Source organism: Hylaeus volcanicus, chromosome 5, assembly GCF_026283585.1.
Source record: "Hylaeus volcanicus isolate JK05 chromosome 5, UHH_iyHylVolc1.0_haploid, whole genome shotgun sequence".
NCBI lineage: Eukaryota > Metazoa > Arthropoda > Insecta > Hymenoptera > Colletidae > Hylaeus > Hylaeus volcanicus.
This window is the reverse complement of record NC_071980.1, coordinates 8,815,590-8,887,678: the sequence shown is the minus strand read 5'-3', so window position 1 is coordinate 8,887,678 and position 72,089 is coordinate 8,815,590. Positions and strand designations below refer to the sequence as shown.

Genomic DNA, 72,089 nt, shown 5'->3' with positions numbered 1-72,089 from the left:
CGGTTATCGGGAAAACGTCGCGTTCGAGGCACTGTGGCAAGACATGACGGAGTTTGATCCGTGGCAATGATAAAACGATGATAACGAATTGCATTATCCTTGTGATCGCCTTGTTACTCGATATTTCGGCTGGTTGCAAAAGTGACATAAATCCAGCGGGATCGGAGTCTCTCGCGCTTCGGAGACCGGCCGTTACATTATATAAAGTGTAATTAAATTTTATCGATACTGTGAATTATGTCGTAATCGTTTTCCGATATTCGACCGTCAGCCCGAACCGCAACACTCGGATTCCCTCTAATATCGCTCTAATCTCCCGGCGATACGTATATAACGATCGGTAATAATTAAACGCGCGTTAGAAACTCGTTGCAACTCTTTCGCAGGATTCACCAGACGAATCCAAGAGTTTCTTGCGACGGTGTCTTGTCCCCGCATCCCGAATGGATTCGATTATCGAAACGCTGCGATGCGAAACGTTCGTCGTTGCGGTTTATTCTTCGCGATACTTTGTATCGGAGACGTCGCGGTTGCTCGAGGTAGCCGCGTTATTTAATGGAAATCCGCGACTGAAAACTTGCCCTCGAGCTTCTGACGCGATTAAACAATCTCGATTTTTCTCGTCGCATTGTTTTCCTTCGACTCGCCTCTCGTATTTCGCCCGAAAAGTAATCGGACGTTTCTCGAAAGTATCTTGTTTCCAGCGCTGGGAAGGTACCGACAAAATGGATGGAGAATTGAAGAATCCTAATAAGGAACCGCGATGCAATCGAGAAAAAGCAACGACATTTGTCTTAAAAAATGGCGGTACAATTTACGAAACGTACATCTCTAGACGAGTCGCTTTGGTTTCCATGGTTGGTTCCTTCCTGATTTAAAGAAGTTGATTTCGGGGCAGAAAGCAGTTCATGCAGGATACGGACAGACTAATCTGTGTACTCATTATTTGCGTTCCTCTGGGCTGCGAGCCAGATGCAAACAAATTGCAGACATTTGTTTCGCCAGATACATATCTACGGGGAAGTCGTGGATTCCATGTAACGTGAATTCGTTCTGGAAGTTCCCCGATACAAAACATAAGCCGAAAGGGTTTCATCGCACAATGAGGATAGACCGCACAATCTCGTACTCTGGTTACAACATTGTTAATCTGTTCGCTACACGCTTCTATTCGTTTTTGCAATTGCGGTTAATCTACGTACTACCCTTGAATCTAACAGTTCTCCTAGCTTGTTACCGTTTGAAAATTAATGGCAGGGAAATGCTCCAAGCGTCCGTCGACGTCATGCAGTTTAAGGGGTTTCGTTCTTTTGAGTTTAAAGATTTATTTTTTTATAGATATTCTTATATACTTCGCCTGTAAAAAGATCATGAAAATTGCCTCCAAAGTTAAAATCCTAACGAACTTTTTAGCCAACCTAATACTTTTAATATGGGTGCGGCACATTTATAATTGACATTTGGTTTGGTCAGGAAAAAGTCACCATTAGCACTTTCTTTGGCCCGAGTGGTGCCATTTCTCCATAAAAGCGCGAAGCGATTAACGTGGTCGTTTCCAGTAACAAAGCGTTTCCCTGACGGCACATACAGGTCATGGACGAATGAAATTTTATCGATTCGCGAAAAGGAAGAGAACAAGATACGACAGGACGACGGCGCGTATCCGCGAGTCAGACGTTAGCGATAGCGTTGAATTGCCCTTGGAACGTCTTGGGCATCCCGTGCATGCATCTCGGAGAACGCTCGCATTCGCGTACTTCATGTCGGTACCCGTGCTAAGCGAATCCAGCGAAAAGATACCTACACACGCGGACACATAAGCCAGGTTTCTCTCTCTGTATCAGATATTTCTCATCCTCGCCGACGCATTTTTCTCCTACCGCGGAGCGAAAAGACTTTCTTCCGCGATACAAAAGTGGATATCGTGAGCCAACCTTCTGCTACAATTGCGCCGTTAACGATCGAGTTACCTCGCGAATGGTATGGTTTTGATTAGTATCGAGTTAAAACTAGATCGGGTTTCAACTAGTCAGAATCAGCTTATTTCCAATTTACGCGTAGGTTGAGTTAGATTAACACACATAATTAACTACTCGCGGAGCGAAGGTATTTGGTTCAACTGACTTTTCGGATTCTCGGTAGCAACGATTCGTTTAACCTCCATTTCCGTAGGAAATACATTCGCGATATTTTTCAAATTTTTGACGCCAGATAACCGATATTTTCCATTTTCCATTGGTGGTCAACTTTCAGCAAGGACGATGGAACGTTTCCGCGAAACACGAGCAAATGTATTCCGCGAGGATTTCCGTCCGCGCTCCACGGCTACGAGGACATCTATAGCCGACTGTATCCGTGAAAGCAACTCGCGGAGGAGTCTCTAGAGCAGCGGTATCGAATAACGTCGCCGGGGACGAAATTTTTATATTCTGTTCTCGCGCGTATCCTTCGGCTGTTTCCGCGGATACGACGTATTTTATCGGCAGCCAAAGTGGCTTTTGAATTAAACGAAACGCACCGGAAGCGTTCACCGGTAGAACGCATTCGTCATCCGAGGGGATTACGCCAAAGATATTCAACCGCATAAAGAACGATGGAATCTTACCGCACCAACCGTTTATATCGCGAATGAGTGCACGTTCAATGTTCCTGGATCAACCATAAAACATTCCACGGGAGCGTTCGCGTGCGGCAAATAAACGACGGATAAAACGTCTCGAATCGAAGACGCGTTACGCGGTAACTGGTTTGCTCGACGGGTTTACTGCTCGCCGATGGGTTACGACAAAACGCGCGCCCGTAGAGCGACGTTAACCGACGAGCTGCGTTATTAATTTCCTTAACGTGGTGAACGTTTCGATGTTATCAAGGGGAAGAAAATGTGCGCGCGTTAAATCAGCTGGAATCGGGCGATAAAAAGGTTTCGTTACTTTGTGTCATTCGGTTGCTGTGCGTGGTGTACATCAGCTGTTCTTGGATACTTTTACATGTACGATTACCAGATTTTATCAAATCCACGACCGTGGTATATAAAATACGCCAAAAATTAATGAGTCTTTTAAGAAAAATTGTAAACGATTCCTAAATAGCGATGGGAATATGTCACCGAAAGAAGAAATGATTGAACAAGGTACGCGAGGAATGTTAGTATCGTGACAGAGGGGAGTAAATAAGAAACAGAAGTAGAAAAGACGTCGAAAAGTAAAATGAAAAGGGGAAGAAAAATTCACGAGAAACAAGGTTTATTATTTCGAAGTATTACACACAACATCTACAACGTAAGGATCATGTACCTCTTGAATTTTTCTTTTACTTTCGTATTTTTCTTTTCTACAACTTTCCTACTTACGTTTCATATCTACTTTACAGGTTTGAAATACTAATGCTCCTATACCTCCTGAGATCTTGTCTTCGTACATTATTATATACGCCAAGTCGTACAAGTATTCGCAGTTCTCAAACCCCCGACTTCGGAACGCAGATATCCTTCTGGGATGAATGTTATAGGACTCTCATCGATAAGAATATATACTTTAGGATCACACACCGTCTACAAAGCTATACGATATGAGCCGGAGTAAAAATATTTTAAATATTTTTACAAGAATGATAATGATAAACGAAACATGTAAACACTAATGTAGGTTTTTCGTTTTGTCTCCTCGAACATCTACCGTCGAAGCCAACGATTTTCGTGACCGATAGACACATAATCTTCGATCGTTATTGTCTTTCAAAATATCGTTACTCTTCGCTTACGCAACCGAATCGAAAATGGTTTTGCTTCCGCTCGAGAGACGCGACTTTCGCTGGAAGCGTTCGAGAATCGTCGCAATAGCATTGCACACTCCGTCGCGGAAAGCGTTCGAGATAACTCGAAATTTCCAAGCAGAGATCCCAAGTATTCTACGAAGACATTCGGCGCATAGTTTGGAGGCAGCCACGTTTACGTAAGTGGAAGTAGCGCCGCAGACATAATACCGTGAAAATGTAGAACGATTTTAAGTGCACTTCTGGGGCCTGAGCGAGTCCGCCGCGTCGCTTCCGTTTCCCGACAAATTGACAAACTTTCAGCGTTCGAGCCGTCTTTCGAGCTCCCTTAATATCGCCGGTGTTTTTCGCCGACGTTCACGGACTCGCGACTTTCTTAACGAATAAATTATTCCGCGAAGCGTCTGCTTCCGTCCACGGGACGAGAAGAAAGAGAAGGACGAGCAACCACCAACGGCACTTTCGCGGTACAATTTCGCGACGAGGACGTTCAAGATAAAGCGGAAGCGAGGCGGCCGGCTACGAAACGCGAGCAAGAGCCACCGAAAAGACGTGCACGTTGGAATTCGAGTGCCGCCGAGCACGCTGAATAGACGACTGCGTCCAAGAGGGTCTTGATGCGCCGCTCTCGGCGAGAAATTCGAAAACGAGTCGCGGAAAGAAAATCCTCCTCGCCGCGAATACACGAGAGCACACGTTCTCTAGCACTCTCCTCTCTAATACGGACGGTACGTTCGCGGAAATGTTTATTTCGAGACACGTACCCGTTCTTTCACCGCTGCTTTTTACGTCCTTCGATCTTCTTTCGCTCCTATAACGGGCAAGAGTCCTCGAAATATTACATCGGCGCCGGCCGGAGCTTTCCGGCCGAGCTCCGCTTTTATTACGCGCCATTGGAAAAACGGCTTATTCCTTATGCGGGAACGAATCGAAACCTTGGAGATCCTTTACGTCGAGAGAAGTTGGAGGAGTTTTTCATTTCAAGATACGATTTAAAAAACTTGGATGGTCGGTTGGGATCGAGGTTTTCAAGTCTCTGACTCTGAGATTCTGACATTGAAACACTGACTTTAATATTTGTATTTTGAGGAATTTCTATAACCTCTAACATACACGTCGAGCTGCACTTTTGTAATTTCAGTTTACGTTCAATTACCAAATTTCTGCGGCTTTCCTAATAAAACCTCGAAAGCGACCAGAGACCGATAATGCGCGGTATTCGAACTCCCGGTGCTGCGTCCACTCGCAAAGGATTAAATTTGGTGGTCTAGTTTAGAAACGTTACCGTCTCCAGCGCGGAACAGAGCCCGCCAGAGATCAAACGCGGTCGCCAAAATACCACCGAAAAATCCATGCTATTTGCTCGAATCGCGGACGAAATCACGGAAATGCAAATCATGCGGAACGCCTGAAACCTCAAAATCCCCCGCCGCTTGGTCTCTAAACCTCTCGTACGCGTTCACTGTCCGAAAAGGGTTAATCCCGGTAGCTCGATTTCAGTTCTCGCAGACTCGCTCGGTCACAGTTCACGACGGAACAAAGATCAAAGTTGGAAAATGCATAAAAGAAGACCGAGGAAAAATATTGGAGGTGGCCGAGGTCCCGCGTGAGACGGTAATGCGGAAAACGCGGCCGTGGCACTCGCCGATAGCGTTCATTTTTCTCCGAGGACAAGCTAACAAACTTTCGGAATTCCGTGGCTGTTCCTTAATGCCTGGACTATGGTTCTCGCTGCTCGTGAAACCGACTCGAGCAAAACGCGCTTCCCTTCCCTGTTCTTAGCTTTTTCCTCGACGCGGTCGCCTTTACGATGGCACGGTCCGCGAGCACCAACAGGCGGCAGCTCGCTGCGATGGCAAGTGTAACAAACCGAAGGTAAGACCGTTCGGCTCAATTATTTTCGATATTTTTCAGAGCTGCCATTCGAACGGTAACGACTAACGACCTCCAGGCGCCTGCATGCGTTCGCGTGCACTGTGCTTTTTTCTTCGGGGACGTTCCACGAACCGATCGCAACGCTGGCCCTCGAAAAACCGTTTTGTTGCAGCGGAATTACGCTGTCCAAAGGAAGATCGTGACGCGGCTTGTGATCGTAACGAGTTGCTTAACCCAATCCGACGAGAATTGATTTCATCGGCGGAGCCGGTTAGGTGACTCTACGATAATTGCATCAATTTTCTACTTGTCCCGCGGAGCGTGATATTGTAATAAGGGTCTTTTCGAAACGAAACTTGATATTTTAAACTGTTCTCATCCTTTAAGCCTCGCCCGCTGCCTTTACCAGGCTCTCGTTAATCCCTTGCTATTCCACGCCGAGGTCGACTACAGTGGATCAAGACTCTGGCACTTTGTTGATAATCGAGTTTGCGAAATTCGGACAGGAAAAAATGGTGTACCATACCTCGTTCGCGAGTTACGACAAAGTATTGCTTCGGTAGAAGTAATATATAAATAAAAATGTAAATGTTCGTTTGTTAAAAATCTTAAATCTTCGAAAGTTTTTCATCGATTGCTTTGAAATTTTCACACAACATAATTTGTTTAACGTTGTGTTCTGATTGATCAGTTACGATTTATTTTCATTTTTATTTAACGCTAAGTTAATATCAAACAAGTAATATCTAATAAATTAGACCGATGTAAGTGTTCTCGTTAGTCTGTGCAATGTTTGATGCAAATCCGTGGATAACGTATCTAGAGATTCCCTTGTCAGCTGATTAGCGCGACAACGGGTTCGCGCAGCTTCTCTTTCGCTCGCGATTAAATCGTCCACGGGAAAAACGCGGCTCGGTCTTGGCTCCGATGATTCCCCCGACTCGAGCCCGTTTTTTGCACGGCGCTGATTCACAATCGCTATTTCTCGTTTCTGCCTGCTTAATTGGACGCCGCGAAAGGCTACTTTTTAGCGTTTCGGCTCGCGAAAGGAGAATCCGTCCAGCCGGTGCGAACCATTGAACCGGCTCCCATCGAACAAATTAGTTTAATTAAGATGCGCGCGAGTGGATAAAGGTATGGTCGCCGGTGTCTATGCACGCCGAGCCGCGATAATTAAATTTCCGATCGAAGGAAAAATGCTTAATTATGCTCGACGCAACCGCGTGCGGTCCACGCCGAGCGTAAATCAACCCCGCGGATCGGGTGGTCCGACCGGCTGCGCGCAAGGGAACGTTGTATGGAGCTACGATTGTTCGCCGGCACAATCGTTATTAACATAATGTCGTCATTTTTCTGTTCCTCGTTGATAAAATATGTTTTGTCTCTCGCATGCATTCAACGAACGATAACGCATCGGATTTAATTAGAGCAGACAACAGAATCTCCAATTAGGTATTTCTATGCAAATATCAATATATGTACAATATTGGCAATTCAAGTATCCTTTGCTATGCTGTTGAAAATTCTCTGTTAAATTCGAGCTCCATATTGAATTGATTAACGCAAAAAGTTGGTAACTAACAATTTTGTTTAAGTTTAACAAACTGGCAATGTTAAACTGAACTTGAAAAATTCGGAAAGAATAAATCTATAAAATGCTTCTTTTAATTACAGGTTTTCAAGAATAAACTACACTTGTTAATTCTCGTGTCGCGGACTACCTTTATGCAAGACGTTCGAGACTCTTACTCCAGATATGATACTGCAGTTTTAACGTTGGTGAGGGTACGCAAAGTCTCGCCTGAGTTTTCCTACGTCGATGGAACAGGTGGAACTAAATATTACTGCGGAATTTTAGCAGTCAATTTTCACTCCGGCTACGCGAAAGAAATTGTCCAAGTTTCAACGTTCGCGAAGACGGTGCGCATCGTCGGTGAATATTCAAACTTTGCCAATTTTTTTCACATTCCCGAAGTGAAAATTGGAGGGCGAAATTTCGCAGCAACGTTCGCTTCCGCGTCGCTCCATCGACAACGGAACGCTCGCGTGGTTTCCGAGCCTTTTACATTTCCTTGCATGATATTTTTCTAGGGACAACGAATTCTGTACCGGCGAAAGAAAAATATATCCTCGTCGAACTATTATCGAACGTTTCCTTACTTACTGTTCTCGTATCGATTGCTACCAAAAATAAATTCGACTCGAATTCATTTATTTTCCTTTGAAAACTAGAACGGAATAGAAGCCGGAGGAGAGTCGTAAATTAAACGAATTACAGGGAAACTTTGAGGCAATGACCTTGGGAAACGATGCAGCAGATGCAAAGAATCTATCTCTGTCGTGTATTCAGCCAGCCAGAACATCGGGAACGGAGAAGTGAGGTTTTCGAATATACGAGAACAGTGCGAGTAACGAAGACGCGAATTTACGACACGCCGAATGAGAGGATAGTCGAGAAAGAAGATGGGGACTATAAACCGCATTGCAATAATGGAACCAAGAGTAAGGTATGAGAAAGTATGAGCACAGAGTGGGTTGACAAAACACGACGAGAAGGATATAAAAGATGTAAACGAGAAAACAAAACAGCACGGTGCAGTAACATAACGTTACATGGCGAGTTCTGAAGCGAGGTTGCATAGGAACGAGAGTCGAATCAAAAGAGATACCAAAAGAAGGTATGTTTAAAAAGGAGGTAGGAAACCCAACGACTGATACGAGAAAAGTAAAGCATGGAAATCGTGTAAGTTGCATCAATGCTAAAGCGATCATAGCGTGCTCTAGCATTGATGCAACTTACACGATTTCCATGTAAATGCTTTATTTTTCTCGTATCAGTCGTTGGGTTTCCTACCTCCTTTTTAAACATACCTTCTTTTGGTATCTCTTTTGATTCGACTCTCGTTCCTATGATCTCTTTCTATCGCGCACTTTGCAAATTTTGGCCAACGCGAGGCAATACTCTGGCTTGGTCGAACGTTATAAGTAAACCGCAAATGTTTATGCATTCATGACAAACGTAAAGATGCTGTAATGTGCAAGGGCGAACACAAATAGAAATATTTAACAATGATAATAACTATCTATCAAATAGTAGAAATTTCGTCTATCAATTTGAATTTTGTTAAAATCGAATAAAATTTCGATTTAATAGTTACATTCAATTTTTGTTCCGTGTCTGCGAAAATATGAATTTGCGATAAACATTCCCAGTCTAGTTGCAACAAACATTTGGTGGTACGCCCGCAAAAACATCAATCAAATAATAATCGAAAGGATTCGTCTCACCGAATAAATCCCCGACGTGATTCTCCATCAATATTTCAACCCCGGGTGGTCGAATTACCGAAAAGAATCAAACGTCCGACGCCCGCGCCGGGGCTAGAAATTAAAAAGCACCGACCAGTAGCCGCGCGCGAAAACACCGGCAATTTCAGCTTTCGCTTCGATATTCGTGTTCGTTTCGAATCCACTTCGATATTTGCGATACCGAGCCAGACGCAATTACCTTAATTAGCCGAGAAAATAAACTCGTTACTCACGTGTTGAGTAAGTTCACTGCTCCAGGGGTTGCCGTGATAAAAGTTCCCCGTTGCCAGCGTTGTCGGGGATTCGAGTGTCACGCGAACAGCGTCTGGCGTTGAAGGTGGTAGACAGCCTGGCACGGAGCTGCAGCCATTGCCCGAATAAAACGGCGTCAAGAGTCGCAAATATCGCACTCGTTAAGTTGTCGCCCGGCTCGATGAGAAACGCACACCTACTTGCCGCGAAATCGCCACTCTTCGAGCACGCGACGTTATCGGTATAGAGGGCGAAACGCGAATGACTCGCACGGCGCGAAAAGGTCAAATTTAATTCGGCTCTCACCCCGCCCGTGGCTCGCGATTCGACCACCTTCGTTTCGCGCGATATCCGACGATCATAACAAAGGACCCAACACATGTCCGACGTCATCTGGGGAAATTCAAACCGGGTAAACGGCGAATCACGTGATTGCACCGTTACGTCGATCGTGTGCATCGAAGCGTAATGTGATTTTCACGCATTGAAACTTGTTTACATGAAAAAGTTACCCATCTGTGCCACTCTATCATAACAAGAGGCCAACCGTACTTCTGACGTCACGGTTGAATTGTAAGCGGGTAAACAGTGAATCGCGTATAATGAAACGTAAATTAATTTTCACGCATTTAAAGTTACTTGTCTAAAATGTTGTCCATCACTGTCGACGCAATCTTCGCTCTACTCTATGCTGCAGTAACGATAACTAAATGTTTACTAAAGGAAAATCCTTACAGTTTTCCATTCCCGTACGATGAATACAAAAATGTTTCGCGTCCTAACGTTGGGCGACTCTCTCAGGATAGGAGCAATTTGCTAGAAACTCGCGTGCTCTGACCAACGCAAAGATGCCTGCAATAAGATACAAACTCGAGTCACCGTCACCGCGGCACTGCCCACGAATCGTATACCCTGTTCTTTAACGCGCCCCAGCCGCGTGGACTCCGAAAGACGCACGGTAAATGTCTTCTGGACGATATTAATAGCCAACTACACTCGTCGAGAAACAAGTTCGCCGATCGTCCATGGGAACTCGTGGCAACGAAAGAATTAACTCGACGGAGAACGAGCAACGAGTCACCGTGGCTGTTCTGTAAGCTTACCGACCTCCGTACATTTCCATGTAATATAAGAGGACATGTCGCTCGACGAAATTTATACGGTTATTTGTCCTATAGGTAGGTGTACGAGCCGTGGCGAATGGACTGTGCGAATGGTCTATATATCTTCCCTTCGTTGGCTGCGTTCTTTCCCTTCGTATCGCGCCCTCGTCAAGGTCTGGCCAACTCACTCATACAACCGTGGATTCGCGGCCTCGGTCATGATACAGATAACAAGACCATCATTCTTTCTTATTCCCGACGAGGAGCGCGCGAATGCTGATTTATTTAGCGGCGTGGTCCAACCGGATGATACACTCTCAGTTCCTCGACTACGATAGCGATGGTCCACTAATGACGTCAGCGTGGGGTTTCATGAGACATACTCGACTGCGTGGAACATGTTCACGTTCTTTAGCTTAAGAAACTTTGCTCGACTACCTATCTCAAAATATCGTATGGCTTGGATAGATGTAGGGATAGTAAACCTGTGTACCGAAAAGTACCGTAGGTTAAGAATGGTACTATTATAATAGTCTTTATCAATCATGTATCTTAAAACCTACGACCTTGTAGAGCTATCGATAGTAATAAAGTTAAGTAAACTTTCGTTACCGTGTACTTTATTTCTGTTAAACCTGTAACTATTCAGAATGGAGGGTCTTTCTTGTCAACGTATCAGCTATCGATATTAATAAAGTTAGCTGAGTCGTTCGTAATGGTTATTGTCGATTACTCGCAGCTTCAGATGTTGCATTCCGCTCGCGTCATCCGTATCATCTGGCCGATGTTCGATTTTTAACCAACGAACAATACTAGATATCCCGTTTCAAGATCGCAGATAGCGAACCTTCGGGGATGTAACAGCACGTTCGAACGCTATTGCAGGTGCGACCCACATCGCGTTATTCGGATAATGAAGATATCGGCTTTGTACGGTTAATATGGATACTCCGCGATATTTGAATAATACAAGTGCCATTGTGACTCGGATACAGATCCGATACGCGCTCGTGAATTTATAGAGAGTCCCCATTTCCCGCTGTTACTCCCGCTACTCGAATATTTTCTTCGGCATTAACATCGATGAGTATGTGGTATACTGCGCGGAACACGGTGGAAACACGGTCGTGTAATACGTCGGAAGAGGAAGCACTCGACTGTCGATTATCGTCCAACACCGAACTGAATGCCGACCACGAGCGCATTTGTTTGCGCAAACACCAATCGATGGGAAGATTACGTCTACGTATCAAGTATTTAATACTCGAAATTAGCGTAGATTTGTTAAAAAGTTGCGCCAAGCTTAACCCATTCAGTGCCAACTACGAGGTGTCTCGTAGTTCAAATTCATTGCAATTACTCAAGGGATAAGTTTATTTTTTTACCCTTTTTAGTCGGGAATTATTAGGAAAGAATTTAATATTACTTTTCATTATCAAAATAATAACCTACATTACACATCTGTATTAATTCTTGGCGACCAAAGCAAAACGCTTTAAATTTCCCTGACAGTCGATGGATTAATCGCTCATATCTTCGAGCATAATAGACTATCCTTGCTAGCAGGATGTCGCGAAGCACACCTGAACGATACAGAAAACGATATGTCGTTAAATGTGAGTTTTTAGTTTGAAATTGCACGTTAAGCGTCATCGATTATCGGAGGAATAACGAGGCAGAGAGCCATGGAACATCGAAACCCCGATAGGAAGGCAATGATGATGATCGACGCTCTCGAAACGCCGACCATGCTCGAGAACTTTTGACTTCATTGGCGGAGATAAGAGCGGGCCACGAGCAATCGGGTAAAGAGGGTGGGCGCTCGCTCCGGAATGATTTCGGGCTGGAATCGGATGTGCACAGGGGCAGATCTGCACTTGCAGCCCGAGGGCGATATAGCCGAGGGGCTGGGGAAGGATTCATTCATATCGCGAGGACAAAGCGGGCGCAGGGGAAGCGAAGTGCTGTCAGGAGCAGCGCACTCCATTGCGCGACACAAATGGCAACCAAAAGTGGAGCTGACGGAAAACGAGAACCGGCCCGCAGGGAACGAATTATTTCCCTGTTGCGACCGCCGCGTCACTCGGGACGCCGATTTTCAAACCTGAATAAAGAATTCCCTCCCCGTGAGAAGCCCTTCTGGACAATTTCCAACAATGTTCATCTGTCGTGCGACATCCGCTGCCAAAATCCGAATCGAATAATATTTTGGTGCTCGAGCTTGTACCGTAATCTCGCGAGAATATTTTGAAATTTTCGAGGAATCGAGAGTGGAACGTTTCACTAACAAGAGATAGGCTCTTGTCTGGTGGTCTTGAAGGATCACTTCACTTCATCCCGATTGTTGGGTAGTATGACGGTCAGAAGGAGAGATTTGAAATGAAAGAACTCGTGCTTGCCAAATGCAACAATTCTTCCTTCTCTGACTGATGTAATAGGTGCATGGCTCGCGGCCAACCGAAAGCAGCATTTTTGCGATTCATACGTTGCTCGAAATCGTTTAGAGATTATCTCTGCAGAGCTAATTGAATGACGGACAAGATACACCATCTGCGACTCGCAAGATATCGGACGTTTTATCTATTGACCGCGCTGAATGGATACTCGAGCTTGCTTTTTTACTTCATCCCGTCGATTTAGGGGTGACTCGTCCAGACGAACTTCGTTCACCTGCATCATCGCCCGTAAAACGTTTATCGCGAGGTCGTAAAGTCGCGGAGCTCGTACGAGAGACGCTCTAATTGCTTCAAGCGTGGCATTTCCGGCAGATCCCGGGAGCGGAGTTGTGTAATTATAAATATAATCCGATCGTTAGGATGTTAGAAGGCTGAAGGGCCATCGTCGGTGACCGGAGGTAGGGGCAAAGAATTAAGCGTAACAAGGTTTCCCGGCGGGACCTGTTAGTACGACAGCGATGCACTCGGCGACTTCTCGTAATTCTCCGCGCTGCGAGTCCACTGGAATAATTATAAAAGTGGTGGTGCGCTGCCTTCACGGATATGCGAGCAGCTTTCATCGGAGCTCGTGTAATTACTGCTCTAAGAACTCCCCTTTATGATATGTGGCAAGTGCGCGTACCAGCGCGAGCACGCCATAAAAGATAGCCCGCGATACGAAACACCGATTCAGCTCGACTCGCAGAGATATATTAACCTATATTTCAAGAAACCGCCCTCGCACACTGTTCAACCTTGGAAGGGAAAATTGGACCGAGTCACGTGGACTATTTACCGTGACAAAGTGGCCGTTGGAGATGGTCCCTCTTGGAACCGCGATCTAAAGTTTAAACAATCGATCTTATAAAGAAGATAGCAATTTCTCTTCTTTTTAACCCATTCACTGCCAACTACGAGATGTCTCGTAGTTCAAATTGATTGCAATTACTCAAGGGATAAGTTTACAGCCTTTTGAGTCACGAATTATTGGAAAAGAAGATCGTAAATTTTCTTTTCAAAACAACAAATTTAATATCATTTTTTATTATCAAAATAATAATCTTGATTACACATCTGTATTACGTCTCGACGCCCAAGGCAAAAGGCTTTAAATTTGTCTGGCAGCGAATGGGTTAATTCGACTAACTTTGTCCGAATTGAGTTTGCAACGAACGGCTCATGTAATACTAAGTAGACAAAGAGCACAAATAGCTATCGTTCAAATTTAAATAAGGAGCGAAGCATTGCCTTTATCACTTATTTAAATTCATATAACAATACTCTTTCGTCCACTCGATTCTGTCATCGGCTGTACGCTCCAACCTCTATTTATTCCAGCTGCTTCAGTATTTTCAAATAGAACTCTCCACCCGCTTTCGATTCGATAATTGTTTCCAAATCACGCGCCACCGGTATTGGAAAATAATTATTTTTCCCTGTGGAGAAATCGCGTTAACAGCGACGCGGGACCAAAAGGCCTGAAAAATAATTGGGGAATGGAGTTGACGTGCGCGTGATTCGAATTTCATTTGCCGATCGGTAATACACGCACTTGTTGTCCGATATTTCTCAATCAAGTTAATGTAATGGACGTGGCTACGTGGCCGGCTCTCCATAGCGGGCGGGAGTTAATAACACCATGGAAATTTGGAACAAACAAATCGCCGAAACGTGGCATGTCGCATCGTCGGGCAACGATTTCCACCCAATGGCATGAAAATTCGCTCCAACGAATACGCTCTGAGTGGTAATTCCCTGGGTGTACTCCGCGATGCGAGATCGTGGCTGCCTCTCTGTCTATCCGTCAGTCGTTCGCTCGCATCGAATTCACTTCAATGATGTTTTTATTTCAACACTTTTCTTAGCCTCTTCGTGCCCGTGGTATCGTTCTCGGTACAAGATAATTCAAAATAATTTCTATTATTATCGTTATCACATTACAATATCAACTGTGTATTTACATCTGAAAGATTGCTCCGTAATCTTGGTACTTACTGCCAAGATTCACCGCTCGAAATGAATCGCACAATGTCTTCGCACAGCATTGTCGGCGAGGGAACGTAATACGCACCGGTTGACGGCGTTTCGGATCTTCTCTCCACGGAATCGGTGGCTGGATCGACGAAACTGCGGCTATAATCCTGTGGCGATCTACGACGGGACAAAGGAATCATTCTCCGTGTTGTGATTAAAATATATATAAATAACTTTATTGTTTATAAGAAAATGCCCTATCTATTTTACAAATATACAAAACTCTTGCTATGTACATTAAATCTCCGTTCGACGAAACAAGAGAATGTTCGCCGGGAGATGAACGAGCTCTTCGTTTTTCTTTCGCATTCTTTAATAATCGATCATTGGATTAAACTATCGTGTCGAGTAGAAAGAGAGAAAACTTGTTACTTCGTTGCAATTACGAGTTAATAAAGGTAGGTATGATCGGTGTACGTGTGCGTGTGTGTACGAGTGTGTTTGTGTACGTGTACATTTGGGTGTAGTGAGTTTTTCCATTACGCTTTTTTTGTCATTTTTTTTTGTCGCTTTGCATTGTTCGCTTCATTTTTTTTTTCTCTTAGATTTGCCCTAATTACATTTTGCACACTACGAAGCTATCACGATTCTCAAAAACACGAATAACCGTTACTTTAGGTGGACACCGTGTTACGGAGTACATTGCGATAGTAAGAAATACTTCTTGATAATAAGTAGAGAGAAACGTCGGGGGCAGTCGGGAATCCTGGAACAGAAAAAGGACACAAGGCGATTAGAGAAACGCCGGAACGTGAACGAGTTTGTCGTTGTCCTAGCTCGAGAGGTAATCGTGTCGGGTACAATTGTTGAGAGAGTTCTTTGGAATTTCGGAGAAGCAACCGTTACGTTCATAAAACTAAGATAAAAGTATCTGATAAATGTTGGTCCATGGTTTATGTATTTTAACCCTTTGCACTCGGATGTCCCCTATGAGGAGGCATCGTAAGTCTAACAAATTTCGTTAAATACTAAATAAATAAATCCTGTTTGCAGCGATGTTAATGTTTTAAGAGAACTATAAAAATTTATAATCAAGTCTAATAATACCAAAAAAGACACGTTTCCCCAAAGTTATACTATTTAATATAATGTTAGACTATTTAATATAACAAAGTACAACCCCACAGGTTTCAACGCTAAGACGTTGGCGGAGGAAATCTTGGTAATAGTAATTTCGAAAACGAATCTCGTTGCAAATTAACAAAGGACACCGTCACGGAACGCCAAAGAAGTCGAATTGCTTCGACGTCGCGGCTGCGAAACGCAAGAAAATATCAGAAACTGCGCATCTCGTCTCGGCGATGTTGCAATCTTGTAATATTAACGTGAACGCTTCTCGAGCTCAGCTACACCGTTGCGACGAATTCTCACACGAAATCCCCAAAGTTTTTCATCGTTACTCACCTTGCCCGCTGCGATTTCCAATTACTTCATACGTAATGCGAATCGATAATACTTCTGGCAACAGTTCACATCTGAAACAGAAAAAGCGAAACGTCCCGTTAGACCACCTATAAATCACGTCGACGTCCAACGACGCCCCCGACGCTCCCGACGCCGAGACAAATTCCCCGACAAACGTATTTCCAGAGAATAAAACGCGAAACATTCGTGGCCACCGAGAGATACGACAATTTGTACGGTGTGTCCGGTATCGAATCCATGCACTCGATTGTTTTCTTGAACTATCGAAAACACGAGAAGGGTGTTCGTTACGGACCGGAAACGGAATTTCGTTTTTCCAAGTCATTATTCATGTATCATCGACAGGTTACGAAACGGCAGGTCTGTGCTATGAAAACGATCGGTGTTGGTAAACGTTATCGCCGGATGAACTACAAATTCTGTCTCACCTTGAATTTAAAAAAAGAAATTATGAATCGAATAAATTCATGGACATCGTACAATTTCGAACTCCCGAAAACTACTTTTCCATGTATTCGAAAACAAATTTCGAGTACTACAAAGACGTTTCAGTTTCCTTCGAGTACGGTGCGTTCTTCTAAGTTCTTCGAATATCTCGTTCAAAGCGTCGTGTATACAACCGAAAGGTTTTCCTTTCCTACGTCAGACGCGCTTTTAGAAATGCATTTAAACTTCCGCTTCGTTGTGCCCTCTTATGTCAGAACGTGTTTCCACGTTTCCCGCGGTTGTCGCGTCTAGACCCGAGGATCCCCGGGTGTCTGGATCAGGAAAAAGCTGCGGGCGTGTCGGGATCGCGACTCCTGGGTAGAAATGTCCGTGTTGAAATTCCGGTTACTTGAACCTCCTTACGCCTCGATGAACGGATATGGCGAACCCGACGCGTCATCTCGCCTCGGTGCTCGTTACGTCGTCCATCTTCCTTGGATCCGAGACAAATTGATACAAGGGGAGGTCGCGAGGCTGTCGAGATGGCTGGAAACGAATTGGAACTGCGGACACGTTTGATTGGTACGCGTCGCGTTTCATCGCGTCGTGCAACGACGATTTCACTGTTTCCGGAAAATTCCGTTATCGCCGCGCTTGTCCCCGGAGACGATAAATCGATTCCAAAATACAAAAATTGCTCGTGAAACTATCAACGCAACGTTATTCGAAGCCTCTCCGAAATACGGGAAAATTGCCGGCCGCGTTTATCCGAGCGAGTTCTCGACCGAGTCTCGACGGATTCGACTTTCCTAATTGTCGATGATTTATTCTACGCGCGCTTCAACCCTTCGCTATACTGCGAGCCACGGAGCGCCAGATGCATCAGGAGAAAAACGAAGGTAGCTGCGAATTAAAAACAGGAAAAAGTAGTCGTCGAGTTACGGGTTTACGACAAGAGCAGCGGCGACAGCGCGGTAGAAGCCGCTCGAGTAACTTTTTCCCTTTCCTCTCGACGCGACCAAGGCGCTGCACGCTGATTTAATTGAACTCGGCCGAGGAAATGAATAATGACTCGGGTTATCGGACAGCGCGTCCCTTTTGTTTCCCGCTCTCGTTGCGGAAGGAGTGGCCGTTTGTAAAATTATTTCAATAAACGCGGATCTTCGCGAGTAAACTGTCGGAAAATGTATCGCGGCTCGAACCTGAAGTTTTCGCAGTTTGAATATTAACCGTACTTATTGACAAACTAACAAGAGAATTTTTCCACTTATCAAATAATTCCAGCGTCTATCAAAGCGGGAGTGCTGCTAACCCGATAACCGGGGTCATCGATCGCGAAGAATCACTTTTGGGCGAGCACACGGGCCGAGACCGAAATACCAAGTTTGATTGGACCATCGAGGCGTGGATTCTCCCAGAATGATCAAAATGACGCGCGACTCGACGATCGTTAATGCGGTCAAATCACGATCGGGAAGCTCCGAGTGAGAATTTCCCTGACCGCCGATACATAATTTCCGTGATGACGATGCGCGTCAACTTGTCGCGTCGTTATGAATGTCCCCCGGCCCGTCACAAAGTGGCCGCGATTGCCGGCGTATTATATTATCAATTAGACACAATCGCGTCCACGCGTTTCGGTGATTAATTATGCGCCGCATGCGCATGCAAATAAGAGCGGATCGATGCCCCGCGACGATTCTATCGCTTGGGGATGTATCGGAGTGGTCCGGAAATAATCGCGACGAAACGACGACGCCGTTGTCAATGTTACGGGAGTTCCCGATATTGGTAAAATACGCTATTACCCCATCGCTTTTTATGTACCTTCGACTCATTGTACTCCATTCGATGTGCAACCGACAAAAACTTGTCTAGCCTTACAAAAACGTATGAAATCGATTAGGAAGTATTCTGTGCATGCATCTGTCGGTCTCTGTTGTGTTTTCCATCTCGGAAATTTTGTTAGAATTATTATTATCTCCGATAGTAGTTCCAGCCGCGAGCAATTGCAAGGAGTGTTGCTCTTGGGTTCAATGTTTCTGACAATATATAAGACAATAACATCAGGGAACGATCCCCAATGTTTGTTAGCAAATATAAATCTTAGCGAACTGGGTACATTTTCGATTATTACACGAGATATGCCGTTGTACTTGCAGTCTTCGAAACGGGGAGGATCACGATAACCGTGCCTGGCCGGAAGCTTGCATCGCCCCTGGCAAACAACAGCATTGTATCCCTGGGTAGTTAACTAAAATGGAAATACAGCTGGCCGCGTAACGAAATCACGGGAAATTTGATTCTTGCTGGTAATGAAAACATCGGATCCACGCCGGATGCGAGCTCGCGCATCCCCTCTGTGAACTCTGGCCCTACTGATTTCCCGTTTTCACGGGATCATCGAACTACACTCGCGCAACTTTGGCACTCACTGGGTCACGTTTCTGTCTGCCAGCGATGCATTCCCCATTAATCCCTTTATTTATTCCGAGGGTGAGTACCTGTGCCTAAGGGCCGAACCCGATCCCATCCAAATGTGATGAGTTCGTGTAACGACGTATGGCCACCAAATAACTTGGTTACTCTAATTTTAACATTTCATCGAGGCACTTGGACTCCCAGTAAAACTCTAGTCACGAACAATTACAATGAGTGTTGCTCTTAGGTTCAATGTTTCTGATAATGCATAATACAACACCACCAAGAGACGAACTCTAAAATTGCATTTCCCAGGGTAAATTTATAATTCGAACTACTCGTCTTTAGATCTCAGTTCTTAAGTGCTCTATTCTGAAGAATTTCTGCTGAACAGATCTCGCGATCAGATCGAGAACGTGGTAATTGATATCGAATAAATGCTCGATGGGTAGAAACGTGAGCACGTTTTAAACTCCTGTTTTCTCAGAAAATCTTAGCCAACGGGTTTCACGATTACTCGAGTTTCTTCGCTCGAAATGGTCGCCAAAGACGACCACGCGCTGAATACCGAGAGAGCACGGAGGAAGTTAACGCGATTGTTCGATTTCGATGGGGCGGGAGCACGCGTTCGCGATGAACTCTCTCCACTGTATGGCTGGATGAAATCTTTGTCCATGGAGAGCGCGTGCAAGTGCTCGGAAAACATTGAACGTTCGATCAAAAATAGATTTTCCACCGGTCCACCGGGGTTTATCACCGAGGTATTGTGCGCCGCGGCTCAAGTTCTCCGGGACTTCCTGAACTTCTACCACCGCCCCCGCTTCCCACCCTCCATCCACATCCGGAAAACACAAAGACTGTCCATTTGCCATCTGATAATAATTGGAAAAGTTATCGCGGAGATGAAGTTTTCCCCGCGACTAACATCTCCCGCGGACTATTCCTGTAATGTAAAATGGAGAAACTTTCGCATCAGGGAATAACTTCCGGTGCTTTTGAATGATATTACTTTCTTTCCGCCGCGAACACCCGCAGACTGGCCTCCTCCGCGGTCTTCTTGGCCTGAATTTCAACCAACGATTCGTCCGAAGAAGGAATAGTTCCGATTGGAAGAAGAAACTCGCAGCTCGAAGCGGGAGAGACCAAATTAACGACGAGGACGTAAAGATTGGTTTCGCATAGATTACTTACGACAACCCGTGTTAATAATTTTTGATGATATAATTCGCTCCCAAAATCCAGGCCAAGATGCCAGCGAGAGAAATCATCGTAATACGTTGGACATTTCTCGTACCTACTTTCGAGGATTCTCCTAATAAAGTATCCCTCCCTGAAATATTCCGATTGCCGATCCTTCTCCTACTTCGCTCCAATCGCGTAAATGGTCGCCACTTATGAAAAGTATCGTTGCATAATCCAGCTTCTCCACGGGTTTCTTGGCTCGAATTTCACCCAGCGACTCGTCCAGAAAAGGAAATACAGGAACACAGTCGCGATAAAGGGCACGACGCACGCTCGATGTAAAAGAGACGAATTCGACAAGAAGGGTATCGTGCCTCGACCGCTTAAATTACTTTTACGAGCGCGTCCGCTGGCATTAATACCCTCGGTTATTAATATCGCTTCGTTACCATAAGATACGGCAACCTTCGCGTACTAATTCGAAAAATAATAACGGTGTAGAGCGTGATTACGAGATGCCGATGTAGACGACGAGAAATATTTTAACGAGGGATGAATTCCTCGCCGAGGGGAACCTTAAACGCATCGTTTGCGCGCGTTAGCGGTGGAGGAACTGGCAATCAGAGTGCTCGACAAATAATTGGAGTATTACTAAGTACTATAACTGACGGTATCGGAGGAGGCCAGGATGGCCAAAGGTTAAAAAATGAAACTGCACGATGTAGTGCGAAAGAAAGTGAGGGAAGAGTATATTTCTCCGTTGCTAACGGCATCAAATGCGAACTCAAACTGTCTGGCTTTTCCTGGTTTCCTATGAATCTGGCCTTAGCGTGGCGAATACACATCCAAGTACCGCGATAAACAAGTGGTTCCCTGGCATCGACGGCAATTCGAGCGCTTGCAGTACTAACGTTTCTAAAAAGAAACAAGAGAGAGAAACAAAGCATCGTTAAAAAAGAATATTATCAACGTATGGTGTCGTATTTGTCTCCCGTTCATCTCGTTGTTTCGTTACGGAGAAAATAAGCACAAGATCGGTGGCTAAACACATGTCCGAGGCAACGTTAACTGAAAACCGCGGCTGTGGCCGTGGCGTGTCTGTAATCGTTCTTGTCGCGAGTTAAAACTAGATTAAGATATCAGCAGAGAAACAGAGAGGAGGTGACGCGCTGAGGAGACTACGGTGGTCGAGGGACAATGGTAACAGCGACAGTACCCGCGGAAATAATGAAACGTACTAAGCGGTCTTGAAATTCCACCCCTTCCCCCCATAGAAGTCCTTCCGTGTTTACAAACAAGTGGAACTGGTTCTGAAGGGAGAGCCTGCACGAGTGGACACGCCCTACCCTATGGCTCTCGAGCGTGTGAAAGAGCCTCGGCCGATGAGATGAACAAAGAGCCACTATCCTTTGTCTCAACCGTTCACGACAGAGTGAATATAACGCGAGCGTGTTAATTAAACCCGATAGCCGAGTCTACGGATAATTGTGCGTGGAGGATTCCGAAGACAAAATAAGACGAGAGAAGGGACGAGCCAAACGACGAAGACGACGACGATAATAATAATAATGATGATGATGATAATAATAATAAAAAAAAAAAGAAGAGCAAGAAAAATCGAGAAGACCGGTGGTTCGTTGGACTCGCGGCTATACGCTGCAAAATAACATACAAAGGGGAGGTCGACGCTGCCGCGCAGCGTTTCTAATAACACCGGAACGTTAATTAATATCGCGCATAATAACGGCGTACGAATTGCATTTCGATTTGTATTACTTTTATTATCGCAAAGACCAGCAATTAAAACATCGGCCGAGAACACGCGCGCATCCTCTCGCGCTCTGCGCACCCACGGCCATTATTAACCGCCATTACCGCGACCCGATCGTCGTTAACGCGCTATGAAATTGAAATCTCCTATTGTTCCGTGTCTATTAACATACCATGCACTGAGCACGAGCGAGGTCACATATTGCGTTACACGTTTGCCAATTGTTTTCACCAAACGATTTTGCCGCGAATATCGCGACACGCGACTAATAAGAGCGGACCCCTAACTACGTCGCGCCATATTGATGACATTTGTCGCTTTTACATCAAATTTTGTGTAATATCAGGAGTACTTAGTTAGTGTTTCGTCCACTCGTTCTATGTGTACTTTGCGGATGCTCTGTATTAACGGCTAAACGCTCAAAGTTCGTCTATATCGCACACCCGCAAAACAACGTAACCTTCGCTACGAGAAACCTGAAGACAAAATCCTCCTAGTTGAACTTCGCCCCATTGTGTCCCCTCCATTGTTCTCTTCGTGCAGCCCGCACGAGTTTGACCGATTCCGCGGAAAAAATTTAACTACCTCTGCTTCGAATATTGATAATAATTGACGGTCCTGATTTACGAACATAATGCGAGGCACTACGGTATACCCCTTCTTTCGCCCGCTCCTGTGTACATCCGGCGAAACTTCGGCCCCAATATTCACAGCGAAGCTGAAATTCGCCCAGCTAGGATTTCGAGCACCGAGCGGAGGAAACTTTCCTTGCCCGAACACGCTACCCCCTTTTCTATCTGTACTTGGTGCTCGGTTCATTAAAATTGAAGGTTCCTCGTCGTTGCCGTTGCCAAGTCGAAAGTCTGCTGAAACTTCTCCGATATATCTCCTCTAGCTGGTTTCCTACTTCTTCGTTTTTCCTCTTCCACTTCCTCGTCCTTGTCCTCGTCCTATTTCACCCAACCAACGGGCATCGGCAGCGATGCTAACAAAACGTGACGCGGTCCCAGTTATTTCGTTGCGTTACATCCGAGCGACAGTGTCGCGGTCGCGGTCATGGTAAGCGAATTGCCATCCCTACCCCTTCTGTGGAAAATACCCCTGTATGCGACTGTCGCGAACGCAGAGGGAGACCATTCCAAACTTTCAGCCCGAGGGGATGCGCATCAGCCCTCTCGATATTCGGGTAACATGTAAATTCGATGTGTTTCTTTTTTTCGCCGGAGGGGAAGTTCCAACGACCGGCGTTGTCTTTCTACGAGTACTGCCGGCAGACGTGGTAAACTTCTGGGGAAATAAGGGTTCCGTCTACGGCAGATACTCGGCCTGTTAGGGTAACATACAGGACGTATCGCGGATGTACTCGATCGGGGGATTCCCAATTTTCAATAAACGTTCCATTTTTTTTTTTTTTTTTTGGCACGAAAGTGTTAATTATTCATGTTATGAAAATATAGAAGCTTACATGTTCCGCGCCGTACCGTTTTTTGAAGACTTTTCGTGGCACGAAAGAGTTAAGAATGGAGAACCTAGGAAGACCCGAAATACAAGTCGAAACCTTAAGGAATAAATCATGCTTGATGTATATGTCATAATGCATACCTAAGAGAATAATCGTTCGGAATTACAGTGTCTTAAATTTAAGTATCGCTGCAATAAAAGTTACCAAACCGAGCTGCGAGCTACCAACCGAAGACGTTCATCGTCCGAAATCTGAATGCTCACCGAGTCTCGAAAACCTCCAGTGACATATTTTACCCTCCCATTACACTTTAAGCTGTTGCATGATTCAAAGCTATATCATAAACACGGCTTTCACGAGTCTCCTTTCTCGCCACATAAAACAATAATAACAAGGCTAAGCCACCGCGGTACGTGGCTCGGAAGGAACGAAATAAATTTCGTACATTCGCCTCTGAGAGAGAGAATCCACTGACGACCCGGATAAAGCCCAGTTGGTTGGAGCATTCGTCCACGAAACGAAAGGTTCCAGTGCGAATTGTGGTTCACCGCTCCCGATGGAATTTGTTTCTCTCCGAAGATTAAGGGGGGCTTCTCTCTCTAGAGGCTTCCGAAAATCGAATTATCTTTATTTTCACGTGTTCTCAAAATCTAGAGTATCTACAATGTGCCACTAAAAGAATATTGCAAAATTCGTACTTGCGAAATCCAGTTAACCCATTCGCTGCCAGGCAAAGATTTAATGCGGCAAACATTAATAACAATTACGGTTCAGAATAAGTGTTCATTCGAGACATTAATCGTGAGAAATTTGTCGATATTTTGATATCTATTGAATGCATCAACTAAATATTAATTTCTGACAATAGTTAAATTAATTATGAACAATACTTATTATTTAAACAATGATGGGAATATGATTTTGCTGTGATATTAATGTTTCACGAATTATTATACGTGCAGAATTTGAGAATGTTCCGCGTCATACTTTTTCTCCAAAAAAATCGATCGAAAGATGAACTTCATCGAACGTTAAAGCAAGAGGGCCCTTTAATTTTCTACAGAGACAACGTTTCGGTTCATCTCGACGCTTGATCGACCGCATCGAGCGATCGATCGTCCCGTGTCGATTACGCGAAAATGATCGAGGACAGTCGGCGAACGTGCGGTTATTGGCCGCGCTAAGAGAATCACCCGTTGGCGGTACATCGGACAGAAGCGAACGGAAATTTCGTTTCGCGTTTCGGTTCACGGTGCGGCGATCAGTGAGCAAAAATCGAGGGATCGAATATTCGTACGACAGTACAAGTGTCACACCTTATCGAAACGTCAGTTTGGTTTTGAATTCGGTTTCAGAGTGAAAAATTCTAATTAATTGACGTACCAACTGGTTTCCAGAGTCAAAGCAGGAAATGGATCGAAACTTCTTATTCGAATTAAAACGGTTTCAAGGAAGACAAAGAATAGTTTCACGGGATTCGTTGACTTCGGCGCTAGTTTCATTTCCTGTAAATAAATTCTAATATTTTGACGTTCATAACTGAATTTCGATTTTTGTCACAAATTATATCGTTCAACCGCACTGTACGGTCGTCGAAATTCGAACGAGCGCGACGAAACGGAAAAGAGACACAGTGGTAAAGGATGACAAACGAGTGGGACCGAGAGGGACGCGGGACGTGATCGGAAAAAGCGTCATTCAAATTTCGGCTCGTTGCACGCGCGACGTGGCGCGGCGCGACTTCTGAAGCGGAATGACACGACGGAATGACGACGCCGCAGTGGCTCTTTTTTTTCGATTCCAGCGGCTCTGAATGCGAATCGAATCTATCCGGTCGAAAGGCGGCGGCTACGTTCGATAACGAGCGTTTCAAAAATGCGACGGGAAACGGGAATCACCCAGCCCGCGTCACACTTTTACGCTCGACGCGACGCTTTAATTTCTCTTCGAATCGAAGAGTCGATTTCCTTTCACGTTTGTGGAGAAATAAAACGCAGAAAAAATGACACTTTTCCTTCGAAACGAAACAAGAGAATCGTTTTTATCGTCGACTTGTTTCGTTTCATTTCTGCAACGTGTCATTTTTGTGTACGATCGATTAGAATAAATGGAACGAATTGTAAAATAATCTGTTCATCGGATTCCATTCTGATATTAGAATTACCAAACTGCGTTGCAAAATTGGATTTCCACCCGTTAATTGTCAACGTAATTAAACAAATAAAGTTACAATGTCCACCCTTATCGTTGGCCGAATACGCTCGAAACATGCATTAATAACAATTGGTTACGATTAAGTTCGAAAACAATGGGTAATAGTGGGATACAAACGGTCGTGCTTCGAAAATTTGTACGCGCGCCTTCGTGTACCCGCGAAAAATCGGAACAGAACTGCAAGAGTTATTCCCAATCAATGGCGAAAATTGGCTACGTCGAGTTTAACACGAGCACGCTCGCCAGAAAATTTCTATTTGTAATCGCACGAGAAAAAAAGGTGAAAAAGTTGGGCACGGGAAAAAAGCTGTGAAATAAATGGTAAAAGAAAACGATAAAAAAAGAGAGAAAACAGCGATTGGGAGAACGCGGCATGGAAATTTCGGTTCGACTAGCCGGCTGCTCTCCGGGAGGTGAAATGACGCATAGGAACGACGACCTCGACGCTTGTTCTCTCCGCTTCGATTCGGCCATTTGCGCCGATTCCACCGCGGACCGGTCTATTCGAGCGAGCACAATATAAGAGCACTTTTCATGCTAACGAATCTCCCGAGCGCTCCGATTATCGTCGCCTGCCTGGAGTTGGTTAAATTTTACTCTGACTAACGAATAAAATCGACACATTTATCCTTTAACTTCGAATCATTCTTTATACCCAACGAATTTAGTCGTCGATCACTTATTTCCAACACGAAATTATTAGTTTCAATAATATTTCGGAGAATAAGGCAACGCGAAAGCATCGAAAAAATCGAACTCTCCGGCTGCTTCACCGGTGTGGTACAAAAATTTATTCTATTTTTCTCGCATCAAAACGCGCAATTTTCGAAACCGTTACCGAGGAGTTTATCGACCCGCTCGCGCAAACTGAGCGATAATTTCGCGCACGCAATTAACGCACGAAATGTATTCATCTCCAATATGCATGTGTAATTTGGTCTCCTCGTTGTTTCCAAATATTAATCGAAGGGACCGTAATGGAAGTTTCTTGTAATAACGATTATGCTAATACTAATTAGAATATTAATACTTTCCCTAATAATGGTAACAAGTTTCAACGTTGGACGGTTTCGGACCGAGCTGCGCCGCGTTTTGCCAGATCTTGATGTCGATCGCCGCTATGCGCGGCTACTTAATGCAAGCGCCTTAGGAATGAGAGAGGTCACTCGCGGAATATCGCTTTTCTTTGTGACTACAAACGATGAAACCGATAACCCATGTGTTTGCCAAGAGGTGCGTTATAACGAATCTTCGCGTCATCTGAATGCAAAGCATGCATCGATAGACGTACCAGCAGCGATTTTTTAACTTGTAATCTTGATCTATCTCGAAGCTATGCGTATAGAATTATAATAAACTATTCGATCTAACTTTGGTTGTAAAGTTACTCGACTTTCCTTCGTTGTACGTTTAAATATTTACATTTTGGAACCAATAATAAATTGTACACCGCGGTTGCACGTTCGAAAAAAAAAACTCCGCTTTCGAATAAAATAAATATTCCATACCGAACGTTTCCATCGATAACGATCCTCCGATATCGATAAATCCGTGCAAGGTTTGAGCGAGCACAAATTTTTCTTATCGCGACCCGCCATCTAAGCGAACTTTTGCACACCAATTTTGGCAACGCGATAAAAAAACAGTCCCTTCGTGCAATTCTCCGACGAGAATTTGTTGTTCCATCGCTACGATCCTCGAATACGAGCTTGGGTGTTCTTCCTGATGCCAGGACGTATGAATTTCGCATAAAGTATCATAGAGACAGCTGTACGAACTGACGTTTCCACGCGTAGCGACATAAAAAAAGACGATATAAAGCTCGTCTTTTCACCGAACAAGGATTTCGCTGGCACTGAGATAGAACAAAGCGAATAGGCTAAATATTTCGAAAGGATACGCGAAATTTAATAGTCCCTTGGGCATTTTTAAATATTAATTCGCGGTTACAAACGGAGGAGACTCGTGCACCTTGCAGAAGATAAAACGATTTAACGCATTCGCGACCGGCAAATATTTTACGTTTCTAATAGCAAATACTGACAAAAATAATCAAATTCTAAAGCTTAAAATATGTTTTGAAATATCAATGTTGTAAATATGTAGGGCATAAAATAAAAAGATTTTCATAATTTTTTCATAATTAGGAATAGAAAGTGAATAGAACTTTAAGTGACGTGAATTCACGTCGGCGGTCGGGAATGTGTTAAATTCGGAATTACGTATGACCGCTGTCCGTAAGAATCGCACAGGTAAAACGTGGATCGATTCCACCAGTTCCCCTACACCTAATATTCCGATCTGATATCCGGCTAGACGTTCGTCGCCCTCGAGTTCCAAATGCTGAACGCGAAACGATAAAGTATAGGATCCCAAAGAGTCGCTGTATATTAATCTAGCTTTCAGAGGGTCGACAGCCGCGCTTCTCCCCGAAGCTTCTGAAAAATAAACGCCCATCGATCGCGGACTTTACAGCGCCTTTTTCCGCGTCCAGCGTGTGTCACCGCGTAAGTGGGAACACGGTGAGAATCGACGAGACGAGAACGTATGACAGGGTAAAAACAGAGAACCGTCACGTTTCACACAGTGTCCATCAAATTTCGGTGTATTCTTGAAATCGGATCGACACCGTACAGCTCGTGTTCCCTTCGTACCGATTCGTCGTTCGCCGTGATCCTGAAACGAATCGAGCTATCCAGCCCGACACGATGTAAGAGTCTCTCTATCGCGCGGATTTATCGTTGGACGATAAACTGCAAGATGGATACAACCCTAGTAAATTTCAGCGAAAAAAAACACTGTTAGGTCTTGCTTTGAAAGTTTGATTTTGTCTGGTTCGAGACCATCAGGTTAATAGTGGCCAAAATAGCTAAGTTTGGACCCAAGTTTTATGACCCAGTCATAAAACTTGGCCGAAAACTTGGTCCATTGTCGCGCAAAGGACGAATGTTGGTGAATTCCCAAAAAAGGGAACTGCAGTGAAACAACGGTATAACTCTATGCATTTATAGTCTTCGTAGAAATCAAACAGCGTATGGGTCGAACGACTCGGGTAGACCGGGTCACTCGTACCTCATTTTTTTCTTTTGTAAAACGCCTGTATTTCAATCTGGTTTTGTCTCTTAAATACATTACACCGAGGAAGACTTAAAACCTGCGTGTTTTATTTAGCTAAATATTCAACAAACCCTTTCCTATATTTTTCGCGCTCCATCGTGTGCGCATCGCGGTGTCAATGAACACGCGCCATAAAGATTAACACGATCGAATTTGCGTTCTCTGAACGACTAACGACGCGTACGTTTGCAAGCTATCGACTGTGGCGATCGAGCCGCGTAAAAATAGAGGGAGAAACCAACGTTCTCCAAAGTTATCCGACGTCCAAGCAACGCGATTCAACGACCGCCGCATGACTTCCCCTTGGACGAACGAACAGGGAGCCGGATTTATCGTCCGGCCAATGACGCGGCTGGGCTGTATGTATGAGCTCGGTGCCGGAAGTAGAATGGATGGACAAGCTCTCTCACATTTTCTCTGGCTGCGCATCGCGCCGCAGCGGCAAAGGGGATGCAAAGGGCGAAATAACTAGCCTGTCTGACCACGAGACAACGCGGAATTACGTATTACCCCGAAAAAAAATGTAATTCGCAATATTTTCACGGTACGCCTCGTTCAACCATGCGAGAGTATTACGTCCTTTGAGTTTTCACCGAACGCCGAAGGGTTCCTCGGACGAGTTGACCCTCTGCCTACGGGGCTGGGTTAATTATTAGCTACACCACTTTATGCCAGTATTGGAAGAAATACGGTATTGCCTTCATTTACTCTGCAGTTCAACTTTGCAAAAATCTCCTGTTCTTCTTCGTTAGACGCGTAACAGGTTCGCCAATCGTCACGATCCTATGAGGGAATCGATCCTCGAACGAACGACAAGTCTGTTTCTTGTGGACGAGGTCGGAGGGTGGCTGTTTTGAAACATCGGTGTCGGAAGGATTTTAGAACGTGGCGGAGGGTTAAGTGCTGCGCTCGATAAATTTTTTCGAGCACTCTTTACCTTCCCTCTTTCCTGCGGCTTTGTACTTGCCCGTCGCCTACCCTCTTCCTCACCTTTCGACCCTCGTCGAAGACTGGAAGCTACCCCTGAAAACTGCTACCGGATTTTCCGGCTCACCTGACGCGCCTCCCCTTCCCTTTCCCCGTAATTTTTTCTCTCTCCTCGGTCCCTGCCTCCGTGAATTTCCTTTTCTCCCGGTTGTTCTTTTCCCCCTTTGACGCTTTATCTCTCGGTGGGCTTCATCCTCTCGTCGGGTTCCAACCTTTCCCTCTTTTGCCGTTATCCGCCCTCTCCGTCGATTCGATCGTCTTTCTCATCTCCCTCGTCCTCTGTTTCCCTCGATCGTTGCCTCTTCCCTCTCGCTCGCTGTCAAATTAACATAGTTTTCGCAGTCGAATTTAAATAGCGATCAGGGTAACCGGCTCTCCGTAACCGTGGCCCCGTCCAGCGATTTCGGGTCTCCGTGAAACTTCGGTAAGGCCACGGGAATCGAATCCCCTGCCGGATGGGATGCGGCGTTGACTTTTTTGCGGGATTAGCCGATAATTGGAATAACCGAGAGTCGCGACAGCAGCCTTCGGCAAAAACAATGCCAGATTGCAGTTAATTTCGGTCGCGATGCGAGTTGCTGGAAGACACTCGTTGTTCTGTGACAGCGGCGCCGGGCTTAATGTAAAGCAATCAACGATTAACGATAATCATTATCATCTAATCGAATCCGTAATCACTATTAGTACAAGTAATCAAAGCGGATGTAACGGTTACGCGTGATTAGCTCGTTAATCACAACATGATTGCATTCTGGATTACGATGGAATCACTAAGTTAATAACGGGACGTTAATAACCATACTCGACGTCCCTTTTTACAATATACGTAACCCGATTAATTACGAGATTGATACGCATGTATAATTCGCGTTTAGTAGAATTTTAACGTGGAACGTTCTTGTAAACAAAATTAATACAATTAATATAAGTATGCGATCGTCCAGAAAAGTAATCGATCGCTGCTCAATTTCGCTGAATGGAGATCGATCCCCGTCGACTACCTCTGCGTTCGATCGTTTCGCACCCTCGAGATCGGAAAGGGTTTTGAAAAGGAACGACATAATTCGCTACGGAGCAACTTGAATCGGGGCTTACGAAGTAATCGGAAACTTCGTGCCAAAGTGCTAGCGCCACGGTCTCTCTTCGTCGACCGTGAAATCCCTTCCGCACGCCAGCCACGTACTTGATCCAGACGAGTCAAGTGCACCGTCGAGTTTACTCGACGCGCGTCCGACGTGAAAGAGTCATTCCACGTTAAATCGGTCATTTTTTTGCGGTAGATGTTACGGATTTCGGTGAAATTGATATACGATCCGGTTCGCAATAAATTAGAGGTGGTGTGAGTCAACCCTCCTTCGGGTTCGATTTAATTAACCCTTAAATGGACAATGTTGTTTTTAAACAACATACTAAACATCACAGATAAAATTGACCTTCTTTTAATTTTTTGTTAATTTTGACAACCAGTTTTTATTTCTGAACGAATTTTGTACTTTTTTTAATGTTGGCACTATCCAATATTTTTATGCATTGAAAATAAGTTAATGTCAAATGTCACTTTGAAGAAAACTTTGAAAACGTGAAACAAAAATCGTCCATTTAAGGGTTAAGAAATACGGGACGTTCATTTTTGCAAGTTTTACATGTTTAACCCTTTGCACTCCTAAGGCCCCAATCAAATTTTTGTTCTTTTTATTATTGAAAGTAATTATAAAATGACTCCTCCCCCATGAAAAGATAAACCGTAGGAATTTCGTTAATACAAAGATAGACGAAATCAGCGTGGCTAATTTTACCCCGAAAATAACGGATTTTAATTAAGGGAAGTTCGCGCTGCCCTGAGGCGCTATTACCAGGAATAACCAGACCGAGAAGCTCGCGATTCGAGCGTCCCACTTACGTACAGGGAATGTAAGGACGGAGCAGTCGATTGGTTCGATTTCGATAAGTAAAACGGCACCGACGGGGGTTGGGGCGAAACGAGCCAAGGGAAAATGGCGTATGTCACGATTTCCGTTATCGCGGCAGGGTTCTCCCGTGCGCAGTTGCATTTCGCCAACTACTTGGAAAGTGCACTCAGCCGACGTTCGACGTTCCTTGGGTCGGAGCGTGTGTGCGGTGAAAACGCACCCACGGTTTTCAGCTGGATATTATGCGCAAGTTCCGAGCGAAACTTTTCCACCAACGTCGAAGAAAAAGTTTCCGCGCGGCATACCTACCATTCCCTTCATCGAGCTCGTGCAAAATAATTACTGTCTCGACTCGAGCCGTTCAGAAGTCGCTCGTCGGCCGAAACTTTTCGAAAACATGTTCATTTGCCGTTCTAGCGGCCAGATGACGAGTCAGAAATTCGAGAAAATCGTTGAAGGAGGTAGCTACGATTGAATTAATCAGGCGTCTCGCGAACCTCTCCAAGAAACTCGTGAACACCGCCAAGGAAAGTAATAAGATGCAACGGTGGATCGATTAACCGACATAATAATACCGATCTGAAGTAGATACGCTGCCATACCTCCACCAAGTTATGCAGGCTATGTAGATGTTCTCTCGTTCATTCGTCGCACTTTCGATTAAGAATTTATCATCGCATGATATCCCTAAAATGATTGCAACGACACACATTCGTTTCCTTTTTTCTTAATCTTTGTATAAAGTAGCGATCGAACCTCCATCAAACAGGAAAAATCGAAGAGGGAAATTTTGCACGATTCAACGAATTCTGTTTGACTTTCGCATCGCAAACATTGAACACTTTCGTTTAGTCGATCGTTTGTACCCGATTCCGTCCAAACAATCTCGTCCCGATCGTAGGGTTCTCTCGTTGAACCATCCACGATCGCTGGATAAGCTTGTTTCGCTTGACAGAATCTCGAATCGTCCAGACTCCGAAAGGAAACAAAATGGAACGGAATGAAAACCGGCAGGCATTACACCCTCCTGTTCCTCGAACGATTTTTCATCGGTATCGTTCGTCGGTCCAACAGAAACTCCCGTCCATCATACGCAGACGCGTCAAAGCTTTCGCGCGACTCTTCGAATAAATCTCGCGTGACCGCGAAAAATCTGTCGGTCAGAGAAAAAAAAAAAAACACATTCGCCATCGCAATAAACGCCTGACCAAACCGCGGGGCTGATAGCGGCCAGACCGAGGGGGAGGGAGATCGACGGATAACAGCGAGCGGCGGCGGGCTAAAATGACAGAGAACAGTCTCGGTGGTTTATCCCTTTCTGACCGCGGTTCGTAAAACTGTCCGGCCGATGATATTTCATAACAATCGTAACGATTGGATGGTGAATTCTTTCGCGCGGAAAACGCCGAGAGGATCCTCGATCGAGACGAGGCCGCGAGGAGAACTCGAAGTCAGGACTCAGATTTGTTTGGATGATAAATTGACTTTTTTCGTTCGTTGCGTTTTCTACAATCTTGAGAACCGGAAACACCGCTGGAAGGACCAAGATCGAGAGGTGATACGAGCGATCGTTAAAGAGAGGTGGGTGGAAGGGACGGGGGTGACCGAAGACGGTCGATCGAAGCTGGATCGCGTTTCGCAGGAGCGCAAACGGTTAATGTTCGATCGAAGGTGGAAGAAAAGATTCGTAGGAATCCGGAACGACTGGAGAGGTTATTCCGGGTCTGAACGATAGCGGGCGGAATAAGTACCGCTCGCCGGGGAAAGCTCTCCATTGGATACGGGAATTGGATGTTCAGGATAGAGGATAGAATCGAAGGCGCTCTCGAACAATTCTTCACCGTGTATTGACCGTGGGTAAATCAATCAGAGACAGTCGTTTTGACCTTTACGATCAGATTCCGGTCGGTTGCGCGGGATGATCGGGAAAAGGAGAGGAGAGCAAAGTGGAACGAAGAAGAACGCCGGACGAACGTGTTTCTCGAGAACGCCGAGAGAAGAAGAAGACGGAGGCGGAAAGGAAAGATAGAAGGAAAGCCGATCGGGCGAAGAGAGCAAGGGTACACCCGACATTGTTTATCCGATCGCAATTACACTATCCAGGACTTCGTTACAATCGAGCCGGGCCACTCGGTGAAAATCTTTTACGGACGATTTAAGTCGTCTCGAGGAGAAGGTTTCACGGAACAAGAAACGGATTCTTCCGGGGCAATTCCGCACGGTTCGCGAGAACGGGAGAACTCGGTTATCCGGTATAAATGGCAAACGCGGCGTTCGATGTACGCAAGGAATATCGGCCTCGGAGAGGGCTGGGGCGGAGGGGCCAGGAAATTTATCGTCTCCGCTCGGCGTACAGATGTTTTATCGAGGTCTTTTCATTGGACCGACCAGCTCGAATTTATTTCGCGTTCCGTGCAACTTTTCGTCCCGGACCCCCTTTTTTCCACGAAGGCAATTTTGAGCTTCTCACGTCGGTTCCGTGAAGAACTCGTCGCGACATGGACGAAAAAGATTGATGGCGCAATTACGACGCGCCGACGATGATTTGCCCGTTCCGCGTAGCTCTAAACGCGCAGCCACCCATGACGAATCGTGCCTCTTCCCAAATCCCTTCGACGACTCTCGCTTTGCCTTTCCATCGCGTTCGAGACAATTTCATTCGTACGCGACACCGAACTCCGTCGAGCTTGGAATGCTCTTGGCTAATACCTATTCTTCGTCCTCCCGCATCGATCCGCCTCGGCCAAATTCTGCGAAACCAATCACCGTAAGTATATTCTCGGTTAGGCCAACAAAGCCCTTGGATTCCTATGTCGGATTGCGACTGACTTCAACGATCCCTTCGAGCGATCAAATCTAAATTACAACAGTTTGATCTTCGACATGCGTCGTGTACTGTTTGCACGACAGAGAGTAGAACGCTTAGCTTTGTCAGGAGTACTTGGAGTGCGAAGGGTTAATCGACAAATTGCTTGTTCATTTGTAATGAGATTAGATTATATTTTGAAACGTTCAGTTTTTGGCCTCCGTGTTTTTGTATTTTAGTTTTAACAATAAACAGTCTTTTTCTGCAGTCGATCGAGTCAATCTTTATTCTGAAATGAAAGATCCTCAATTATCTGTCTTCGGCCAACCATAGCTTGGAGTACCCATCCAAAACGATAAAAACAAACTGTCCACGAAATTACGAGAGAGCTTTGCAATTTTGTACGAACACATGGTTTAGTCAAACCGACCTGGCGAACGAGCGTTCTCCCCTTGGGTTCCGAGAAGTTGCACCGATTCGCGCCCAGCGATTCGGATTTTAAATTATTGGCTTCCGCGCGGTCCAAGTTTGGTCGCGTCCAGGCCGGGTGGTAAAAAGCGCATAACCGATGCAAGGTGCGACCAATCATTCTCGGGGGTCGAGAAACCGAAAGAAATAGCCTGCATGCGTTTCTTAAGGAACCGGTGGCCTTGGAGCACCTGCTACCCTGTTATACGACGTCCTTTTCTTCGAAGTCTTCCGGCCTGGTTTTACCCAACGTTTTACCCAACGTTTTACCCTCCGCTCCCTTTGTCTTCGTTTTCCTCCTCGTTGCACCTCGTCGCCGTTGCGCTTAAATATTTCCAAAGAACGCCGTTACCCGTCCAACTTCACGGGCAATCGAGAACGAACTTTTTGGCACCGCGAGCCGAGAAATTTACCAGTTTTCCTCCTCGAACTAGTTATAGCTTCGCTCGCACCAGAAAACCACCCCTAGCGTCGCCCTCTCGTCCCCTTTCTGTACACATAATGCTAGCAGCCGCGGGCCAGATGGCGGTCGTATTAAAAACTTTTCCTGATCATGATTTTCCAATTTCAATAGTCGGACACGTGCCAGGGTCGATTAAGAAGCTCGCCATGCAGTTTTATGTCTTTTTGAGGCGGATTACCGGCGAAGCGCGTCGTTCGCACGTGGCGGCCTTTCCGCCCGGGCAAATCGCCCCCGACCCTTTGGTGATTCTAGAAGCTGGAACGAGCTGTAGCTCGTTTCATGTAGCAACGGAAAACTTATACAGAGCGTCACGCGCGCGTACTCGCGTTTCAAATCGCATCGCCCTGTTTCGTAGTTAAGATTTAATTTAATTGCGCTATTTCGTTATCGTTGGAACCGTAACGCCACGGGTATTGCAAACAATTATGGAAACACGACGGGTCAACCGTACACGCGGATTCTCTGTTCGCTGATTCGAGAAAAACGGAAACGAACGCGTCGATTTTGTCGCGAGCTGCGCTCGCCACGCGCGACTGCGATTATCGCGCGATCGATTGACAAGTACATTGTTAACTTTCCGTGCGGAGGGGACGCCGGTTTTTTCTATTATTTCTCGTCCCGTCTGTCGAGTTTATCGTGCTCGTCGACGAGTTTATTTCCGGTAGTTGTCGCGAAACGCGCGTTTCATCAGCGCGATCATCAATTGTTCATCGAATTATTCGAGAAGCGACGCGAGCGAAAAAATATTACGGACGATGGACCGTAGCCGGTTGGAACGACGCTCGACTGCGGAGCGAGGCGAGCGGTAGTCGCTTTGTTACAATTATCGTTCGTAGCGCGGCAGGATATTTAATCAAACGTAATTGCGATTAATTATGCCGTAGGATAACAACAAACAACGCGGAGGGCTGTCGTTGTTGGCGGAGTCCGTGGTGTTTGCCGTCGACGATCTTTTGAAATTATGCTTCCACCCCGACCGGTGGGGAGGAGCGCGGCATTTTTTACGACGCGCAATTACGAGAGGTCGCGCGAAACGGCGGTTGTAAATCCCGCAAATGGAAATAGTCGGCGTATCCCGAAATTAAATCGACCGGCGACATTTCGAACTATTTAAGTACAATGGGACACGAATCGCAATTCCGTGCGACAGGCGCGCGGCGGTTAGCCAGATAAATGCAGCGCTGCACCGCTGCAGTTCGCCGCGCTCGCACCGCGATGCATCGCGCTCCCTTCAAATTCGTTCGCCGCGCGTTTACCGGATGACCCCCTTTTCCTTTTTCCCTACAAATTACGGAATTATTCGCGAATTATTATTATTGCCGTCATTATTGTTATTACGGACAGGATTGCATCCATTACTTAACAATATATACATTTTTCGTGTGCGGTTAGACGCCGGGAACGTTTATAAATAAAATAAAAGAAAATTATTCCATCTCCGTCATCCCATAAGTAATGTCGTTTCTCGATGCTAACTTTCGGTGAAAGAAAGTAAAGTAAAACTTACTCTAATCATAAATGTATTAACTCTTTGAGTGTCAGAGGAAATTTTCACACGTATCCGAGAAATGCCAGACAATTTTAAGCAAAGATGCATTATTGCAAACAAAAATGTATATTTCGGTCAATTTTATTTGTAAATCTGTCGTATCGTCAACACAATTTATACCAGTAATTTTCAAAGGTATAAATCGACCTAGATCATCGAATTTCGACGCTGGGTCGGATAACCGTAAACAGGTTGTCGACTGTTTCGTTGTCAAGGAAGGACACGCCGCGTAATTGCAATAAACTGTTATATTCGTAACATTTCCCAGTGACATTATCCCAGGATTCCACGATTAAATCTAGACCGTAACGAGCGAGAACAATGTCACGCGAATGGTGCACATTGTACGATCTCCGATTCGCAACCGAGAAGGAATTTAACGAAAAAAAGGTCACGCGTGTTATCCTGGTTCTCATGCCTCGGTAATCATCAACACGAATTCATTCGGACGTTTACGACCGACGCGTTGTGTTTCTGATACGATGTCGTTGATAGTTTGTAAACACTATCGTGACGTTCCTAGAATCGTTTTAATCCATTATCGTGATAGAGGTAGCATGCGTCGAAAATTCCTAATAACACTTCCGGGGGAGGGTGGGGGACCAACAAACGCAGACGTCGGTGTAACTCGGGAATACGCTTGGAAAGGTACAAAACGTTTACATGAATACTTAATTGCTTTCGTGTTCCGAATTTGCCTCCGCAATTATCGTCGTGTGTATTACGCCGCGTGCAATTTAATTTTGAATGCCAGATGCGTGGAAAAGTTGGATTCGAAACCCAACGCATAATTGAATTTTGGCCACGTTAGTTCCGCGCTATCGCTACTCTAGCGTGAATGAGCCAAATTATAGATGAGTAACAGACTCCAATTCGGATTGTAATTTTTAAGGGTCATATAAATCGTTCTTCCTCCCATCTTCGATTTCAACCGCCCAAAGCAACGACCTTGAACCGTATTATCGAAAACTAGAAGAGAGGAATTTCCGTAACGGCTCCTCGAGATTTACACGCGGTGGAACTGTTTGAAAAAGCGCGTTTCCATTTGCGGTCCGCACCTCGTTAGCCGTAACCTCGCTGTTACTTCTCCACGCATGGTAGCAGCTCGGACGAAGCATTTTTACGTACCACACCTGGTAAGGTATTTCTACGAGTTTCTATCAAGCTATCGATTCCATCGTACGAATTCGCCGCCCAAACGACCAACGTCCTCGCGCCTAAGCTACCAATCTGCTAAGTAGCCTTACCGACGAGTCCATTAGCAAGTTTCCAACGCGTACCTCCCATCCTTTACTCTTTCCTGCCTATTTTCAATCCCTTCCGAGCCACGCAGGTAAGAACCGTTTTGAACGGCCGCCTCGAAGAACAAAATATTAACAGACAGCCTGGATAACTCAACCGAACGAAGCAGTCGCACGATCCGCGAAGAATCCGGCCCCGGATCGACGTATTTCTTTTCCCCCTACGAGTATATTTTATTACCGTTATGGACCATCGAACCAGTCATTTCCAATTCAAGAAACGCTCCGCGCATGTATCGTTCTCCGGGCTAAACAGAAAAAGCTATTCTAACCTCCGTCTGCGATATGGAGCGTTCTTTCCCTCTTCCCGCACCTTTTCCACGATCGTTCTTCAACGCTGGGATAGACGGCTCCAGAATGGCAGGCACGAGCTCTCGAGCGTTCCGCTCGACGGAAAAACGCAAAGACACGCGCGCCTATCGAGGAACGGATGACTTACAAGTCACGGCAGCCTCGATTTCACAGTTACGACTTTACGATCGGGAATTCCAGCAAGCTAGGGCGAGGCCGGGTCGCCCGATCGAGAAGCAGCTCTCATATCCGGTAATAACGATAAATAATCGTAAAAATCCAGCATCGTTCACGGTTGGTTAACCCCGCCTCTTCCCGTCGACGAAGGGCTAGAGTAGCCTGCTAAGAATTCGATACGCAGGAAGTCTAATAAATATTTCTCTCTCGGCGCGACTCTTCCTCCACTGGCGTACGCACGAAGAGCTACGTATTTTTCGGCGCAGGGGTTCCCAAACTTCTGGAGTCGTGAAACACTTTTCATCTCGCATGTATTCGTGGTTGCATTCTTTCTTGGTTATTCGGATTCTCAAATTGGTATTCCATCTTTGAAAACGAATTCGAGAGTCACGAGTTGTACCGTTAGATTTTTGAAGGAGAAAAACGCGACGGCGAACATTTTTCATATCGTATAAAAGATTCATACCGAACCTACCACGATCGGTCGAATGATAGAGAAGATACGGCGCGAGTGACAAAAATAGATTTCTTCGATCGTCGCGAGTTTGAACGGTGCATAGTTTGCGCACCCCTGCCGGCATATAAAAGAAAATATACTCGAAGCGGTGGAAACGTTACGACCGTCGTTTCCTCTATGGAGTAACGTGGAAAAGTTTCTCCTGGGGCCGACGGTGGGTTCCAAAGATTTTGGCGCTGGTAAAGCGCGCAGCCGTCTCGGGGCGGTCTCGAAGCGGAGAAGGTCGTTTCGTTATCTCGGTCACGTCTCGTCTGGACCCCTGGGCGCGTTTCCTCCGTGGAAAAGAGATACTCGAATATTTGTTGGCCGAATCTACCGAGCCGATCTATAACCGCGAGAATCTATATACGCGTGTACACTCGCGCGTACGTGCAACCAAACCGGATATCCCGACGAGATGCATTACTGCGCGGCGCCGCTTTTAAATCACCCGTAATTTCGTTCCGAAATTCTGCCGCCTCCGTGCCGCGGCGAGTTCACGCCAGAGGATGTTACACTTTCGCCGCTGACACGGGTCGCCCCCGCCCACCAGCCCCCGATATTATCATCCGCCTTGCGTTCGTTCGTTAAAATTCATGATGTTTCCCGCCGGGGTGGCCCCTGGCGAAATGTACACAGGGATTCTGGTGAGTTTCCAAAGTGAAAGGACTACGGATCGCAAGGAGAAACGGGCATCCGTTTTTCTCCCCGTACAATTCCTTGGGTATCTCCAGAGGAAGTTCAACGGACGGTTGTCTCGTAATCATCGGATATATTAAGGAGATATCCGGAAGGAAGATAAATCGCCTCGAGTGGACGCTTTTATATCGGGGAGATATGATTCGTCCGAGACGGGAGGGTGAGGCGATATAAAGGATTTAATTGATTTCCTTCTTTGTGGCGGGATTCATCAATCTTGGCTGGCGATACGTCACGAATATATATATCTGTTATCTTCAGCGCCAGATAATCGGTAGTTGCGTAAAATGATTAAGCCGCGGCCATTACTCATCGAATCGTCCCTCCCTTGCGGGTTACGCGCCGACCCGAACCCATAAACGTCGGAGGAACTTTCACCGAGTTTCAGCCCCTCGTTTCAACGCCTTCCAATTCGGGACCTTTCTTTCACCCGTTCGATTAAGATAGGATGCTGGTTACCCTCGAGTGCTCGCCTCGAGTATAAAACACTCGAGTCGACTATAGTTTACGCCAGGTTAGGGGATCGGATGCATCGGCGACATCGTTACTGCGAGATCAATGCGACGCACACTCTCGTTAGAAAATGACACGGTTCATCGGGCGCGACGAATGCAATTCCAAGGATACGAAGGCTGGTCCCGTATCGGGTATCCGAGGATCAGGGCGTCTCCGGGAAATCCTGCACGGCAAGAAAGTTTCGGGGTCCCGGACCATACCTAAATCTATCGTCCTTCGACCCGAGCCGAGACTGACATATTTTCAACCGTCCACCCTGCTTCACGACGCGTCATCTCAAACTGTCAGAAGCAAATGGAGGACTACGGTCCGCGGGCGTTACCCTCGAGGGAAAAGTTGAACGATTCCACCGATGGAATAAGTAGCAGGGCGTGGAGCGATTTGTAAAAGCTCGCGGTGGTTGCCGAGGATCGGAGTTGACGGGAAAACCGGAGATAAAGATTAGGTACGCGAGGATAGGCGGACGAAGCGAGACGAGCGGACAGCGAGAGGGTCGAGGGAGCCAGAGAGGGAGGGCTACTCTGCAGAACTTATAATGGAATCATCTTGCCGGGCCGACCTTACCTAAGGAAGCCATGGGTTCGCGGAGAACCCATAGAAAACTAGTTCCCCGTAATACCTCCTTTGACAGGGAAGCGACTGCACCGTCCAGCTCTCGCCGTCCGTCTCCTTCTCTGCTCTTCCTGTCTTGCGGATACACCGACACATGCAAGATACGTTGTCCGAATAGAATTCCGCTCAACCGTAAACTTGACACAATTGTACCTCACGACGTAACTCAGGATTAGCACAATGGCTCCGCTGCTCTCTCTCTCGCGCTTCGTCGGCTACGCTCTGCTCGCAGGACATGGCCCGCGCATGTCGGAATCGGGGAGTGATTACTTTTGTATCGTCCGCTTCTAATTGTTAGATTAATCGCGGTAAATTGCGTTTATAAATTGCAAGCTTAGATCGGTCAGTCTTAGTCCACTTTTTAAAGGGTAAGGTAGGTGAAGGACAATTAGGATACTTTAGAAGGATACAAATTCTTGAAAAAACCTTAAAAAGTCGGGTGGACAAAATGGTGTAACCCCTCAAGTTTACCGAATCATTTTAAAATCGTCTCGAACTTGTAAACCTATGTAGTCCCCGACCGTGATCCCCGTGTACCAGAAACTGCACTGTTACGATTCGCCTAACCGTCGAGTCACGAGATCGAGATCGCATGATAGCCCTCCCTGTAAAATTAGTCGCGCACGGGGGCCTAACGATGTAAGACCGAGGAGGAGACTAACGATGGTCGGCTCGGGTTTGATTAGGTCTCGAGTAACGTTGATGGCTCAGAATCTTTATAGTCATCCCACTTACTCGGTAATCATACGCGTGGATTACATTTTGTCCGACGCTGACTCGAGGGACTGGACGAAACCGGCGAGAGGAACGAGCCCGGTGAAAAGGAACCCGTTTTCCATTTCGCGCGCGTCTTCGTACGAGGGGGGAAACGGAAGAGCGACGGGCATTCCTACCATCTAATAAAACCGTATCGAGGAGGGACCGAGACGTACGATCGAACGACAGGAGACGAGTAGACGGTGGTTTACTCGTCCTCTGGAGCCTTTCACGAGCTCGCGTTCCACTTACGAATAAAATCACCACCGGGAGGGTAGGTTACGCTAAACGCGGAGGCCAGGACGGAGAGGAAAGAATTCCGAGAAAAGGGCACAATAAGATGCTGCGGAGATACACGACGAAGAATAGGGGAGATAGATGCGTGGATAAAGGGAGATGGACACTGATACGCCGCGGACGGAGGGGGGCGACGGATGCACGCGGAGATAAATGGAGGTAAAAGTGGCACGACAAAGAAGACGCGTTCGCCGTTCCGCTCCCCAAAGGAGCGCGACAGGAAAGGTGGGACCGTATTGAATCGGTTCATAGGTTTACAGCCGACCAGCATTATTTTCGTCGCGCGTTCGGGACCCATTGTGTTGGGGCGTGAGGCTGTCGAGTGAGCATCTGCCTCCCTCGGCTTCTACTCCGCGTGCGTCCTCTGCGAGGCGTCGCTGATTCTCTGCCCGTGTCCGTGCCGAGCAAACCCGCTTTTTGTGCCATCGTACGCGCGAAATATTGGCGCCGCGACGGCCCGGGGCTCTTTTCTGTGCTATGAAAAGGGAACGTCGCCGTCCCGCCCCGTGGCCATGGAAACTTTTCACGATACGTAAACACCGAAATCGATGGAACCTCAGACGATTCGATGTTTTCTGGCGACGTCGAATCGATTTTTCCGCCTCTGCGAAAACATCACTTTTGCTGACACCGGCTGGTCATGAATCCGTCGACGCGACACAGCGAATGTTTACTCTGAGCGCAGAAAGTCCATTCGGGGACCCACGAAAGCGTCCGTCGATCGATATCCGATCCAAGTTGGAACCGAAGAATACGAGCGAAATTTTTACGGGGATAAGCGCGAGACCTTGTTATCACTGTAGTTTCTCTTGTCACTCCATTCTGATGTGGATGCCAATGGTCGTATATGCCCCAATGGCCCTACAAGAAGCTCGGGTACCTCGGGTTCGCCAAACCCGTAGCGCAGCTGTGATCAAGCACAGTTACAGTCCCCGAGGGTCTTTTTGAATAAGAATTTTAAGTATCGAATGAAACTTCACAAATATCACGAATAAATCAATCCACACCCCCGTTCATAAATATGTGGACACCTACTACCTTCAATGAATAATTAATATACACCGTAAATTATTACTATACAACTTTTGTTACTAAATTCTATATTGGATGTGTATTTAACAATATTTAATAATATTCAATGTCTTGAGTGCTAAATTCAATTTTATAGCGAAACTGTGGTAAGTTTTCACTGTAGCGAAAGACATAATGTGGCGTAATTCTAACAACGAATTTCCTGGAGCGTTTATGAAAAATACAAATCTTTCGTCGGGTCGTTAAAGAATGCAAGCGCAACCCGCGGTTACGGCGTGTCGAAACACTGCGCAATTAGAAACGACGTAAACCGGCCACGAGCTCGTAAAACAGCATTCCCCTCCTCTTTCTCGACGATACGGTTTAATCGATGCGCTATTAAGTATGCAAACTCTGGGAAACTTGCGCGAAAGTGACGAGTACCGTGTCCAAGAGTGATTCACGATGACCGTCGACTTTGGAGACAAGATAAAAACGTTTCTCCATTAACGCGTAAGTCCGGGGTAAACACATAAACCCCTGGCGGAGATTCATCGCTTTCATAAAATTCCCGCCTCCGGATCAAGAGTTAATTTTCCGGAGCACCGACAAAAACGAAACTCGAACAGCGACAAAGTAGCGATCCCGTTTTCCACGCCCGCCATCGTTCGTGAACTCGCTGCAGTCCACCGGAGAAAAACGATCCGGGAAAATGTCTACTTTTCCGGCGTAATTTCCAGGACAACCAATGTTCCATGATAAGTATTTAAATTCTTCTCGTCGTTTTTATAACCATTAACGCGTTCCTGTTTGGCGATGTCGTTCTATTAACACTCACAGTGCCAGACATACTCGTGAAAATATACTTATGAAGCTAAAATTTTGTTCTTATACAATTGAGAACTATATAATCTAATATTTGCGTTAGCATTTAGTTTTTCAACCCGATCAAAATTCAAGTATCGTACGTGGTGTTCAACGTGTTAACAATCATCTATCATAGAATATTCATACTGTTACGAAACAGCGTGTAATTCTCGATTTGAGCCAAGCAACATTCGCGCAGTTTCATCAAAAGCTCATCAGGGCAAAGTTTCATCAGGTTTGAGAATCATTGTCAAAAGCATCCGACGCACAGTTTAAACGAAGTTGGAAAGTCTCGTTAAGCCAACGTATTAACGCGTCGATCGCGAGATTGCAATAACGCGGAACGTTGCGAATCCACTTCGATAATCATGTTAAGTAAACTATCGCGTAACGGGATCTCTCGTTCGTTCTCTGGGTGGAACGTTCAACGCGCGGAACAATGGCGATTTTTCCTCGACGTCGGCTTTGGTACCCTTTAGACGTGGCCAGTACCGCGACGTTACGAGACAAAGAAAAGTAATTTCGCGAGCACGGTGTCCTTCCATGGAGCGAAAAGCGCCCTGCAGTCCCGCAGGAAATTCGAGCAGAGACAGGATCGCTTTCCTCGTCCCTTTCGTTTCTCGCGTTAACGCTAACAATTTACTTGTTGCGTGCAGCTGGCACCCGCCATTTTCCTCGCGACAAATCATTTCGTGTGCCACTATGATTCCGTAATTGCGGCGTGTCGACACTTTGCGTTCATTACGTATCGTACTAAACGATAATCTCGAAACGTATGCTGGAAATTCGACTATTCGGCGTTTCTTCGTTGTATCGACAACGCGAGCCCGATATTCCGTTTTTATCCGCAAGTCATACGGTATCGTACAATATTTGCACTTTTTAATTAATTTTCAATCAATTTCGCCGAGCGAGCGTGTTTCCCGATACCATACCAGCAATATTTTTGGATAAAATATCGTTTTTATCGAAATAATGAATTCGCGAGAGACAGAGTCGAACGCGACGGTAAATTTTACGTGACTCGCGCACGGAAGGCTCGCTTTTAATTTCGTTCGCGCTTCCTCGAGCGAATCGATATCGGCGACGGGAAGGATAACCCCGATAATTTCGTGGCAACGAGGATTTTATTTGCACGAGTCTGGCAAATATTTGCGCCGGCTTGTATACCAAATTCTCGAACGTCGCCGGGCGTATTGAATAGAACACAGCTCGACGGAGACACGCGAGCCACCCGGTTACAGCTCGGTCGAGCGTATTTCCGCTTATTAATTAAAATGCCGCTGCCGGAACGGCTTCTCTCCGTTTCGTTCGTTCAGAATTCGCGTAAACGGAGAATAGTTCTGGCCTCGGAGACGCCGTGGCAGCCATCCGCGCCACGGGAATCCCGTTTCATTTCGCAGTTGGCTCCTCTCCCCTCGGAAGAAAAAGGGAGACAGCGAGAGAGAAAGAGCCGGGCAACTTCGGATTACGAGCGCTTGTGAATTCAGCTTGAAAAATCAATCGAAAGTTTCTCCTGCCTTTACGCCGCCGCCGGCAAAGGCAACGGCGCGAGCCAACGAAGCCTTTTTAAATTTGTACTTGGAAATTCCCTCTCCGGGACGTGTCGGAACTATCAAAGCGGGAAATAATCGATTTCAATGGCTCGCGAGCGATATTTTCACCACGTCTGGCCGGCTGACGCGCGAAAGGAAAAGCTTTTCGCCTTCCTGCCTTCGCACCTAGCGCGCGAGGAGCTATTTTTCACCGACACGAGCGTTCCCCGTAATTAATAGCGCTCCAACACTTACCAAGCCCACAGAAACGTCCGTAACGGGACTTACTCGCCAATTTTCGCGTATGATCAGAGATGGAAGGGTATCGGTCCACTTTTCATCGGTTTTCGAAATTAAAACTAAATTCTTATTGTTTTGGTGTATTCCAAAGCTGCATTTCAAACGACCAATTAAAATGGTTTTATAAAATTCTAAAATTCTATTCTATTAATTTTGTCTATCTCTCTCTCCCAGTTTGGGAAACACCGAAGCAAGAGACCCGTTCAACGAACCATCCAGCGGATCGACCGCAGCCCCCATAGAAACAATTAACGCGATGGCGCGACGAATCTCGGTCATAAATCATCGATTTCTCACGGCGCTTGGCGCGATCCAAGATCTTCTCGTTCAACCGTGCCACGGTGTTAACGTTCCATCGAACATCTTCGGGTGCGTTTCTCGTTCTACGCTCCGAACGGATTCGTCGAATAAATTAACGAACACGAATGGAGGAGTCCTCTTGGCGAAAGACGCTCTTTTCGTGTGTCGTTCGTGTGTGGCGCGACCCTCGGCTGAGAAGGAACGACGATTAACTCGAAGGGGTCAGCGGCGAGTCGAAAACGTATGACGTCAGAAGGGGATTATTAAAAGGGAAACGAAAAAGGAAAGCCCTCGTCTAATGGAACAAAGACACGCACGCGTGGCTCGAGATCAGGAATGAAAATTATACGGTAGATTTAATAAAGCGAGGATCATACGGAGATCTGCGCGTAATTTCGTGCGCAGCCTCTGAGTCTCTAATGACGGTCGCCGGTTTCAACGAGACCCGGCATGGCGTTCCGATTTTTCACCTTTGCCTTTGGCATCGTTTCTCGTTCCCCGTGACCGAAACCTAGCCCGTTCACCGACGTCTCTCGAGAACCACCTTTTTCCCGTCGCTAATTCGTATCGGCGGATGGCTACCCTCGCTCGATTCTACTCCAGCTTCTTCCACCTCCGTCCTTATTCGATTACGCGAACCCGCAAATTATCGAATGCCGACGCGCCTGACGTTTCCGGTGAGTCTTCTTTTGTTCGGCAGCGCGTGCGATGAAAGCTACGAATATCAATTAGCTACGCCCAGGATAACAAAGAGAGTTTCTCTTGAGAGTGTTCGGTTGTCACATTTGGAGCAACAGAGAAGAAATTTAAGAATAAGGTGCAAACTAGTTTCTTAGCGCATCGCAAACGAATTTAGTCGCTCGAGTTGTTGTCGATCCACGTGAGGTAAGCAAATCGATCCGGCACGGAATGTGTTAACTGGCTTCTCGAGACACTTGACCGTAAATCTCGCAATTTCCCGGGTTTCCCTCGTCACGGTCTTGGGGCAGTTCCCAAAGTGCGTCTCGTTACGCCGTCATTGTTGCCGCGAAAACGAAGATGTTATGATAGGCTGGGGTGTCCCGTTCCGCGGATTCCCGGACAGAAAGGAAGAAAGGGAGAAAACGGGCGGAGAACTGGCAGGCCACGGAGACGCGACAACCTCTTACCCCTCGGCCGACAACGCTCGATCCCTCTCACGGTTATCTGACTCCGAATGGGCGAGGGCAGGGAATCCTCTGCCTTGCCGTTTTGCTCTTTTCAAAGGCCTCGGCCGGCCTGACACTTCGATGACAGGTAGAGTGCCGGCAATTGAAATAACAAGGGTACGTTAAGGAGGAAGCTGCGCCGAAACACGACGACCCGGAGGGTGGAACGGGGCTGGCTGAATTCGCTCGCTCGTCCGCCTGAATTCCGAAAAGTTTGTTTGAAAGGGATCCGGCCGCAGCGATGCTTCGCGGCTCTCGTCTTCCGTCCTAGATCCGACGAATCGCAAAGCGTCTGGAAAAATTGTCCTTTTCAAAACTCGTCGCCGAGCGTAACAATGCCGGGGCCCCGGTCGGCGTGCTCGTCGATGCGTTCTTTCGGCTCAGCCAGCCCTCCTCTCTTTCGCTCTTGAATATTATCGTTCCTTCCTTATGAATTAAATGGCTGGGCTTCGCGAAAACTCGTAAATAATTCAGGACTACGCCGTCGGGGCCGTGTCGATACCCGGCTATGAGAGCTTTCCGCGGAAAAACTTCGCGCAGGTACGAGTTTGCTTTTTTCGAAATCTCGTCTCGAAGACACGTACAGCGCGCTTTGTTGCAACCTCTACCCGTCGGTCGTTCAATATGTAAGAACACGTACCAAGCTGGTTGAATTCGAGGTGCTCTAATATTTTATACGATCAAGCTGAAATCGCTGCTACTGGCAATCGATCGAGTAGCTTCCTTCATAATAAATTCCCAAAGGCGCCACTCATTTCACTCAAACAACCCCCGAGAGCGACGCGGTTGACGCGACACGATGTCCAACCAATTTCCCCCTGAAAAATATAAATCAACCTTCAAACCAACCCTTTCTCTCTGAATTCGAAAACGGTTTTAAACGTTTTCCATCCGACAGCCAGCAGCCGCGAATTCCACGGCGAAACATTATCATTCACCCCCTCGAATATTCCCCCGGTGCCCTGTCAGTCTCGTCGGCGCCGGTTGCACGCAATGCATTTACGCTATCCATTAATCAGCCACAAAGGAAAAATCTACGAGCAGCCTCGGTTAAAAACGAGAAAGTAATTAACGGGCAAGGGCGGCGCGCCGCACACGATTCACCGGGCGAACTGCAAAATCATCGAGTGGGAACAGAGAATGAGGGCTCCCGGGCGAAACCTGAAAAACCCTAGCACGTACAAAAGCTACCAGTCACGAGGACCGTGTCGTCGATGGCAGTTCGAAAATTTCTCTCCCCATTGAACGCATTCACGCAGCGCGTCCGTCTATTGTCGCGCCGATCGGTTACAACGTAACACCGTAACAAATTCGGTGCTGGTACCGCGCATAATTGGCTTCCCTCCTCTCTTTTCAACGGTATCATCCTGCGGTCGGTCTTCATCGCCCCTTTCATCCCTGGACTGTAGTTGGCTTTGTGTCGCCGCGGAAAATATTCCAGGGTACACGAGGAACGCATAATCTCTCACCGCTACGAACGGTCATGGATCCAGTTTTCCCTCGCTGCGTCGTTAAGCATTGTTCGAGCCATATGCTTAAGTCCGGTCACGTTCGCGTTTCTGCCTGATAAATTGATTGCGTTTCGGTATTCTTCACGGTGTCGTAGCTGTTAGCGGCGGTGTCGCGTCCCAATTTCCACCGAGAGCTACCGTCGGGGCCCTCTATCATTTCTGCCGCGAAAGAGCTTCTTCCCACTGGAATTCGTTTCACAGACGGTCAGACCTCTATCCTTTAGGTTGTCGCTCGACCCTCGTTGGTTGTAATGGTTATAAAACGGACCAATTTAACCCTTTGCATTCAAGGCCTTTTTTTCTGGTATCTACTAACAACTCGAGATGCTTTCTTAGCATTCCATTGCCACGAGTGCTAAGTTTGTTGTTAGATGGACTTCGAAGATGAGATCTCTAATTTGAAATTTAAAAATCAGGTCACTTATCTCGTCGACAATCATTTTATTGACACTTCGAGTTCCAATGAAATTAAACTTAAACGAACGTTATTGTTGGTTGATTTACTGCGTCAAACCTGATGGTGACCGAGTGTCACCTCTCGAGTTACTGGATCATGTTAAGATATGACCTCTCGAGCGCAAAGGGTTAATCCATAGTCGTTGACGAGACGTACGGGGTCGTATCCATGGGGGTAGTCTACTTTCATTCAACGGGAGCTTATTGTACGACAAATTGTCCACCAACGGTGCAAACTGGGTGGGAAATTTGTAGTCACCGTGGTAATTACACTAATGGGTAAAATATAGTCTACGTTCGTGACGTTGGATTTTGATTGGTGCGACATATTTTTTAACGAAGCTTCAGACTCGTCGCTTCGCGGAGACGACGGTTCTATATTTAAAATTGTCGAGGTACCTTAAGAACCGCTACTGTGTAGCGAATCTAAATGGAAATTACCCAGAGAATCGCAATTGCTGCGGAGGAGTCGTGTCTACTGGCTGGCGGAGTACGCGGAAAAGATGCCGCGATGCGGACATCGGTTTCGTATCGGGGAAAGTGCAACCAGATGCGGCTAATTCGAAACGCAGGCCAGCGGAAAATTATTCCGCCAGCGAAGAGCGGTCGGTTCGCGTAAATGTTTTCGTTTCACGAACAACGTATCCGGCTGCGGGGCAGACGATAGACCGCGGCAAGTTTGCACTCATAATATCTGAAAGTTTGCGCTGATGGTTGCGCTAAGGTCAGTCCGTTATTTCCGGTAGCCGTGGTTGCTCTTTCGTTCGGTTCCGTGTTCTTCCACGCTTTACCACCGCGCCTGCCCCCCAACTTTAAATAAATCGCATTTCATTTCTCAACATCCGAAAGCGATTCCAGTAAAGTCGAGCAGGGAATTTTCTTCGAAGTTTGCGAGGAAGACCCTCCATGATTTCTACAGAGTTTGACCCCCTAATTCGAGACCTCTGGAATCGTTTACGTTTCATCGAGGTAAAATTAATGCTACCGGTATGTTTCTACATATGGAGTCAAACAAGAACACGAATCGTGGGGTGCGAGATTGGTCGTGTAAGAAAAGCGATTGACTGTAGATCCGAAGATCGTGGGTTCGAATCTCCTACAATAGTATGTCGACCACTTTACATAACTATTGCTGCGTACAGAAAATCTTAAACATGTGTCCTATACTAAAATCCTATAATAATCCTTTTCGTAGTTCTAAGAGAGAACGTTTTAACACCGAACGCGTTATCGATTTCTACGCGGTCGTAAATCCACGAAAACTCTGGTCCCTACCGGTGAGTCATATTCGATCCTTTGCATTAACCGAACAACTCACGAGGGGAAAAGTGCAGTAAAATGGGGATCCGTGGAACGTCGTAGGGAAGGGGGAAAAAGTAATCAACGTAACCATATTTTACGGAACACGTATACGCACCGCTGTATTACATCCGCTATGATAAAAATACAACGGACACCACTGTGAAAAATTTCGCTGGAAAAAAACTACGGTCCGATATAGCGTGTTTTTTACGTATAAACGAACATCCCCGCGCTTCCCGTGACAAGCTCGTCGTTAATGATTAAACCGGGCGGAAGGAAGAATTTTCGGTGACAGGAAGCGACGAATTGCCCGACCACTGTAAACTGGTGAGCGCAGCTGTTGAAATACCGAGGGTGTCGACTACCAAGAAACCCTGCTTTGAAATAATTATAACCGTTCTAAGAAATTACTTTATCGCTCGAGATTTTATCCTTAAGAGAGAAATAGTTTGTATATTTATTTATACAGGAGGTTTGGTATGAGAACAAGTACAGTTAAAATAATGCAAAATAAAATACTAAACAATCATCCATGTGTTGAATAAATAGTGGGTGAGAATTCAAGAATGAAGCTAAGACGTAAAGATTTCTATTTACTATAAAGCGTTCGACCAGGTAAGCGAACTGTATTCCAATCACCCAAAGAAAAAGGATCTCGGACCGAAGGGGTTATAAACGAGTCGGAAATAAGTCAACGACCGCGAGCGACCATTGGATCGGGATGCTTTCGCTCAAACATCTACGATATTCTCGCGAACGAGGTAACGAAGGAGGTATAAATTGAAAGAGCCCGGCGAGACGATGAAAAAGCCGAGAGTCGTATGAAATTTTCGCCAAGTACGCGACGTTCGTCCCCGTTAACTTCGTTGCGACGCGGTTCAAAGCACCGAGGGACCTTCTTAAAGCCGTGAGAGGAATGGAAGTTGGAAGTAATAAAAAATGGTTAGCTGGGTGGGGCAAAAGAAGTTCGATAAGATAAGAAGCACGAAGCGCGTATTAAAAGTGGAAGTGGCTCTTAAGTAAAACGCAAGAAGCTCTCCGATGACGAAGTTAGCCCGCGCGGGCGGCGCGACAGGAATCGTCGAGCGCCGAAGGGAAGAGACGCTTTCCAAATTGACCAAACACGCTACCGAGATAAGTCTGTTAACGACTTCACCAAAGAGGCAACCGACCCGTGTTCTTGCACGAGGAACTCGAGGGAAAACAATCTCGGCGATGCATGACCAGTCGTACCCAGTCCCGTGACTAAAAGCGTCATAAAAATTCTCGCTGTTCAAATATTGCGCGCGGATGCAGGTGCCGTCCGCGTGTAGCTAAGCGTTCGATAAGATTAGTCGAATCTCTCCGAGAACGCGTTGGGTGTCGTAAAGCAGCGAGCTCCGCACACCGCGACGCCCGGTCGGGGCTTCCGTTATTATTTTACCCGGAGGGCAACATTTAATGGAAGACCTCTGCTATTTTCATTAGCGATTCGACGCACCGGAAGCTCCGATTTACTCGTTAACGAGTAATGCGAGAAACACGATAGTAGGCGGGATATCGAATGTGCAAACAGTGAAATGTACACGACTTTTGTAATTAATTTTTCTGCTTTTAATAGAACACGGCATGCAACTCGGTGTTTTTTGTCGGTGGAATGTCGATGTTTTTTTTTTTTTTAGGATAAATATCGGGGGAACCATTCGGTTAAATTCCTATACAACAAACAATATTCTTCGCCAAAGGCCTCGTGACATTTTGTACGTACGAGAGTAATTCGGTTTCAATTAAGATTCGAAGAATGTATTCAACACTTGGGTAGTCATTAGACACCGAACTTTCAGCAAACATTGCCAACTGTTGTAGGAATGCGTTATAAGCATTATCATCGCATAGTTTCCAAGCATTCAGCTATCAGTGGTGTCCAGTATACGAAACCTTGGTATCGTGTACTACTATCTCGAATCCCACCTTCTCCTGCGCTAATTTGCAATCTTCGAAGAATCTCTTGGAATATTTCAGTCCGCTTAAAAAGCGACGTAATCGCAAATTCCAACCATGACGAATATCCGAAAGCTACACATTATCTACACAGTTTACCGTGTACAAAAAATAAAAGCCCACGTTTCCCGAATCTGTCGAATTTCAATAATTCCGTGGCACAGATTTTCATTTACCAAAGTCCATCGCCCTCGCGTTGAACAATGAAAGAGCGCCATAGAATCGCACTCCAGATCGTCGCTCGTTATTCATCCATTCGTTCGAGCAACGCGATTCGTCATGCAGGCGTAACGCGCCTAGGATAACGGCAGAGACGTGCATTTTATTGCAATAATAGATGACGAGTTAAAACGGCGTATAGCAATTCATTTTCAACGTTCGTACAATTGAATAGCTCACAGTTACTATAACATAGTCCTGTTATTTCAATGAATAACTCGGCGAAGCTTTTATTCGTTGACTGTGGCAGTTCAATAATTGAGATCGATAAACTTTTATTTTGTAGTCGTCATTCAAAATATTGTATCCGTACGATATTTGACATACGCCGCGTCATCTGCCAAACGAGTGGGATGCTGCGCGACTCACAGGCCGAGTCATCGGTCTCGAACGCGTTAAAAGGAACGAGGAACACCGGAGATGGTTCGTTCGACTAGTTTCGTTGGGCGGTACCGCGAGTTACATTTATGCCCGATGAAAGAGCTGCTTTCGGAAGGGTTTCTCGGCGAAGAAACGTACAATACCGACGAGACGAGAGGACGGAGCGTTTGGAAAGGGTCGCGGGATAAGGAGAACGGCTCCGTGGCCTCGTGAAACGCCGAACTGACAACGAGAGGGCACCGTTTGTTCGAGGATACGGCTACGGAAGCACATTTCGCTGGAGACGGTGGACAATGCAACGCAGACGCGACGATTGATACGCCAATCTCGGATATGTAATGCCACGGTTGTCGATACGCGGATACGTCAAGCCAACCGTCTTTCACGTCCGCGATTCGAATTGACACGATACGTCGATATATACCGAAAGATTCTTCGGTGGCGCGCGTGAACGGATCATTTTATTGTCTTCGATCGCGACATATGAGCCGTGATTCGTCAGATATTTTTCCCACCGATGATATATTATCTGCAGCGGTTTCATCGACGTCGACGGAAGGCGCGATTCAATTCATCCTTTGTTATGTAAATGCGCGCCGAGTTAATGGATTTATTGAAATTTACGAGGGTTTTAAGTTCAATCCACGGATACGAACGGAGGTCTGGTGGAGAGAGTAATGAAACCACTCTGTTTTTTCAATTATTTTTCTTTCGTTCTTTATTAGTCTTTCCAGCAGAACACATTTTTGCGCGAGCAGTTAGAATTTTGCTTCGTTTTCTTTACGCATATACGGATGGTATCCGAACCACCCCCGTGTTATTAGAGGTACCGACGCTTATTCTTTTGGTGCGCGTGTAATTAGAGCCATGACGCGGTCCGGACTCGTACTACGGATCGTAAAGTTTATCGCGCAATTTGCGTAATGCGCGCAAAGAATTCTAACGAGTTAGGAGCGACACGAGCCGCCAGTTTCTTTCAATTAATTCTGGAGTGCGTCCTTCGACGTCTGTGACTAAATACATAACCGCGCGTGAAACGCCACCCTGGGCGAGAAAAGAGTAATGGAGGACTCGAGACGTTGAGGAAAAAATGACGTTTAACCAGAAATTAGTGAACAGAGGAACTGCGTAGTTCTCGCGTTTATCGTTTGCTGTTTGGCGATAGAAACGATACCGTTTCGATACCACTGACCGTCAATGATAATCTGGTATCGATTAGTATGAAACGTGTAGATATCAAAGAGAACCGATAACCATTTGATACTTGGCGAACACATTGATACTCGCTAGACTCGAAAATATCGCAGAGTTTAACTGAGTGTAAAAATGATGGGTCTTTGACAAACGTGCCATCGCGTTACAATAGATATTTTAGTCAGATTTTAACGAGCCTATCCGAAATTGTAACATCTTCGATCCTATCTTAGTAATCGAACAAGTAACTCGAAGTGTACAATTAGAAGAGTATTTAAAACTATAATAAATAGAACTAGAGGAACGCGTTGGAACATTGCGATGTTTCCTTTGTGTACGCATACCTTAATAACTAACAAAGTGCAAGAATGGTTGAATTTGTGCTATCGTTATAAAGTATGAGTACGCAGAGGCTAATTGAGCCGTTCATTGCACAAATCGATTACTCCATAAAACAAAAGATTGACAAATGCGATGAAATAATGTACATTGTTTTTTTTAAAATTCCCTGTATAATATAAATTCAAATAAATATTACCAAAGAATAGCCAAAAACCAATCGCCAGTAATGTTACAATTTTTATGCGATTAGTGGAGTTAATCGATTCGTGCAGTGAACGGCTCATATTTTTGCCTTTTATCAGTCCTTGTCTCTCGAATATATCGTAACGTAAAATAAAAATGAGATTCATCTAATTTAATAGATGTATAGTTTAAATGATCTAATAGTTTAAATGAGGTACAGTAATTAAATTTATATACCTGAGAGTTGCAGACATAGCCCTTATAATTTATAATCCTTACGTCTAATGTAAAACGTATTTACAGGTGAAACTATTATATTATATACAACAAATCTAGTTTTTGGAGTGAAAACTAAACAACATCTATACAAGTACAACAAAATTACCCTTCCACTTTTATTAATGCTTATTTCCTGTCGATTAGATATCGTATTTCATTTTTTATAAATTTACAACAGCACTGGTTGAGTATTCGTGACAAAATTGCCACCATCGGAATTTAACGCCAATTATTGCCAAAGAGTACGATATCTCTCGATGCTTGTCACCGAATCGATTAGATATCGCAAGTATTCATTTCCTGTGGTGCGTCGCAAGGTGCATTTCCAATCTACTCAAAGTTATCATCGCTTACGAAAGCGGATCGTTCGAGAGCACGTTTCTCGTTCGAAAAGAGATCGACTGATTTTCATAATCCGACGAAGGGAGGCTGAGAAACGCACGGACACTTCCGTCTCCGTCACGTTTAAACGCTGCATCGGAACGACCACCCATCGGGGAGGATCGCGCTCACAAGAAAAGAGAGAAACCGACGCTACGAACCCTCTTTTAATTTCTAACGTCCCTTCGAGTCGAAAAAGATGCACCCAAGGTCGATGGTAATCCCGTTTGTCTTCCAAATTCGGCCCACCCGTTGTCAGGTACAAACGCATAGGCCGACGAATGGGTTCACAGACGCAGGATCTACCTGTTCCATCGGTAGACACCTCGAGACAGCCCCCTTTTCTTTTTCGTTCCTTTTCCTCGTTTCACTACCTTTTGGCCGGGATTACCGTCATTTTTCTCCCAGTGAAACATTACGAACGCCCGGGTTCGCGTAATTACAAAGGCGAAACACGTTTTCGACGTTCGACAGGTTCGTCGACGGGAAAAATCATTTTTCGCCGATTGAATCTGCCCGGTTTATCCGCGGACGATTCGTGCCTTCGTCGTTCCTTTCGCTGCCGCTGGAAAACACACAAATACAAGGGAATTATGGGACTAAATTACGCGTGATGTACACTTAAAAGCGCGTTGCACGAAGTATCCAACCGTGGAGCCAATCGATGAAAACCCATTTCTTCAACCCCCTCCGCGACTCGTACATCATACCCGAAATCGAAACTGACAACAAAACCCCACCGCTGGGCGTATGGCGTGCAATAAATCACGGTAAAAAGACCACGATCCTTTTTCCCCTGCCAACTCGACGAGAAACCCTAGCTTCTCTTTTACCGTCTGCTTTTCGGGCTGATCTTACAAAGCGCCTCTCACTGCCGAAGGAAAGACACGGACCTGGATCCTTCATCTCTCTCTCTCTTTCTCTCTCTCTCTCTCTATTTAAGAGCTAGATCGTTTTCCAAATACTCGAGACACGAACATAAAGCTCTTCACGCGTGTACGCGAATTTTCACGGACCACTTTCGCCAGCCGAGGAGCAATTTAAAAACGTTTCTTTCCCTGAATCGCTTGACGGAAGAATATACATAGGGTGAGCTGGAAGTCTGTCCGCAAAAATTCTACTTTGCGTCTCGAGACGACGGAACAGTTGCAATAAACGTCGGTCCTAAAGCCATTTGTTTGTGAGGGACAAACACTTTCGACTTAAATCTTGTGCGCTTCTCGGTTCGATCGAAATGGAACTACGATTATTAAGATTGGGTCATCCCATACCACAGTAAATACACGAAAGTGATTTCTACTAACGGGGGGTGTGTTTATATAAGCACCATTTCGCTCGGGAATCTGATAAATCGATACCGCGAGGGCGAATATCTGTTTACGCAAGAACAGGTCGAACGAATCTTGCGAAAGTTTTGCTGTGATAAATAAATTATATTTCACTCGCTGCGTTATGTGTTGCACATAATGTGGTACGCAAACCGTGATTCTCAAACCAAACGATATAAATGGTGTATTCAAAATGATACGGGAATTGACATACTCGTGGGGTTCTTCGACCCCTATGGTAAAAAAATATCACCCCTCCCTCTTAGATTTTGCCTTTCCTACCAAATGCGTCCGGATTTTTTCGTTAGCGTCGAGTACGCCTATATATTCGGAGACAAATCATAGTTCATTTACTCTAAAAAGCGACTCGGCGACAGCTTTTTCCTACAGGGAGCGCGAAAATCGCTGGGCACAATAGCCGTTCCCGTTTGCGCATTGTTGAACTAATATATTTTTTGCGTAATCCCGTAAGACGAGCGGATCGAGGGTTATTCCAGTGATGGAGGCTGGGCCCGTATCGGCGCGGCTTATCAACGGATCAGCTGCTAATGGAAGCCGTCATGACGCGGGCGTGAATGTGCTAGTTCGCCGGATAAAAAGGGTCCGCTCGCAGTCCCTTCCGAACCCTAGAATCTCCCTCCACGAGGCGAGCGACCACCTTGTCGGGGAACAGCTGAAACTGAAGCGTGTCGCGAAAAGTTAACGCGCCTCGTCGAGTTCTCGTGGCCGGGAACGGTCACCCGATACGAACGACAGGGTCAGAGGCTCGAGAGGGAGGTGGCCAACATTGTTGCAGAATTCTGGGGGGCCAATGGATCAATTGACTTTCCTAATTTTCTCGTACACCGCGACAAAGTACAGCTCGTTGGGACATTTCGCTTTACGGTGGGGTGTCCTAGGCTGCTTCGATGGATTGTATTCGAATCAATCCGGGGGCCGACGACTCTTTCCGCGCCAGATGAAACGAGACTGATTGGCGGCGGAGCCGTGTGGCTGGTCTCGTTAACAGGTCGCATAAATGGCAGGGAAATCGCGCGAGCCATGGGAAACGGGTCGTTCGAAATTCGATCTCCTCCTCTACCGTTCGTTAATCGTTGCGCGATGTTATGAAAAAGCTTCCTTAGAAAGGATAGACCGAGTATCGGTTTAAAAAGAAACCATATTTCATGTCTCGTTCGAGCTCGCGACTTTGTTTCCTTCGAACTTCGTTAACATTGAATATGTACGAAGCTTTGAAAATGTATTCTTGAATCCTAAAATTTCGCAAGTACGTTAAGCAAAAAGGAAATACGTTAAAACCCAGTGGCTAAATTGTCGCGGGGATGCATATCGCAGTCTACACTGGATTAAGAACGCCATCGACTACCGCGATAATCGATAAAAAATATAATGTGCCCGTTCCGTGTACGCGGGCGGACGCAATTCCGACTATATTCCTTTACTCCCTGGCAGGGCGCCATCCGATAAAGGCAACTTAATTGGTAAGTGGGTGAGAATTGTCACGGACGTGGGGCGGACGAGCCAGCCGATCAATAGAGTTTTCTAATTGTATCCGACGACAGACGACAAATTTAACGCGTAATGCTTTTCGTATACCTCCGACCGGTCCATATGTTCCCGCAAACCCACCCGCCGAAGATGACCCCATTCATGGCGCGATCACAATGGCGCGAAATGTGTCGCCGTTAAATCGGGCTTGTAGGTCGAGACTCCTGTTCAACGCCACGGCTACGGTAGTCTCGTTAGTTTGTCATTCGGAAATGATATATAATTTTAGGCCGTAGCCGTTATAGAGGTAGGCGCTGCTCGAGTTTCAGCTTTACGAACGGATCGAACTACTTTGGCGCGCTATAAATCCAATCGAATCGAGAGATTCGCAAACGAGAGATTTCCTTTGAGTTCGAAGCGAGAGAGACGGAGGGAGCAACGATAATTTTCTATCGAAAAAGAGCGAACGTTAATTCTCTGTTGAGCAACAAAGGAAAAATTTCGTCTCGCGATAATGAAATCCGATCGATCGGCACGGAATGATCTTCGAATTGGTATTCAACTCGACGCTTTTTGATCGTCCAATGATCATTCGGATCCCTTCGGCTCCCGCTATTGTTGCCGACCGCCATTCGATGTCCATGGTTACTACGAACGGGAGGGAAAGAAAACCGGGGGCAACGTCGGAAGAGCAAAGCGTAAGAAGATCGAATAATGGCTCTTACCTAAATAATGGCAGTTCTACGTCCATTGATGCTGCGCCGGGGGCGGCGGCGGAGGCGGCAATGGCAGGGGTCTCTCCAAAACAGGAACAGGGGACACGTCTGGCATGGCGAACCTCAGCTTCTGCCAAAACAACTTGTCCCCCCACACCAGCACGGTGTGCGACGTGATTCTCTTTTTGAGATCGGCGTCGAGATCTCGTGGACACACACCGCCTACCAGGAGCAGGATCACCGAGCGGCCCTTTCCTTTCAGAGCGTCCCTGAGCGCCGCTTTAAACTCGAACCTGGACCACTCGCCGTGCAGAAAGTTCTTGGACAATACCAAAATGGTGCGCCTCGAGGAATCGGCAGCTTCGGCGACCGCGTCGGCGACGTTGCTCCCGGCGCCTAGGTCTCGATAATGCAAGCATAATCTGTAAGATGTCTCGAGACCAGGCACCAGAATCGTCGAGACGAACGCCTCGTCCACGGCTGAGTAGGAAATGTAAGCGTCGAAGGGTTTCTCTTGATCCTCGAACGCGGCTGTCTTGTAGCATGCGCGCAGACCACATCTACTGGCCGCCCATGTCCTTAGAGTGCGGCGATGCTTGAAGGCGCCACACACCAGCGCCACCGTGGCAAAAATCAGCACGGCGGTGGCCAACAGGAGCGGTAGATAAGCCTCGAGCGGTCGCGTCTCGATGGCCGAGATCGTGCCAGTTAATGCCGCGCAATTTATGACCGATCCGTTTGCCGGATGAGTTATGGGCATGCCGAGGGAACAGGTGACGGTCCTCCAGTCGCTGATCTTCGCCCGGTTGCGGGACATCCACTCGCGCACGCGGTCCAAATAAGAACACTCGCAGCTCCAAGGATTGCTGGACAGCCCGATATCCACCAGATACGGATTCTGGCCGAGCTGCCAAACGGCGAAAGTGCCTAGTCGATTGTTCTCCAGTCGCAACACCTCCAGCTGACGTAACGGAAGAAACGTCCCGTTATCTATGAACGTCAGCAGATTGTTCTGCAGGTAAAGCTCCTTCAGATTCTCCAGCGGCATCAGTTCCACGCCGTTAAGCACGCTTATCTTGTTGTTCTCCAGATGAAGGACCAGCAAACGTTTCAAACCACTGAAGGTATGATTACGTATAGCGATGATGTTGCTATCGTTCGCGTACAGGATCTGCAGGTTCTTTCGGCCGATAAACGAGTGGGAGTTCAATTCTCCGAAATTGTTTCCATCGAGGTAAACCTCGGTGGCGTCCATAGGAAGACGACCAGGAAGAGTTTTGTATCCCGAGTTGGAGCAATCCACCACGTTCGCCGACCAGGATTGATCGTGATAGCAAGTACAGTTGGCCGGGCAGGTCATCTCGCAATCGCAGGCATCGAAGTCGCAGCAATGACAGAGCGCGAAGCAATGCGCCTTGTACGTGCAAAGGAATTGAGACGGTTTCGCCTCGAGCAACGGTATGAACGATTTGTGTCGATCGTAAGGAAGCCTGCAGTAGACCGAGCCGAGGTCCATTACCCTCGGGTGTTGTCTCAGCAACAGCGAATTGATTCTTTGCAGCCACTCGGTGGTGCAGTCGCATATGAAGGGGTTGCCACCGATGTAAAACTCCGGGAGTTGTCGATACGCCGGCACTTGAGTCAACTGAAACGCGGACAGATTCATCCGTACGATCTGATTCGCGTAAAGATCCACCCTGGTTAGATTCTTCTTGTCAAAGAATGTCTGCGGCTCCACGGTCTGTATCAGATTATCGTTCACGAACAGAAGCTCGATGGAATCCGGTATCGACCTCGAGTGTATCCTCGTTAGCCGGTTGAACGACACGTCGAGACTCTGTAATCTCATGCCCTGTGGCGCGACGCCGAGATCCATAATAAGATTTTTATGCAGATCCATCCACTGCAATTTCTCCGGGAGGTAACTGTAATCGAACTGGACGATCATGTTGTCGGACATGTTCAACCACAGTAGACCGGGCGCGCTCGCGAATATGCCGGACATGTCCTGCAACAAATTCGAGTCCAAACGAATGGCCTGTAACGCCGGGTTCGCGGAAAACACGCCGTCCTCCACCGCTTCGATCCTGTTCCGCGCCAGGTTCAATATCTGCAACGCGGGCAATTCGGCGAAATCCTCCATGGTGACGTTGGTGATTTCGTTTCCGATCATACGTAATCCGTACAGGCTCGACATTCCTCGGAAACCGGGCCTGTTCAGGCTTCTGATCTGATTCTCACCGAGGTCCAACGTACGCAACATTCTCATGTCTTTGAGAGCGACAGGTATGCTGTCCAGGGTGTTCCCGGACAGATTCAGGTCCTGCATACTGGAACAATTCCGAAAGGCATCCGGGTGAATTCCTTCGAGCTGATTAGAGTCGAGCGAAAGCAGAGAAAGTGCGAACAGTCCGTTCAGGGAGTAAGCGTCCAGATAAGTTAATCGATTGTACGCTAAATCTAGCGTATGCAGATTACTCATCGGCGCGAACGTGTCCGCCGGTATAGTTTCTATCTCGTTGTACTGCAAATTTAATATCTGAAGGGTGTAGAGGTCTTTGAAGAGGGCCGGGTCCAATCTGCTGATTCGATTGTGGGACAGGTTTAGGAGCACCAGTCGAATCAGTCCGGAAAAGGTCGCGGAGTTGAGCCACGAGCTCGTTAGCGCGTTCCTCGATAGATCCAGAGCGACGAGCTGATTCATGTCGGCCACGAGCCCGGGCGACAGCACGCTGATCGAATTGTTTTGCAATCGCAATTCCTTCAATGATTTCGCCGCGTCGCGGAACATGACCGTCGGTAGCGCGACGATTCTGTTTCCAGACAGGTCGAACGTCTCCAAGGACCTCAGTCCGTGAAGAGCTTCGTCGGCTACCCTGGAGATCGCGTTGCTCGACAAGTTGAGCACCCTAAGCCGTTTCAATGACGAGAACCCGTAGTCGGGCAGAACCAAGATTTGATTATTCGACGCGTCCAGCGTCTGCACGTCCAAGGAACAGGAAACCGGCGCGGCCGTCGATTCCTGCAGGCGCCTCGGGTGCTTCTCCGCCATCTCCCTGAATCCTAGATCCCCGATGTCCTTGAGCATGTTCCAGGAAATGTTCAATGCGAGCAGGTTCGAGAGCGGGCAGAACAAGCGTTCCGGTACCTGCCAGATGTTGTTCCACGACAGATCGATCTTCTCGATCTGCGGCACCGAGTCGAATGCGCCGCTCTCCAGCTCCAGGCTGTACTTGCTCTTCCGTCCGTTCAGGCTGCGAACGGTCAGATTGCGAAGATCTCGCAGCCCGCAAAGAACCTTGGCCGGCCAGTGTGCCAACTTGCATCCCGTCAGTCTCAGCGAGCGCAGCCTCCACAACTGAACGAATCCGTCCACGTTCAGCGCTCCGTTCTCCAACGTTTCGGTATCCTCGCAGACGACATTCACGGAGGTCACGTACTCGCTCGTCGCCTGAGAAAAGTTCGTTTTCAGGAAGCCATTGTCCGAGTAGCTGTGCACGCAGGTCACTGATCCGTCTTGCCGAGAGTCCCACGAGCAGTGCTCGGGCAAATCGAGCTTCGGCGGCAGCTCGCTGGTCACCGCGAGCACGTGGCACACCGGCAACAGAAGACAGTAGCAGTAGGCCAACGACAGCCTCACCGATCTCCCGTGCCCTCTCGGAGCACCGAGTCCACGCATCTTTACCGAGCTCGTTGGCTTTCCTCGTTTCCGCTCCTTCTGATCATCACACACCGCTCCGCCGCTTCCTGCATTCGTTGTTAACGCACGCTGTCGTCGCTCGTATACGCTCTCCAATATTTGCTCCGACCGACTAACATGTGTGTCTCGTGCAATCGATACGAAAATTGTTCCGGGTCTTCCGTCGAGATCGTCCCGATTAACGTCGACAGTCTCAAATTTCGTCGATTACGTGTTCGGAGCAACGAGTGTTCTTCCCAACCGAGCGACGCCACGTTTCACCGAGTACCTCCAAGTACTTTGCACTCGAAAAATCACACTTCACTCGGTCGACAGGTCCATCCACAGCGCGCCGGGAATCCCTCGCGAAACACTTGACCGGGAAGTCGACGTTTCGCGCGCGAGAAACGGAGCAAAATTCGAGATGATCGCGTTTAAATCGACGCGCTTCGCGAACCGAGTTCGAGCATCGCGTAATTTAGGAATTCCTCTATCCAAGCGATAATTGCTCGCGCGAACGACTCACCGAATTCTCAACGAATTTCGCCAAGTTGTTCATCTCTATCTTCGCGTTCCAACATTCCAGACTCGATAAGTTTTCACGGTCACCGCAAAATGTATAGCAACGAAGCCTGGTTGACACTGTTCGAAATTGAGACTCGCGGTCACAGAAATACCATTTCCTCGTTCACCGAAATAAATCTACTCTACTCGGTCCAAGAGCAAGCGAGAAGAAGGTATCGAAGCGACTGAGACAGAGACCGTGACACCCTCAACCGTAACACTCTGTACGGTGGCCACCGCGCAACTGACGGTTGAGATCTCTTCAGCATCTAACTCGACGCAGCGTCCGCCAATCGTTCGTTCCCCCAGCACTGGCGGCAGCACCAACACACGCCGAAGACCGGCACCCGACTACGGGCGAGCACGCGCCTACGTCGCTTCTTCATGGTGGAACGAGGACGGCGCGTGTTCCCTCGAATCTGCTCGTCCCTCTTTATCCAAGATAGCTGGAAATCGCGCGCGCTCCTATCGCGAATTCCCCGTGTTTCCGTACATGCGACGACGTACGCTGGTGTAACGCGCGGAAAGGGATGCCCGCACGCAACCTGTCTCTATCTTCTCGCCATTTGTGCGGTCGAAAAAGTTGCGAGTCCGAACTCGCGTGAGCGCTCGCCTCGACGATCTCGGTTGCGACCGGGACACCTTATACCTCGACGTCGACGGCCACCCTCGTTCTACGCGATGAAATCTTATTCTTACCCGGAGAGGACCACCCTGGTCTACGAGAGCCCGAGCGAAGCAGATCGTATCGTGCCGCGATTCCCGATCGCTTCGCGCACACCGCGTGTCTCGAGAGGCTCTGAATCGGCGCGAAACTCTTTCGCGCCGCGAATAGGTCGGCTCCTTTGCTTTACGTTACTTTCCATTTGCTTAGATACTTCTCTTCGTAATTCTCCCACTAGGGATGTCGGTATCGGTAATCTGTTGGGACTTACTGGCCCGTCTATAGCTCGGGTACCTCGGGATTGTTAAACCCGTAGCTGTAATCGAACATAGCTACAATCCCTGAGGGCTTCTCGCCACGAACTTGGATTCTTGCTTCTCTTTTCGCGAATCAAATGTGTGTTTGGACGTTTTTCGCAGTGCAATGATCAGATTGCGAACAACGATTTAGATGTAACCTAATACTTACGAGATTAGCACAATAGTCTCTGAGAGGGATTTAGTCAAATTTGTAACTCGAGGTCTCGCCAATAGCGCCTAACAACGGACGACTTTTTGAAGTCTTTCCGAACTTTGTAAAAGTTCGTAAATATTCTCGGGAGAAATGTGGCGGAACTAGATGAATTTACAAATTCTAATCGAGGCTCAGCGATGGTGAGCTGAAATTGGAGTTTCCGACCGAAAAGCGGAGAGGTGGCACGAAATATTTGTTGCGAGTATCTGTCATTTGCAGTCCTTTTTTTTTTTCTATCGACTGTTCCCACCGGAATCAAATATTTGAACTACTATTGCGAACACAGACTGCCCAATAAATCGCGGTACAACGGCGAGAAATTGCTTCGTCGTAAAACATTCCGTTTCAGATGACGCGATCATTCGAGCTAATTTCGAATACGAATTTCCATCGCGACGTTCGCGGATGAAACAACGTAGATGTATCGTAATCTCGTGACGAGACTTTTAATCCGAAGAAGCAAGGTTCTTGCTTGAAAATATGATTATTAAAATAAACTAAGCATTATTTAAAGAAAAATTTGGGTAAGAGAAGGCGTGGAACGCTTGTACGAGTTCGCGATTCGATTGTCGAATTTGCACGAGCGAACCGGTCTTTCCCCTCCATCCTCTCTCTCCCCTCTTCCGACAGTTGTCTCTATCGCGATCCACGCGATATTCGGAGCACCACCCCTGTCCAAGGACTGCTCATAAAAAGGTTTCGATCAGTTTTTAAGTGGTCGACCGAACGGTGTTCCGTTTCGTTTTGCGGACGAGAACGAACGGAGAGAAAGGAGAGGATCCATCGGTGTGCCGTGAGCGCGTATTTATGCGCAGGTATCAAGGATCTTCGATTCGCGTGTAACACGACGACTGACTCCGCTGGATCGAGTCCTCGATACGCCCCGAATAAGCCTCACTGATTCATTCTTGTCCACCCGTCGAGAGACGTCCGACTTGATCGATGATGATCCAGGATGATTCGTATTGTGTGTATCGTGCCGCGGTGAATTGAACTTCGGGAAATCCGCGGGGTGCACGGCCAAGATCGTGTAACCGCGACGCGTTTCACGCGATAAGCGACATCGAAATAGGCAAAGATTAGCCCGTATTCGTGCAGCTCGATTAGGAATCTCGAATGGATGACATCGAAACACCCATGCGAGTCCCGCGCCGTTTGTTCGGTCGAAGCGTTCGACGCGTGATTTCGACGGAGTTTCTTGTAGCTAAGATTGATCACCTCCTTAATTGACGTATACCAAGCCAAACGAGATCTTCGCCCGTGCGTATCACCTGTTACGAAGAATTATTGCACGCAAATACTCGTCACGAGCACCGACCTATCGGAATTCCGTCTTCTCCGGACGATATTGTTCGACCCACGCCGAGTTACTTTATTGTTCGAAGATAATTAACGACGATCCCATTCAGGAGGCTGTCGCGCTTCAACGTATTACGTGAGTCGTCCGATAAAAATCAGTAAAAAACAGAGATATCGGGGTTTCTCGGAACGTAATTAATACTTTTTCACTGGCGAGACAGAATCGCACCCTATGGCAGCTAGTAATTAAAATCATTAGGACCGAGAGAATCCCAGATCGTTATAACTCCGACGAGAGGTTCGCGGGTGGTTGAAGAGAGTTTTCTTTCGGGCGAGAAATGCCCCGGCTAAAGTCAACCGTGGAACCCTAAACTCTACCGTTGGCTTGAAATAGGTGTGCTTGGTGTCGATGAGCCACACGCGTGTACACGCTCGTAGACGGACAGATCTCGGTGAAAGCAAGGACCAGAAACACTTGTTCGCGCTGGATAACTTTCGTTCTCCCCTAGCCTCGATCGTTGTTTGTCTTATTTACACCGTGTCTCGTCATTCGTCGTCTCGAACTTTTTCGAGCGGATCTTCTCGCGAAGGATGCTCGTCCCCATCGGGACACCGAACTCCCTTCGGCCTAACCTTTAGCCCCTAGCCACTTCGTGGTAAACTTTTCTTCCCGATTCGAAAATCAATTAGCGGGCAGATTCAGTTTCTATCTAAGAAGGCGCAATCGCGCCGGTGACGCGCGATCTTCCAAAGCGGAGCGCCGCGGCCGAGAATGGCGGTGAAAAAGAAGTTTTAATTAAAGCTAGAATAAAAGTTTAATCGAGCAAAAGGGATTAATTGCCCGAGAGGGGTTAGAACGAGCGAGGGGTCAAAGAGACTGCTGGCTGTTACTCCTCCTCCTCCTCCTCGATGATTCCGCGGCTTCTCGAGTGCCGTGGACAAGAGAGCCTCCCCATAAATACTCGCGTCGAATGCTTCTCTGAAAGCCCTTTTTCGTTCGCAAACAAAGCCGCCTGCCTCGATACTCGTCCCGATGGGAAACGATGTTATTAAAAGCTACGAGCTTTCTCCTCGTAACGCCACAGTCAGCGTCGTTGAGTTTTCGAGCACTTCGTCAACAAGCCTTTTCGTTACCAGATATCGATTCTTCTAACGCGATGCGTACAGGGTGGTCCGTTATCGGCGGTATAGTTGTTGGATCTTGTGTGCCCGTAAAGTCGGTTACAAGCCGAACTTTACGACTTAAACCAACTGCAATTAGTAAACTGAGATCTTTTTGGACAACGATGCAACCATACTTTAAAGAGCATTCGATTAACAATTTCACGCATGAAACATACGAATATTTCATTTGTGCGTTTCCATAGATACTTGGAAAAGAAATTCCGAGTTAATCGTCCTGGTCGCGTAATTATCGACACGCGTATGAGAGTACGAGGATATTTTTCCGCGGATCGTCGATTCGACGGTCGACGAAACCTATAAACAACCGCGTGTTCCCGTTCAAAAAATAACGAATGCCAGCTAAAAGTTACGACGTACACGGTTCATCGATTTGCCGTGGTTTTCGAAAAACGACCCGCCAAGGCCAGAAAAACATTTGCCATATAGCATCGGGGCACGAGAGCCTCCGATGCTCTTCGAATCGCTTTCAACGGGCCGTATACTGCCGTTGATGTATGGCGTTCAGAGATTTCTGGTCACCGAGTGCGATAATGTGTCAGACAATAGCATGCTTTACGACGATTTGATTTACATCGGATTTTTTCGGCGGTATTTTAGACGTGTCGAAAATCTACGCCAAACGGTCGAGCGAGCGTGTCTTCGTTTCGTTGCTCTTTGTCGAACGAGTCTGTCACTGTCCATACGACACGAAGGTAAAGTGTATAAAACGAATACCGTGTCACCGCTGCGAACACCTGGTCAGATGCAACTCAGCGGTGCTATTCTTCAGTTCTCGGAGTCTGGAGAAACATTCCTATTCAGGTTCGCGGCTCGTTTATTAGCGGATATTTGATCAATCCGAAAAGCTAAAATTAATTTTTTTTTTCATTATTTTGCCTGTTCACCGTTTTATGGTGCTTTAAGACATCGAAAAGAAAGTGTCATTTAAATATTTTTAATTACTTTTGCGAACGTAAATATACACGAACGACCGTTGCTCAACGTTGCACCGAGAGCAGAAGATATTCTAGCAATTACTCGTGACGTTTACGTATCCTCCGACAAAGACGCGGATAACGGTTGAAAATAAAATGCAACGTCGCTTGGAAGGTAGAAAGAAATCGCTGATCCGAAAGTAATTGGCAATCAGTCCGCGACTGTCTTTCAATATTGGAACAATCGGCAGTATTTACAATTTATCGAAAGATCGAGACGCTGCACTAGTCGAGACGAAAGGGTTGGAGGGGCAAAGAAAATTGAAAACTCTGGAACGACGCGCGACGCTGGTATCGAGAATTTAAAGAATGTCGCCAGGCAATACTCGGAATGAATATTGGATAACATTGCGATAATACGATTAGATTGATTTATTTAAAACGTTGATGCGCGTCGAAGATGCGATTCTTTTAGCCGCGCATCCTGAACGTTGAATATACACCCTCGTTCATAAATATGTGGACAACTTTTATTAGATATTTATTTCTATTAAAGAAGCGCCCATATACTTCTGAACGAGGGTGTACGTAGTATGAAGTGCACCTTGAGTCTCTACATTGCGTGTTTTTATATTACGCATCGAATTAGCTATCCTATGGTAAGTTGGAGAGGTCTGTTATAAGAACAACCGTATCGCGACCTCGTCGACGAGTCCGAATCCAAGGAAACGCTCCCGAGTTTCACGATACAATTTCGCTAACTCGCGTTCACTTTACGCGAAACGAAAGATACGCGGTGCACGCGCGTTTCCTTCGAGTTTACGCAAGGCGGGAAAATTAATGGATATCGTACTCGGCTACATCCCGCCGCAATTGTAAAAAGCGCGGTAGTAAAATTTTACAGGGCACAACGGCGAGTACCTACGCGAGATACGCGGGCGAAAAGTTTTCGAGAATAAAAGGAGCTTCTGCTGCCGCGGAAGGTGTAACACATTCAAGCAACCGCGTTTCGATGGTATTTTCTACGGAACAGAGGCGAAACCAACTGCGGGATGCCTGAAATGAGACAAGAGCTCGCGGAGAGCTGTTCGTCTTAAGATCGGCCATCACGTAAATTCCGAACATCGACGTCGATCTTTCTCTCGATCTTCTTCGAAACCATCGGGAAGCTCTGATCCTGCCCGGAGCTAATCCACCAAATTTTATTGTCCTCTGTATCGCGAACATTGTTGTTTGAAAAATTTCCTGGGCATCGTCGATTTCGAATAAGGTCGGATACTTAACCGCGAGCTAAAATAATAAATAGTATCGCGTTTATCGCCTTGCGCTATTGTAGCGTCGACACGAAATTAATTAGCCATTTCGCGAAACATCGTCGTACGTCTGCGAATATACGCGACTCGTTAAGTCGTTCAGGGCACAAAGAACAAAACCGAACGGGTAGCAGAGAGTCGAGTCTCGTACCATAATTTTTTACTGCTGTTCGATCCAATCGATGCAAGTCAGATCGATACGAAGAATGGATCCCCTTTTTGTTAGAACCGCGCGTCTCTACCGTGGATTCCGACGAGCCCTGGACTGCGCGTGTCCGATTTAAATCGATTTCTCGCCACTACGGAGTCCGTTCGAATTTCATTTTTTCCTTCTTTTTGTCTGCGATAAATCGCCGACATGAAAACCCGCGGTGCATTAATCGAAACTGGCTAATAGTTTTTGACAGTCCGTTCGACAAACGCTCCGACGGTGACGCGGACTCGAGGGATACATCCGGTTTAGAATTACCGAGGATAAAGGACAAAAAGTTGTTAAATAAAGCTCGCGGAATATAATTCGATCCTCGATACGAGAGCGTGTTTGCTTGGGCGTCGGTGTCATTGCCGTTGAAAATATCGAGAACGACTCGAATATAAAGCGAGTAAACGATTCAAACCGGAGCAACGCCACGATTCCTTTCGATTCGACCGAACACCGTGGATATCGTGACACGAGTTTTTTTGCTTTCGGCCATTCTAGATTGTTAATTTGTCGCACAGAACGCGCGTCGAATGCAACTATAGACCGTACATGATCTGGTTTCAATGCGAAGCGGACCTCTTTCAAGCTGCACCGGCACAACCTGAATGACATTTAACCGGAAACTTGATATCGGTGGACATTCACCGCTGGCGAGCTCTTTCAATTGATCGTGCCCTACACGACAATGAGGATCAACGACGTCGAAGAACGTGTAGCAGCGCTCAGGATGGTAGTAAGCAGCGCTGCTTCGAACAAACAGACCAAAACTCGCTCTCTTTTGTGTGCTATTGGGTTAGGGATCCCTGAGAGACGTCCACGTATAACTGAACAACTCACATACGCGAATAACGATAGTCGATGTTCGATCAACGATCGGTAGGTATGTTTTATCGATAAGGAGCAAATTATAAAATATAGGCGATAATATTAAAAATGTCTAATCCTCGATGGAAGATGTTTGGATCCCTCCATCATCTTGCAAGGAGAAGGAATCAACAAATGTGACATTCTACAGCTTCGTATTAACCGTATCTCAGGTGTAATTGTCAAAGTCGTGTTACGTTCCGAATTGCACTGTCTGTCTGAGCATTTCAATTGCTGTTACAACTTTCTCGTCTCTCGACTCTCCGAGGACATCCTGCTTTCCTGGATCCATTTGTTTCCAGGGACGGTTTAATCATTTACGCGTTTACGTATAAGCTTACTTAAAAGACCGAGAACTTTGTGCTTAATATCACCGACAACGCGACAACTCGCAGCGCATCGAGAACGGTAGACGCGTTGAAACCATGTATTGTAGTTGGAAACATTGCCGTATGTAGCGAACTCGTCCCTCTCAAGGGGATATCTCCCGATTCATGACACATTTCAGAAAATTTACCTTCCACGTTTACGTAATCGACGATGAAGCGTTCGTTTATTAAAATAAAGAGGACCACGAAGACCACCACGACACGTTGTTTAGGTTGCTCCGAATTTTAAATACGTTCACCCGTTATGATCCGAATGTTAATTCGAAAGAACCGGCGTTGTTGTCCTGGCTTATATACACGGTTCTAGTAATAAGGAAGTGAATTATACTTAAATAAAAAAAGGAAACTATTCAAGTTTGAGTATAACGATATTCACGAAAATGTCGGTTCAGGCGTTGATCAACAAATTTGACGGTAGCTTTCGCAAACTTGCTGTTTAGTTCAGGTTTTCAAAATTCCTTCTGACATAGCAATTTTTTCGAACGAATGATCGGATATTACTCATTAAGAGAAAGATTGTCAAGGCTGCCGCTTGCGCGACAATTTTTCGCCGGGGATGAACGAATCGAAACAACGTTCGCGCCGTCACGTCGGCCAGGAAACGCTAAATCACTTTGAATATTCAAAGCGCGTTCCGATATGATTCGTAATTCCGCGAATGCAGCCGTATCGGCCTCTCGAGCGAGCGGTCGATCGATGAGCTTCCATTATTATTTACTTCGGCGAACTGATCGAGTCGGGATTTTTTTCCCGGCGAACAAACCGTACGGTAACCGGTAAATATCGAATCGAGTTCCAACGGTGCCGTGGAATTTTTCCCTGCCTCTCCTCCCGCAACGTGAGGGATAGGCAGTATTTGCTTATTGCAACTCGACGAATCGCGTGGGCAAACATTTAAACGGGTCGGAACAAGGGATGCGCGCGACGAAAGATTGTTTACGAGCCCGAAGCACGTAGAGGGGTACATCTCGAACACGGTGGCGAACGTCACACACCGGTTCGTAGCTTTATTGGAGGGAATCGAGCGGCAGACGCGCAACAATTTCGCTCCCGCCGTGGTGCGCGCTTGCCGCGATGGAGAACCGACCGAATTCGCGAGAGATAATTCCGCAGGGTTGCTTACCACCCGCGTTTCATTTCAAATTGGTCGTCCTTCTTATGCAAAAATTATTTCAATGATTGTACTTATTATTTCCGATTGTACTTATCGGATTATTTCTTAAGACGTCTGCCAAGAAAATGTGAAAAATAATGGAATTATTTAGATATCACCTAAACGCAATAATCAAGGGAGATGCATTCCCAAGCCTCGCTTCTCAAGAGAAGCGTCTTCGACATTTCTGTAATTTAAGGTTACCACCCCAGCTAATCCTTGCACCGAGCGCCTGTAAAATGCCGATCAATGTCCTCTGGATAGC

The 72,089-nt window shown here is 46.6% G+C and overlaps 1 protein-coding gene across 2 annotated transcripts; it reads right to left on the bottom strand.

The window, feature by feature from the left end:
• Positions 1–14,617: 14,617 nt before the first annotated feature.
• On the bottom strand, positions 14,618–63,665 carry LOC128876564 (toll-like receptor 6). 2 transcript variants are annotated; one of them, XR_008457068.1, is made up of 3 exons: positions 59,095–63,665; positions 16,184–16,254; positions 14,618–15,485 (listed from the first exon to the last, which is right to left on the bottom strand). XR_008457068.1 is itself a non-coding variant. In XM_054123033.1 (2 exons), exon 1 carries the CDS (start codon positions 62,762–62,764, stop codon positions 59,111–59,113), a length of 3,654 nt encoding a protein of 1,217 aa, XP_053979008.1. In that variant the 5' UTR covers positions 62,765–63,665; the 3' UTR covers positions 51,079–56,118; positions 59,095–59,110. The 2 variants fall into 2 exon arrangements, 1 of the variants encoding a protein (XP_053979008.1); XM_054123033.1 differs by lacking the exons at positions 14,618–15,485; positions 16,184–16,254 and adding an exon at positions 51,079–56,118.
• Between the last annotated feature and the right edge of the window lie 8,424 nt (positions 63,666–72,089).

Bases quoted from the DNA above. Each gene is read 5' to 3' on its own strand.
- LOC128876564 (XM_054123033.1), bottom strand. From the start codon at position 62,764: ATGCGTGGACTCGGTGCTCCGAGAGGGCACGGGAGATCGGTGAGGCTG.